Source organism: Abramis brama, assembly GCF_963993115.1.
Source record: "Abramis brama genome assembly, chromosome: 6".
NCBI lineage: Eukaryota > Metazoa > Chordata > Actinopteri > Cypriniformes > Leuciscidae > Abramis > Abramis brama.
This window is the reverse complement of record NC_139968.1, coordinates 27,979,999-28,052,087: the sequence shown is the minus strand read 5'-3', so window position 1 is coordinate 28,052,087 and position 72,089 is coordinate 27,979,999. Positions and strand designations below refer to the sequence as shown.

General features: G+C 37.3%; 2 protein-coding genes and 1 long non-coding RNA gene across 6 annotated transcripts; 2 read left to right on the top strand and 1 right to left on the bottom strand.

The window, feature by feature from the left end:
• Positions 1 to 3,938: 3,938 nt before the first annotated feature.
• On the top strand, positions 3,939 to 4,476 carry LOC311084329. The gene is made up of 3 exons (XR_014606485.1): positions 3,939 to 4,063; positions 4,139 to 4,241; positions 4,320 to 4,476. It is a non-coding gene; the product is annotated as an uncharacterized lncRNA (long non-coding RNA).
• A 21,079-nt stretch (positions 4,477 to 25,555) lies between these two features.
• Positions 25,556 to 58,441, bottom strand: LOC311085688 (uncharacterized protein). Of its 2 annotated transcripts, none has more exons than XM_084118272.1 (6): positions 58,217 to 58,441; positions 27,796 to 28,134; positions 27,014 to 27,145; positions 26,804 to 26,854; positions 26,430 to 26,496; positions 25,556 to 26,307 (listed from the first exon to the last, which is right to left on the bottom strand). In XM_084118272.1, the coding sequence occupies exons 1-6, from the start codon at positions 58,305 to 58,307 to the stop codon at positions 26,277 to 26,279; spliced, it is 711 nt and encodes a 236-aa protein (XP_083974398.1). In that variant the 5' UTR covers positions 58,308 to 58,441; the 3' UTR covers positions 25,556 to 26,276. The 2 variants fall into 2 exon arrangements, with proteins under 2 accessions (XP_083974398.1, XP_083974399.1); XM_084118273.1 differs by lacking the exon at positions 58,217 to 58,441 and adding an exon at positions 54,367 to 54,582.
• Positions 29,316 to 50,423, top strand: LOC311085667 (uncharacterized protein). Of its 3 annotated transcripts, none has more exons than XM_084118242.1 (5): positions 29,316 to 29,429; positions 29,733 to 30,053; positions 30,209 to 30,262; positions 32,379 to 32,693; positions 50,365 to 50,423. In XM_084118242.1, the coding sequence occupies exons 1-5, from the start codon at positions 29,387 to 29,389 to the stop codon at positions 50,385 to 50,387; spliced, it is 756 nt and encodes a 251-aa protein (XP_083974368.1). In that variant the 5' UTR covers positions 29,316 to 29,386; the 3' UTR covers positions 50,388 to 50,423. The 3 variants fall into 3 exon arrangements, with proteins under 3 accessions (XP_083974368.1, XP_083974366.1, XP_083974367.1); XM_084118240.1 differs by lacking the exon at positions 50,365 to 50,423 and adding an exon at positions 32,822 to 34,492; XM_084118241.1 differs by lacking the exons at positions 30,209 to 30,262; positions 50,365 to 50,423 and adding an exon at positions 32,822 to 34,492.
• Positions 58,442 to 72,089: the final 13,648 nt, after the last annotated feature.

The following is a 72,089-nucleotide window of genomic DNA, read 5'->3' as shown; positions in this document are numbered from 1 at the left end:
AGCTGTACCTGATGTGCTGAAAAACGCTATGTCTGAGTGTCAGGTTCTTGAATGTTTAACTGATTCAGAATTTATCGGTAGTGTCTCAATTCCCCCAGGTCCCTCCATTTGTGTTCCCTCTGGGTCATTTAAGCTAGTCACAGCCTCATGTAGACAGGGAGTTGGTTCACTTATTCCTGCCGCATTTTTAGAACCCCCAGGTATAGGTGACTGGCAACTACCTGCAGACCTCCTTATTCCATCTTCCTTGGTAACTATTGGGGAGGGAACTGTCTCTGTACCCGTGGTTAATATAGGTACTCAGGACAGGTGGTTAAGACCCCGTACTTTTTTGGGTAGACTTCAAATGGTGAGTGTATGTCCCCATAGTCAACCCGTAATTTTTGGCAGCGAAGAGAGTTGTGAAAGCCCTACCGTGTTCATTCAGTCAGCTGAAGTAGTGAATCGAACTGTCCCTGGTTTGGCCAATATATCATGGCCTAATTTAGAAGAGGTAGAACAGGAAGATGCTAAGGCTTTGTTGGCGAAGTATAGTGTGGTTTTCAGTCAGAATGATGGGGATTTAGGATGCACAAACTTGATAGAGCATGAGATTCCCTTGCTAGATAATGCACCTATTCGCCAACGTTATAGACGACTCCCTCCCTCTCAGTATGATCTTGTGAAGGCTCATATTCAAGATTTGGTAGAGCAGGGGGTAGTGCGGGTGAGTTGTAGCCCCTTCTCATCTCCCATTGTGGTGGTCAAGAAGAAGGACGGGTCAATTCGCCTGTGTGTTGATTATCGCCAATTAAATGCGAAAACCAGGAAGGATGCATTCCCCCTTCCACGCATAGAGGAATCTTTGGACGCCCTGACTGGTGCTTGCATGTTTTCGACATTGGATTTGGCGAGTGGTTACAACCAGGTCCCCGTAGCTGAGAAGGATCAGGCTAAGACTGCTTTCTGTACACCTTTTGGTCTGTTTGAATTTCAGCGAATGCCATTCGGCCTTTGTAATGCACCAGGGACATTCCAGAGATTGATGGAGCGCATCTTTGGAGATGAACGATTTCACTCCCTCCTCCTATATTTGGACGATGTGGTTGTTTTTTCATCATCATTTCAGAATCATCTGGAGCGGTTGGAGCTAGTGTTACACCGGTTGCAACAGAATGGCCTGAAACTTAAGCTCAGAAAATGTCACTTCTTCCAGCCAGAGGTAAAGTACCTTGGGCATGTCATCTCCGCATCTGGTGTCGCCACTGACCCTGAAAAGATCAGTGCTGTTAAGGAGTGGAGAACTCCATCTACTGTTGGGGAACTGCGTTCCTTCTTGGGTTTTGCCTCTTATTATAGGAGGTTTGTGGAAGATTTTGCAAAGTATGCCGCCCCTCTCCACAAATTAGTAGCAAAGTTGCAGCCTTCCAGTAAAAGAGCTAGGCCCAGATCAAATAGCTCCTGGAGTGATCACTGGGACTGGAGTTGCGAACAGGCATTTCATTTGCTTAAGGAGAAGCTGATTGGCGCCCCAGTGTTGGGGTATGCAGATTTTACCAGACCATTTGTCCTGGAAGTGGATGCTAGCAATCTGGGGCTGGGGGCAGTCCTGTCCCAGGAACAGGAAGGAGGGCAACGTCGGCCACTCGCATACGCAAGCCGTGGGCTCAGACCTACCGAGAGGAATATGACAAATTATTCAGCTATGAAATTAGAGCTGCTTGCACTCAAATGGGCGGTAACGGAAAAATTTAGAGATTACCTTCTCGGCTCTAAATTTACAGTCTTCACAGACAACAATCCTCTTTGTTATCTCCGTACGGCTAAACTAGGTGCCGTAGAACAACGTTGGGCATCACAGCTGGCACTCTTTGATTTCACTCTAATGTACAGACCTGGAACATCTAATAAAAATGCAGATGCACTGTCTCGCTTGCCTGCCGCCCCGCTGCTAAGTTCTATGGGAGAAGTCGCCCCTGGTATTACGGTTCCTGAAGAGGTTGCACAAGCTTGCATTAAAAACCATCAGCGGTGTTCTGCGTTTACATCTATTATTGAGGCAACTCCAGCAAGAGGTAAAGCTGACCTGCAAGTGTTACAGGCAGAAGATGCGGTGATACAGGCTTTCTTGGCGTATTGGAAACGTGGTGGCGTCCCCTCAGCTGTGGAGCGGACCAAGGAATCTCCAGCAGTCCTGGAAATGGTTCGCCAGTGGAATAGAATCCAAGAACAGCAGGGAGTCTTGTATCGGCGAAGTCATGTCCCTGGGGGTAGAGAGGAGGTGTTACAGCTGTTGTTACCACAGAGGCTGAGAAGTGAAGTACTTACTAATCTCCATGACAATCACGGTCATCAAGGGGTGGAACGTACTACCACCCTTGTACGTCAACGCTGTTACTGGCCCTTTATGCGTCAAGATATTGAACGTTGGTGTCAAGAGTGTACTAGGTGCCTGACAGCCAAGGCTGTACAGCCAAAGGTGAGAACTTTTATGGGCAGCCTGCTTGCTTCTAGCCCCCTAGAGATTGTGGCCATTGATTTTACCACGCTTGAACGAGCTAGTGATGGTAGAGAGAACCTCCTTGTTGTGACCGATGTGTTTTCTAAGTTTGCACAAGCATATCCTGTATCTGACCAGAGAGCTGTGACGGTCGTTCGAATTCTTACGGAACGATGGTTTTATGCCTATGGTGTCCCAAGACGGATCCACTCAGATCAAGGACGAAACTTTGAGGGAGAGCTACTGAAACGCCTTTGCCAGTTGTATGGAATTGAGAAGTCACGAACTAGCCCTTATCATCCAGAAGGAAACGGGCAATGCGAACGCTTCAACCGGACATTGCACGATCTGCTGCGCACTTTACCTCCAGAACAGAAAAAGAGATGGCCTCATCATTTGCCTCAGTTGTTGTTTGCCTATAACACCTCCGTGCATAGCTCTACAGGATTCTCTCCCTATGAGTTGATGTTTGGTAGAAAGCCTCTTCTTCCTATAGATTCGCTTCTGGGACTAACTGAGGTGACATCGGGTGGGACAGTAGAAGATTGGGTTCAAGAACATCAGAAGCATTTAACATCAATTTATCTCAAAGCGCGAACTCAATTGGAAGACGCAGCCGCTTCTCGAGCACAACATCGTTCGGTCCCATTGCCAATTCTGCCTATTGGCTCATTTGTGTACAGGCGAAGTCATCCCCCTGGTCGCCATAAAATCCAAGATCAGTGGGAGCCCGTTGTATATGAAGTAGTGCGATGTCTGGATGAGGTTGGGTCATTATACAAAATCAAGCCCAAGGGTCAGTCAGGCCCAGAGCGGAATATCCATCGACAAGAATTGCGCCCATTGCCAATCCATTTAGGCTCCCCGCACCCATGTGCGATTGAGGTGGAGTTATTTGGAGATGTGCCCAAGGGGGATGTAGTACTTAGTCCTGACCTTAGCACAGACGAGGAATTTGACTTGGGGGTGTGTGCACCATTGAATCCATATGATTCAGAAAGACCGAGATGTGTTGCAGCCCCGTTGTTATCCGGGCAGCTAAATGAACAACCTACTAGTCCAAGTTCCGATTCCATGGAATTGAGTCAAGACCTTGAGTGTGGTAGATCGGAGGAAGAAGAACAAGCATCAATTCAAACAACTCGACGAACCACCCGGCTAACAGCAGGCCAGCACTCAAATCGTTTTCATCTCCCTCGTGCAGCCGTAAGAAATGAGGAGGGTGGGGAGGAGGCTACAACGCCCCCTACAGTCAATGCATTACATGTTGTGTTTAGACCCTGGTGTTGATTTTATTTTGTTTCTGTCACCGGGACGGTGACATTTTGCGAGGGGGGTGAATGTAAGTGGTAGGACATTAGGACCCAGTAGACACCACCTCAGAGCGCGTCATTGCTCAGCCGGCTATTTAGTGTGACGTAGTCACAGAGCGACAAGCCAAGCTAACATTCCAGCATAGTGTGTCGGTACAGCGTGGGGAATGAAAGCACCAGGATCGATGGTTCAAACCAGTGCTTTTGTCATTGCTTGAGGCTGGAGATTGGCCAGTGGACAAAACGGTTGTTCTGGGAAAAACTGTTGCAGGTACCAAGTTAGATTATGAAGTGTTGTGAATGATCGTAAAAGCTTGGTATATTGATTTTGTATCTTCTGTCATAGTAACACAGTTTGAGATTGTGGTGAGGATGCATCCTATTCTGTCACGGTAACGCAGTGCGATTGTGGTGAAGACGCATTGTGCAAACATTTGTTTGCTATTCAGGTATGAACATGCCTATAACTATTGATTGTATGTTGTTACAAAAGAAACCTATTTCAGGACATTTTATTATTGTTACAGGACGTGTGTCCAGTCACTGTTTTTCCTATTTAGTTTTAGCTATACAAACTGCCTACCATAATTTGTACGACTGTTTGTCGAACGCCCTAGGGGTATGTGAAGAGGGAGAGAGAGGGAGAAGGTTTGGGTTTTTTTTATATTGTATGTTTGTTTTGTTTTTTTTTGTTTGTTTTGTTTTTGTCTTGACTCTCTCTGATAACTCATGTATACATGGTGAGGTTCTTTTAATTGAAATACTTGGGTAATGTGTAGTTTCCTAAAGGGACAAACGCCTGCAGTGTTGTGTATGAAGTGAAGGGGGGATATTGCTGTGAATCACGTGAAATATTTAACTGGGTTGTTTCACCTGTGTATTCTTCTTAAATTATTTATTAAGAGTGACGTGTGGTGTGCTTTATATTCAGACACGTCTCAGGGGGGAAACTCCTTACACACCCTTAACCATTTGGTGTTTTGATTGAGAGAAGTTTCATAAAGTATTACAGTTGTCTTTTAGAATTGTTTGTATAATTGAACCATTGTGAAATAAATAAATGTGTATGTTTTGACACACCAGCTTCCATCTACGTCCTTTAATTAGGGTGGCTTGCGTGCCACCGGGTAGTTCTTTTGAACTGACTATTTTATAATTATGGGTCTTTGATTTAAGTAGTATTGAGAATATATAAGAAAACCCCTGGTGGTTACACATATATAACGGGCAAAATATATCAATAAAAATGATATTTAAATAAAAAGCAAAACATTTAGTTTTGGCTAAATGAACATAAATAAAAATAAAAACATCTTACATTTTCCGAGAACGAAGTAAGTCGTACCTTATGCTATGATATCCATACTGTGAATGAAAGGCTTACACTGTAGTTTAAATAGAAATATGAAGTACTTCTCTTAATGAGGTCTTTACAGCGGGGTGTGAGTCTATAGCCAAATGTTTCAACAGAGACGGGGTGAGGTCAGTTCAGCTTCCAATAGCGTCTGGCTGCAGAGTTGCACTTGCACGCTCAGACTTGCACGCTCAGACTTGCACTTGCACACTTGCACTTGCACACTTAGACTTGCACTTGCACGCTCAGACTTGCACTTGCACGCTCAGACTTGCACTTGCACGCTCAGACTTGCAATCTCAGACTTGCACTTGCACGCTCAGACTTGCACTTGCACTTGCACGCTCAGACTTGCAATCTCAGACTTGCACTTGCACGCTCAGACTTGCACTTGCACGCTCAGACTTGCAATCACAGACTTGCACTTGCACGCTCAGACTTGCAATCTCAGACTTGCACTTGCACGCTCAGACTTGCAATCTCAGACTTGCACTTGCACGCTCAGACTTGCACGCTCAGACTTGCACACTCAGACCTGCAATCTCAGACTTGCACTTGCACGCAGGGGCGCTGCTAAGGATTTTGGGCCCCATGAAAAGAATCTTGACAGGGCCCCCAACACAGCTGAGACTTTTTTCATATTAATTTACATAAAATCATGGTTTATGGTATTTTGACTATCATTCTCATATATTTAAGTCAATCAGACAATTTCCACACCCGTAATTTGTCCTCTCTAATACTGCACTACTTCAGTACTGTATAATGTATATACTGTGCATAGCTGTACATGTGTCATATAGTGTATTCACATATATTTGTATGTATGTGAGGCAAAGCCGTGCACCCGCTGCACCCTGCTCTATCGAAACGTGCTAACTTGTCGAAAAATGCTACCGTAGAGACCTGGGGCCTCATGTACAAAGTGTGTGTACGCACAGAAAAGTGGCGAAGGCTATGATCATTGTCACGGGCGGTCCATTAACAATTTAGGCCTACTTACAAACCCACCTTTTCTTGTGAAATATTGGGTAACATACTGTCGACCCTTTGCCTCTTTCCAGGGTTTCCCAAGGTTTGATCACCCCAAATTTATGACTTTTTTAAGACCACTTTAATGAAAATTAAGACCTACATCGCACCCAATATGCAGTCGTAAAACACCAGATCAAATCCCAATAATGACTATTACTAACAAATGTTTTAATTAAAAACACATTTATTATTAAAAAAACTCATTCAACAACACACTGCAAAGTGATGTTTTTGGTAAATATCAAACATTCATAACAATAAACAGATAAACTAACTTTTCAAATCGTCTTAGTAAAGTTTCTCAGCATTCAAATTGCTTCAACAATTGCTTCAGAGGGGTAGACAGATAGGTAAGAGAGATATAGATAGTAGGGGTGTAACGGTTCACAAAATTCACGGTTCGGTTCAATACGATACACTTGTGTCACGGTTTGGTACGTTTTCGATACAGCAAAAATAAATAAATGCCAGAGAATTTTTTTATTATTATTATTATTTTATTTATTAAAACTAACACACTTTGACCAATGATGGAGCTATAATAGACTCTTCTTAGGAGCATAAACAAAACAGCTCCTTGGAAAAAAATGAAATGTAACCTAATATTGTTGTAGAGTTATAAAGGTCTATTTTTAGTTCATATTAACATTTGAGGGCAGCAATTGTATTCATAATGTCAAAATAAAACCGACGTAATGTTACTTGAAGGCATTATAGCCTACTATTCCTGCCAAACTTCCATGGTTGCAGTTAGTGTTACAACAGTAAATCCATGGTGAATGTTGCTGATCTATTCTGTGGACGCTCGATAGTTCATTCATGGCACAATGTTTCTTCCTGGCTTCCACGCGCTGTTTGATCCGTTAATAACGGAGAAATGTGAATGTTTCTCACTAGATCTCGCAGCGATGTTATTACTTCTGTGGCGAATTAAAATGATTTATTTACTGGAAGTCTTATAGTTGAGTAAAGTTGGCAGTAAATTCACAGATTCGAACTTCCCGGGTCAATAACTCGTGAGCTAAACGTTGTTACTGCACAAATAACACCTCTTTTTAATCGTAGTAATGTAGACAAGCAGCTACAACCTAATTTTCCTCCAAACGAGCTTTTTCTCGCAGTGGACAAAATACATTGATCTCTATGCGCAGGCGGCAGAGAGACAGATCCGAAGGGACTGTCTGCAAAGTGCAAAACCCGAAAAGCGTTACTACGAAAACAGTCAATAACTTCACTGCCACACACTATAGTGTCATCAAATTCAGTTTACACATCACTGCTGTTCTGATGATTATACTACAACACTTATTTTGTATAAATATCTTTTTGCAAATTTTTTATGATTATTATTTATGAAATATATTCAATAACTGCACTGTAATTCACTGTATTGTTGCCAAAATCAGTTCACACATCACTGCTGTCCTGAAGGTTATACTACAACACTTATTTTGGTAAAAAATATATTTTAAATTGTATATACAATTGTAAATGTATAATTTTTATGATTTTTTATGAAAAATATTCAATAACTTTACTGTAATTCACTTTATTGTTGTCAAATTCAGTTCACACATCACTGCTGTCCTGATGGTTATACTACAACACTTATTTTGGTAAAATATATATTTTAAATTGTATATACAATTGTAAATGTATAATTTTTATGAAAACTATTCAATAACTTTACTGTAATTCACTGTATTGTTGCCAAATTCAGTTCACACATCACTGATGTCCTGATGGTTATACTACAACACTTATTCTGGGGAAAAAATATATTTTAAGTTGTATATACAATTGTAAATGTATAATTTTTCTATGATTTTTATGAAAATATTCAATAACTTAACTGTAATTCACTGTATTGTTGCCAAAATCAGTTCACACATCACTGCTGTCCTGAAGGTTATACTACAACACTTATTTTGGAAAAAAATATTTTAAATTGTATATACAATTGTAAATTTCAGATTTTTTATGATTTTTATGAAAAATATTCAATAACTTAACTGTAATTCACTGTACTGTTGCCAAATTCAGTTCACACATCACTGCTGTCCTGAAGGTTATACTACAACACTTATTTTGGGGAAAAAATATTTTAAATTGTATATACAATTGTAAATTTCAGATTTTTTATGATTTTTATGAAAAATATTCAATAGCTTTACTGTAATTCATTGTATTGTTGCCAAATTCAGTTCACACATCACTGATGTCCTGATGGTTATACTACAACACTTATTCTGGGGAAAAAATATATTTTAAGTTGTATATACAATTGTAAATGTATAATTTGTCTATGATTTTTATGAAAATATTCAATAACTTAACTGTAATTCACTGTATTGTTGCCAAATTCAGTTCACACATCACTGCTGTCCTGAAGGTTATACTACAACACTTATTTTGGAAAAAAATATTTAAAATTGAATATACAATTGTAAATTTCAGATTTTTTATAAATTTTATGAAAAATATTCAATAACTTCACTGTAATTCACTGTATTGTTGCCAAATTCAGTTCATACATCACTGATGTCCTGATGGTTACACTACAACACTTATTCTGTGGAAAAAAAATATTTTAAGTTGTATATACAATTGTAAATGTATGATTTTTTATAATTTTTATGAAAAATATTCAATAACTTCACTGTAATTCACTGTATTGTTGCCAAATTTAGTTCACACATCACTGCTGTCCTGAAGGTTATACTACAACACTTATTTTGGGAAAAAACAAATATTTTAAATTGTATATACAATTGTAAATCTATGATTTTTTATAATTTTTATGAAAAATATTCAATAACTTCACTGTAATTCACTGTATTGTTGCCAAATTCAGTTCATACATCACTGCTGTCCTGAAGGTTATACTACAACACTTATTTGGGGGATAAAATATTTTAAATTGTATATACAATTGTAAATGTATAATTTTAATGATTTTTATGAAAAATATTCAATAACTTAACTGTAATTCACTGTATTGTTGCCAAATTCAGTTCACACATCACTGCTGTACTGAAGGTTATACTACAACACTTATTATGTGGAAAAAAAATATTTTAAGTTGTATATACAATTGTAAATTTCTGATTTTTTTAATGATTTTTATGAAAAATATTCAATAACTTTACTGTAATTTACTGTATTGTTGCCAAATTCAGTTCACACATCCCTGCTATCCTGATAGTTATACTACAACACTTATTTTGGTAAAATATATATTTTAAATTGTATATACGATTGTAAATGTATAATTTTTATGATTTTTATGAACAATATTCAATAACTTTACTGTAATTCACTTTATTGTTGCCAAATTCAGTTCTCAATGCACTGATGTCCTGATGGTTATACTACAACACTTATTTTGGGAAAAAAATATATTTTAAGTTGTATACAATTGAAAATGTATGAATTTTTATGATTTTTATGAAAAATATTCAATAACTTTACTGTAATTCACTGTATTGTTGCCAAATTCAGTTCACACATCACTGATGTCCTGATGGTTATACTACAACACTTATTTTGGTAAAATATATATTTTAAATTGTATATACAATTGTAAATGTATAATTTTTCTATGATTTTTATGAAAACTATTCAATAACTTAACTGTAATTCACTGTATTGTTGCCAAATTCAGTTCATACATCACTGCTGTCCTGAAGGTTATACTACAACACTTATTTTGAATTTTTTTTTTTAAATTGTATATACAATTGTACATTTCAGATTGTTTATGATTTTTATGAAAAATATTCAATAACTTCACTGTAATTCACTGTATTGTTGCCAAATTTAGTTCACACATCACTGCTGTTCTGAAGGTTATACTACAACACTTATTTGGGGAAAAAAAATATTTTAAATTGTATATACAATTGTAAATCTATGATTTTTTATATATTTTATGAAAAATATTCAATAACTTCACTGTAATTCACTGTATTGTTGCCAAATTCAGTTCATACATCACTGCTGTCCTGAAGGTTATACTACAACACTTATTTTGGGGAAAAAAATATATTTTAAGTTGTATATACAATTGTAAATGTATAATTTTTCTATGATTTTTATGAAAATATTCAATAACTTAACTGTAATTCACTGTATTGTTGCCAAATTCAGTTCACACATCACTGCTGTCCTGAAGGTTATACTACAACACTTATTTTGGGAAAAAAAAATATTTTAAATTGTATATACAATTGTAAATTTCTGATTTCAAATGATTTTTATGAAAAATATTCAATAACTTAACTGTAATTCACTGTATTGTTGCCAAATTTAGTTCACACATCACTGCTGTCCTGAAGGTTATACTACAACACTTATTTTGGAAAAAAAATATTTTAAATTGTATATACAATTACAGTGAAGTTATTGAATATTTTTCATAAAAATCATAAAAAAATCTGAAATTTACAATTGCATATACAATTTAAAATATTTTTTTTCCAAAATAAGTGTTGTAGTATAACCTTCAGGACAGCAGTGATGTGTGAACTGAATTTGGCAACAATACAGTGAATTACAGTTAAGTTATTGAATATTTTCATAAAAATCATAGAAAAATTATACATTTACAATTGTATATACAACTTAAAATATATTTTTTCCACAGAATAAGTGTTGTAGTATAACCTTCAGGACAGCAGTGATGTATGAACTGAATTTGGCAACAATACAGTGAATTACAGTGAAGTTATTGAATATTTTTCATAAAAAATATAAAAAATCATAGATTTACAATTGTATATACAATTTAAAATATTTTTTTCCCAAAGTAAGTGTTGTAGTATAACCTTCAGGACAGCAGTGATGTGTGAACTAAATTTGGCAACAATACAGTAAATTACAGTGAAGTTATTGAATATTTTTCATAAAAATCATAAAAAAAATCTTAAATTTACAATTGTATATACAATTTAAAATATTTTTTTTCCAAAATAAGTTTTGTAGTATAACCTTCAGGACAGCAGTGATGTGTGAACTGAATTTGGCAACAATACAGTGAATTACAGTTAAGTTATTGAATATTTTCATAAAAATCATAGAAAAATTATACATTTACAATTGTATATACAACTTAAAATATATTTTTTCCACAGAATAAGTGTTGTAGTATAACCATCACGACATCAGTGATGTATGAACTGAATTTGGCAACAATACAGTGAATTACAGTGAAGTTATTAAATGTTTTTCATAAAAATGATAACAAATCATAGATTTACAATTGTATATACAATTTAAAATATTTTTTTTCCCAAAGTAAGTGTTGTAGTATAACCTTCAGGACAGCAGTGATGTGTGAACTAAATTTGGCAACAATACAGTAAATTACAGTGAAGTTATTGAATATTTTTCATAAAAATCATAAAAAATCTGAAATTTACAATTGTATATACAATTTAAAATATTTTTTTCACCAAAATAAGTGTTGTAGTATAACCTTCAGGACAGCAGTGATGTGTGAACTGATTTTGGCAACAATACAGTGAATTACAGTTAAGTTATTGAATATTTTCATAAAAATCTTAGAAAAAGTATATATTTACAATTGTATATACAATTTAAAATATTTTTTTTCCCAAAGTAAGTGTTGTAGTATAACCTTCAGGACAGCAGTGATGTGTGAACTAAATTTGGCAACAATACAGTAAATTACAGTGAAGTTATTGAATATTTTTCATAAAAATTATAAAAAATCATAGATTTACAATTGTATATACAATTTAAAATATTTTTTTTCCCAAAGTAAGTGTTGTAGTATAACCTTCAGGACAGCAGTGATGTGTGAACTAAATTTGGCAACAATACAGTAAATTACAGTGAAGTTATTGAATATTTTTCATAAAAATCATAAAAAATCTGAAATTTACAATTGTATATACAATTTAAAATATTTTTCCCCCCAAAATAAGTGTTGTAGTATAACCTTCAGGACAGCAGTGATGTGTGAACTGATTTTGGCAACAATACAGTGAATTACAGTTAAGTTATTGAATATTTTCATAAAAATCATAGAAAAAGTATATATTTACAATTGTATATACAATTTAAAATATTTTTTTTTCCCAAAGTAAGTGTTGTAGTATAACCTTCAGGACAGCAGTGATGTGTGAACTAAATTTGGCAACAATACAGTAAATTACAGTGAAGTTATTGAATATTTTTCATAAAAATTATAAAAAATCATAGATTTACAATTGTATATACAATTTAAAATATTTTTTTTTTCCCAAAATAAGTGTTGTAGTATAACCTTCAGGACAGCAGTGATGTGTGAACTAAATTTGGCAACAATACAGTGAATTACAGTGAAGTTATTGAATATTTTTCATAAAAATCATAAAAAAATCTGAAATTTACAATTGTATATACAATTTAAAATATTTTTTTTCCAAAATAAGTGTTGTAGTATAACCTTCAGGACAGCAGTGATGTGTGAACTGAATTTGGCAACAATACAGTGAATTACAGTTAAGTTAATGAATATTTTCATAAACATCATAGAAAAATTATACATTTACAATTGTATATACAACTTAAAATGTATTTTTTCCACAGAATAAGTGTTGTAGTATAACCATCAGGACATCAGTGATGTATGAACTGAATTTGGCAAGAATACAGTGAATTACAGTGAAGTTATTGAATGTTTTTCATAAAAATGATAACAAATCATAGATTTACAATTGTATATACAATTTAAAATATTTTTTTTTCCCAAAGTAAGTGTTGTAGTATAACCTTCAGGACAGCAGTGATGTGTGAACTAAATTTGGCAACAATACAGTGAATTACAGTTAAGTTATTGAATATTTTCATAAAAATCATAGAAAAATTATACATTTACAATTGTATATACAACTTAAAATATATATATTTTTTTCCAGAATAAGTGTTGTAGTATAACCATCAGGACATCAGTGATGTATGAACTGAATTTGGCAACAATACAGTGAATTACAGTAAAGTTATTGAATATTGTTCATAAAAATCATAAAAATTATACATTTACAATTGTATATACAATTTAAAATATATATTTTACCAAAATAAGTGTTGTAGTATAACTATCAGGACAGCAGGGATGTGTGAACTGAATTTGGCAACAATAAAGTGAATTACAGTAAAGTTATTGAATATTTTTCATAAAAAATCATACAAATTATATATTTACAATTGTATATACAATTTAAAATATATTTTTTACCAAAATAAGTGTTGTAGTATAACCTTCAGGACAGCAGTGATGTGTGAACTGAATTTGGCAACAATAAAGTGAATTACAGTAAAGTTATTGAATATGAATATTTTTCATAAAAAATCATAAAAATTATACATTTACAATTGTATATACAATTTAAAATATATTTTTTACCAAAATAAGTGTTGTAGTATAACCTTCAGGACAGCAGTGATGTGTGAACTGATTTTGGCAACAATACATTGAATTACAGTGCAGTTATTGAATATTTTTCATAAATAATAATCATAAAAAATTTGCAAAAAGATATTTATACAAAATAAGTGTTGTAGTATAATCATCAGAACAGCAGTGATGTGTAAACTGAATTTGATGACACTATAGTGCAGGGGTAGGCAACCTAAGGCACGCGTGCCAACACTGGCACGCGGAGGGTTAATCGCTGGCACGCAAGCAAATGCGAGAGTAGTGTATGTATTTCATTCAGAAGTAGTCTACCTGCACACAGATCTACATTTTGATGTAATAATTCCTCATAGTAAAAAAACACGGAACGCACATGTAGGAAACCTCGTGAATTACGGCCGTTTCACGCATATTTTTTTCGCCGTGCATGTTAATCAATGAGTGCATTCACACCTGGAGCAGGAGCAGCGCATGAGCGCCCGACAGGAGCAGCGCGTGAGCAGCCGTGAAGCGCGGGTTTCGCCGCCGAGTCTATTTTGTCTGCGCTGCTCACGCTCAATGAAAGTGAAAGCACACTTTTGATGGACAAAATAAATATGATTTCAAACAAAAGTGCCCAAAATGCACAGAATGTGTACTAGTGTGTTTTAACAAGAACTGGATTAGGTTATGTCAGAAAAGAAAATGAAGACTCAAAAATATTTATAAAAAATTTACCCATTTAAACTTGTTTTTATTATTCAGTTTGGGTAAAAGGATATGGTATTTTATTAAAAAAAATATATAGAAAATAAATATTTGTGTGTGCTGTAAAGTGTAAAATGAAATCGGAATCGGCTAAAATCGGTATCGGCAGGTCAAACTCAATGAAAAATCGGAAATCGGAATCGGCCTAGAAATTTGTAATCGGTGCATCTCTAGTTAGGAGTTATAAATACTATAAATTGTCTATCTAAATCTAAAACAAATTTCAAGAGAAATATTTACATTTTTTGTACTATTTCTGTGTTAGCCATTATGAAATGTAAAATGTTTGTGTATTTATATGAGTGTGTGTGTGTGTATATATATATGCGCTATGTGTGTGTTGTGGCACAGTGATGAACTCGGAAACTTAAAAATGGCACTTTATGACAAAAAGGTTGCCGACCCCTGCTATAGTGTGTGGCAGTGAAGTTATTGACTGTTTTCGTAGTAACGCTTTTCGGGTTTTGCACTTTGCAGACAGTCCCTTCGGATCTGTCTCTCTGCCGCCTGCGCATAGAGATCAATGTATTTTGTCCACTGCGAGAAAAAGCTCGTTTGGAGGAAAATTAGGTTGTAGCTGCTTGTCTACATTACTACGATTAAAAAGAGGTGTTATTTGTGCAGTAACAACGTTTAGCTCACGAGTTATTGACCCGGGAAGTTCGAATCTGTGAATTTACTGCCAACTTTACTCAAGTATCTCAGTTTACCGCTGTGTAACAGTGTCGCTTGATCAAGATCGCTCGCGCTGCACTGGTCCAAACTGATAAGAGGTCCTTCAACCACACAATAACGAGTAGCTCAGTTTCGTTCCGCTTACATTACGTTTGCACATTTGATGTTGGACAATGTTGTGGTCGCGCCGGCGTCTCTTACATTATGAGCGCGCTTGCCACGCGCAACGCGCCTACATTTGAAATAATGAAATTTTGGTCGGCAGGAAAAATGGTCCAACGAACCGTTCAGTTCTATGATACTTCATCACACCGGCGCTATAAGTGAAGTCAAGCTGTTTGTGTTGCCTGGATACAGTTCGGGCGGACTGAACCATTTTATGATTATCGAGAGGGGGAGAGGGGCCCACGGACGTTTGTGTTTCCTAAACAAATAAATTTTTTTTTACACCAGGAAACAGCAAATAGAATAATTTAAAGTTAATAATTTTTACTATCAAATATTTTTTTTAGCACCCCAATTTTATTGGGGTCTTCTCTGGGCCCCCTCTTAGTCATGGGCCCCGAGAATCGTCATCGTTTACCCCCCCCCCCCTTTACAGCGCCCCAGCTTGCACGCTCAGACTTGCACTTGCACGCTCAGACTTGCAATCTCAGACTAGCACTTGCACGCTCAGACTTGCAATCTCAGACTTGTACGTGCACTTGCACGCTCAGACTTGCACTTGCACACTCAGACTTGCATGCTCAGACTTGCACTTGCACGCTCAGACTTGCACTTGCACGCTCAGACTTGCAATCTCAGACTTGCAATCTCAGACTTGCACTTGCATGCTCAGACTTGCACGCTCAGACTTGCAATCTCAGACTTGCACTTGCACTTGCACGCTCAGACTTGCATGCTCAGACTTGCACTTGCACGCTCAGACTCGCACTTGCACACTCAGACTCGCACTTGCACGCTCAGACTTGCACTTGCACACTCAGACTTGCACTTGCACACTCAGACTTGCACGCTCAGACTTGCACTTGCACACTCAGACTTGGATGCTTTGATTGGAACCCTTAAAATCTTAATTTAGTATGATTTATAAGCCGTGTTCCCCATGTAAATATATATATATATATATATATATATAAACATCGCGCACACACACACAAAGACAGACACTTCAGAGTATAAATGGACACAAACAGACAGTTTACAATCATGCAAATGAGTCAGCTTTCAAACAAAGGAACTTTCCCTGAAACTGCACCTCTCTCATTGGTCAAGCCAAAACTCAAAGCTGTGACCTCGGTGGAACTTAAAGGGTCATGAAACCCCAAAACACATTTTCTGAGATGTGAACATATGTACAGTGCACATCACTGAAAACACTAAAAGCTATTGAAAATTGGCAAATTTTGAGTTTTTTTTAGCAATTTTGTTACTCACAGAACATGAGGTATAAGTGCATCCGGAGTGTGTGATTGGCTGCCGGCACAATTCTTCTTCATCCGGTTCTGAGCGCTTCTCTGCAACTATTCATGAGAAAACGCTAATTCTCCCACATAGCAAAATTGGTTTGGCCCAGTGATGTCTCACACAGCCTACTTACACTTGGCCCACATACCGCAATGAATTACGGTCCATGGGTGGACCAGATCTGGTAGCCAGAACCTGGGCCACAACCGGCCCATGCCATGTCTCAGCCACCTGTATGACCAGCTGGCCTGGCCCTATTCTGTTTCAGGGCTGGTTCCACATGTCAGCCTCAATAAAACCATAACCAAGCCACTTTATAGACCCCTGGCCCATATAAAAAATGTCTAAATAACAACAGTATTCGAAACAAATTTGTATTCACGTTTCATTTCATAACACTGAAACAATACATTTTTACAGTTTTGTAAATCATCCTTCTACTCCCTTTAATGTTTGTGGCCAAAGCCCATGTTAAGTCCAATGTCATGTTTCAGGTCATGAACAAGTTAACTCTGCACACAACTCTGTAACATTCATGTATTTGTCCACCACAAGTTTCACTTTGCAAATATCTCTGGAACATCTATGCTGCTGTCCTCCAACATTCTGCATACAACTCTTGACCTGTCATTCCTCTGTTAACCAGTTACTCTCTCCTGGTGCACTTCTATCAGTGTATATCCACATGTGACTATTTGAACTGTTTTACTAAGGCTGAACAGAAGAGGAGTGTATTTGTTTTCTTTTGGTGTTATTTATTTATTTATTTATTAATTATCACTTGCTTTAAGAAGCTTTATTCACTGATTTGCTGTGTGGTTTGTCCCTTTTGTTCAAGGTTAATTGGTTTCTTATTAACCTTGGGTATTCAATTGGTAAACTGTGTACAAGATCTATTTTTGGGATGTTTTAAATGATGTTCTATTTCTACTTACTTCAACAAAATTGATGGTGTTACATTTCCTACTCAAAGGAATAGTTCATCCAGTGGATTAGTTATTTTGATCTTGGATTTAAATATGGATATCTCCATATTTAAATCCAAGATCAAAACAACTAATCCACTTCATCCCTTTCAGTTAATGGAAGGGGTAATGAAAATCGCTAAGTCCAACAATTTAATATCCAAACTGCATAAACTTATATTAAATAATGATGCAACAGTTTTAATAGCCTTGACCAAATGGGAAAAATATTTAGCTTTCTCCCTGAACACTGACCTCTGGAAGTAAATCTAACAATAGGCCACACTGTAAAAAATTATATGATCAATAAATTAAACTGGAAATCCAAAACTGTTATACATATCAATCACTGGATCATGGGGATGTGAAAAAAAAAGCTTTTCTCTGATTGTTTCGAGAAAAGATTCGAAGCATCAATAGTGTTGATAACGGCGCCATCTTGTGGCAGGTAAAAGTTATAGCAGCCAGAAACCCGAGTGCGCATCTCCTGTTTTGAGTAGGCTACAAATAAAATACTTACAAAGCTAAATGTGTTCCGTTTACTTATAAATATAATTCACATAACAGTGTGGCAATATATTAAATGTAACAACATCAATAACAACAATAAGACCAAAAGAGTTGTTTCAGTCAAGTATAGCCTATCTGGCTCATTTTATAGCCTACTTCTGTCATTATCCAGTGGAACAATCTTCTTACAGAATACACATTATAAAAATGATCACATTATAAAAAAATAACATTCAAAACAAGAACAATATATCTACACTTACTGACATCTCTAATCCATTCCTAACTCAGTATAAATCAGACACCTGGAACCAGTGCACTCTCCCAAACACAGTTTCACAAACTTACTAAAAATGTATGGGGAACGAGTAAAATGGAAATATATATGTAATATAAGTAGGCTGTTTATAAACGTAATGTATAATGATAATATTTATATATCTGTACATGTATTGGCCAGCATTATTATTGCATGTATTTTTATAATATTAGGCCTATATACATGTATTATTTAATGTTATATTATACTTGAAGTAGGAGACTGTGCAGTTGATCACCTCGCCTCAGTAGCTAATGTTGACTTTACAGTGTAAAATCCTGATTTTCTATGATCTTTCATTTCTATGATCTGCCAGTGCATACTGAGACCGTTCTTAATCTATAAACAATACGATCTTTTATGTCTCTGTGCTTTAGGAAACAACATATGTGTCACAAAGCATCCCAGACATCCCTACACATAAAACAAACCGAAACCAAACTCTAATGCATAATTACTACTTTATTAAATTACTTGTCCTGAATATTTCCATTATAAACCAATTTAAGGACAATAAACCAACGCATACTTAAAATGGGATAAAAAAAAAGTACAAATATTGTCTTTTAAAACATCTACTCCATTCGCATTTATTTGGTTATTGTTTTCATTCAATTCATTTCATTCAGTATATGAAACTCACTGCTTAACCCTCTATTGTATTTAATTTCTATCAACCTATTTAAAATGTTTTACTTTATTCAAAATATAATCAAATATAAACAGGAGTATAATAATTGGCAAATACTTTTCCCAAAATTATGAACTATTGGAGAGTGATATGCATCAGACGGGTAAAATGAGTTATAATGTAAGGTCAATGTCTTCAATCAAAACAAGCCAAAACTTGTAGCATGTATTGGTCACATACTGGGAGGCCGGAGCTGTTTGGGTTGTTTTTTTTGTATGTACCGCCACCTAGCTGTGAAGATTAATAGTTTACCCACAACTTGAAGGGGACATATCATGCTAAATCCACCCTTTTAGCCCTTAAATGCATTTTGTTGTATATTTTTAGTGTTTAGAAGTACAGAAAATTTGAAATTAGTCTCTTCAGGTGCTTCGTTGATATCTTTATATTCTGTTTTGGCCTTATTTTTCAACCGGTTCCGATTTTTCTATTCTCTATGACGTTTTGTGAACAATTACGTCACAGTATTTGCAGCGGAACTGCCAAATAAGGACATCGACTACCAGCTCAACACTTCGAGCAATCCGCCATATTTATTTCTCGCTGTGTTGGATGCAGAAGTTACGAGAGGGAAAGTAAAAATGTTCGGTTGTTGGATGTAGTAACCCACACGCTTCATTACACCGTCTCCCAGCATCAGAACCTCTTCGAGGTGCCTGGTTGAGTTTTATTTTTAACGGAAATGTACCCATAAAGTCTTCTTTTTTTTGTGCGCGAACGCGAAGCACTTCAAGGATAACTACTCAGCAACCACAGGGTTTTTCCTGCATTGAACTTGTTTTAGGACCCGCCAAAGTCTTATTTGATCGGTGAGAGTAATGTAGATGAACTGCCGCGCTTGTGACAGGGCGCATGTTTAACTAAAAGAATGAGCTGTGAGAGACCCGGTCGCGCGCGCGCTCTCTCTCTCTCTCTTCTGAGCCAGGCGAGTGTAAACAAGACTTCACGTCTTCACCGTCTCCAAACTAGGCGCTGTCTTGCTCTCTCTCCCTCACACATATTAATCAAAATAAATCGACACAGTGGTAAAAGGTCGGAAGACCAAAGTTTCATGTGCAGCATTCGGAGATATTTTTTTCCTGAATTACCGTGTGAATTGTGCTAAATAAGTTGCCTTATCTTTTCTGAAAAGCGTTCTGGGCATTAAGCTGACTTAAAACAACACTTTAATAAAACGAAAAAACTATCCAATGATGAAATGTTTTCTGTGTTGACACAAATCTTGGATGTCCAAAAGTTTCTGTGCTGCTAGATAATCGTATCTCTGCTATCAAACTACAAAAATGGCCGAACGGGGTGGAGTTGAACCGAGTGTCACCTCTGCAGACTGAAGAGCGGGTGGGGTATGACGTGTCTCATTTGCATTTAAAAAGACAGCACCAAAACGATTTGCTCTCAGACGCACATCAGAAAAGGGGTAGAAAAGGGGCCTGTGGAGCTATAATAATGAGGAATTCAGACCCAAGCAGTGCAGTTCCGCTTTATATAGACCACAAATGTATGATTTATATGTAAAAAGGAACGATTTAAAAGCATGATATGTCTCCTTTAACATTTATTCTGCCTTTTCACAAATTAAAACACCCACATACAAAATCACTGTGTAAAAAAAAAAAAAAAAAAAAAAAAAAAAACCTTTCCTCTCTTCACCAAACAATACACAAGATACCAGCACTTGTTCCACAAAAAATGTAGGCTACTTCATATACACTGTAAAAAAATAATACAAATTAAGGGTAGTAATAGTAATTAGTACTATTTAATGTCAAATTAATACAGCAGCATATTGTGTCCGGAATTTTGTAGAGTGTATCCTATTGAAAAAAAGTAGCCTGTGCTTTATTGTATTTGAAATATATTTACCTTTTCAATAGTATATTGCTAATATACTAACAAAATGTTTTACTATTTTTAAAATATATTAAAAGTATATTAGCATCATGCTTTTACCCATTTATTTTTACAATACAACTTTTAACACACTTTAAATAATTGTAGGTTACTTCAGTATATTTTCTAAAAATATATTTACAAAATATATACTTGAAGTGAAAATTCAGTTTATTTTTTAAAAAGTGTATTTATTTGCACTGCATTAAAAATGTTTTAGGTATATTTGAACTGCGCTGGAAATGATCATTGTTACAATGCATTAAAAGTATACTTTCAAAATACATTATAGTATACAACAGAATTTTGTACAAAGCATAGCTAAGTATTATTTGTTTATTAATGTGCATTTGTTATTATATAGCCATATAGCCTACTTTTTACTTTTACTTTTTATAAATATATAATAAACTGGTATATTGCTAATGCTTGTATGTTTGTAATGTACTTGTAACACAAATAAAGTACACTTTAATATCACTAATCAAGCATGTAATTAGTATACTTTAAGTATATTCCTGTGTAGGGACTAAGTATACTTAAAGTTGTTCTAATTTAGCACACAAAAGTACACTAAATACACTTATAGTTATGCTTTACTACAATTTAATTACAACTAAAATATACTTTGTACAAAATTAATAGCACACTTCAAGTTAACTAATCATTAACACACTTGAAGTATACTAAATTAGTCTGCCTTTTTACCCCAGTTTACCCCCTAAGAAAACAGTATTACCTGGAATTACACCATACCTGGTTTGTTGAATTATTTTTCTGGTTCTGCTCATGATAGATATGATATCTGATATGATCTATGGAGGAAGTTTGCAGGAAGCTCACATTCCAGTTTGCGAGGTGTGTAGGCTATACTGGCATTTTAAACGCCAACCCCGTTTAGGCATTTAATGCGGTTAATTTACTGGAATTTTTGTGACTGGCCAAACCCGTTTAAGTATTCAAACTTAACAAAAAGTTGTTTGCTTTTTTGTTGATGTCAGATCATGAGGTTTATAACTATTACAGCACATACACACAAAACCTTAGATTCAAAATATTCAACAATCTCATGCTAGTTCGTAACTATTTTATATTTTATTTTAGCAAATTGGTCCCTAAATGAATATGTACAATCTTATGACGCAGTGATATTTAGGGGTGGGGTTAGGTTTGAACAAGCTATAACTTCATGTTTCCTTTTTTTCTAACACATTTTTCTAACAACAAAAGTGTTTTAAACAAACAAATATAAGTTTTATGAGTTTTTCATGATTGGAACACAACAGAATATTTTTTGAAGAATGGTAACCAAACAGTTTTGGGTCCCCATTGACTTCCATATAATTCATACAATGATTATTGTTTTCATTTGCAGCGCGTGAATGTGTTTTTCTGAGCGTGACGCTCAGTTCAGCTTCACTGAAACACGATCGACTTTAAACCCTTAATTTCAAACAATGCTGCGCTATATTCAGTGTTGGGGAAAGTTACTTTTAAAAGTATTGCATTACAACATTGCGTTACTTCTGTAAAAAAGTAACTAATTGTGTTAATCATGAAAGTAATGCGTTACTTTTACATTACTTTTTACAAGGAAATGCAAATCCACACCTGTACAGTAAAGGCCACTGTTTAGCCGTTCTGGATTGAAGAAGAATAGGATGCAAGGGAAGAAAGTTCAACACTTTGTTGAAATGAACACTATTTAAAAATGAAACAGAAATGTGATGTTTATCTTAAGTCATTATTGTGAAGTGAATCACTGAAGGTCAGCAGGAAAAGCATTGGAAAGAGTCAGTTTTGACCTCTACCTTTTTGAGCAAACTTTCTGAACCTATTTTTTACAAAGCTGCCACTGGGAATGCCCTTTCAAAAGGTACACCTTTGTACCTAAACAGTTAATATTAGTACAGTGTTATATATATTGGTACCAAAGGTGTACATATTAGTTTTTTTTTTAATAACAGTAGTCTATATATTGAGGTACAACTTGAATCAAGACTCAAAGGCAAGCAGAAAACACAGTAACAATGCATGACATGTACTTTCCACACTAGTCTACTCTTAAAGAAATATGTTACTTTTTTGAAAAAGTGACTAACCTGATATCCAGAGCGCTGTTGCGGTTTACGTGATCTCATTCTCTCTTGTGTTGCTTGTGTACGGAACTGGTTCCTGCTTCACCTGCGTGACTAATGACAGGTGTTGAACTCAGAGTGTGTGTTAAGAAGAATATTGCCTACCTGCTGTAGTGAAAACAACGTTTTGGTTAACACATTTTATTATTTCCATTTATAACGTCCTTAAATTATAGAATTGCTATGGGGATTTGGTCATTGATGATTTACATAAGAAGGAGGACCATATTTGCATGCCTCTCGATATCAAAGAAATAAAACACTTGAACAATCTCTCATTGTGTTTTTGAGCTGCTCAAAAACAAGATAGTGAAGTGTGCCATTTGGGACAGGTGTCTTAGTTGACAGTGCCAACTTTTTTTGAGTTGTTTATGAAATTGTTTATTAGTTTTGGTTTTGTCTGTTGTGACCTGTTTGATCAACAGTGTGTTTTTTCTCTATTGCCTGTCCCACACTTCTTTGGAGCAGTCGTGGCCTATAATTAGAGAGAAGACTTGTTATCTGAAGATTGCAGGTTTGATTCTCAATACCAGGAGGAAATGACTGAGGTTAAATACCCTATATAACCACCCGGGTGCTACAGCAGAAATGGCTGCCAAATGCTCTGGGTGTGTGTCCATGCAGTTTGCAGTGTGTGTTAACTACTCATTCCTAATCAGTGTGCACTAACTTGGATGGGTTAAATGCATAGGAAAAACTTGTATGGGTTACCATACTCGGTCACTTTCACTTTTCTCACATCGACCAGATGTCTCTCACACCCCATCAGCTTTGATGGCGACCTGTTTGCACACATGACTTAATACAAAGTTCTGTACACGGCACGCACATTGTTAATGCCCCATATTCTTCACTGAACACAACACAGCAAATTAAGCTTGACGTTCTTTCAGATGCTGAAGGATAACATGAGTTACTTTTCATTCTCTTTTAGTTTCCGCAGATCTAGGCCTACTGCATTGGATCACTTACACATTAGGCTACTCTACTACACAAGGTGCCTGCATACTCGTCTTTAATTCTGTCACTAGGAATGTGTAGGCTAAACGGTCCTTAGCACTATAGGGTGTTCTTAATATAAGAAGTTCTATTTATGTAGTATTTTGAAGTATTTTAGATGCTTGATATAAAATGGTGTTGCTGTTTACTTTCATAATGAATATTATTCCCAGTTATTTAAATTTTTTTATTTGATGTATACATTTCAAGCAACTTAATTGTTTATCATAACCTTCATTATCATCATACCCCCTGACTTTTGGGCAGAAGCCAATGGTTCCCACGTTAAAATGACGAATAAACAATGAAAATGTCATACAAAATTCAGTGAATTCCTTGTTTGACTGGATAAACTGCTCGTGGGAAGATCTCTATGTATATATATATGTACTATAGTTTTAATCCTATTTTGTTGTCAGCATTTCTGCTCATATATTTTTAAGTGCATTATGGTGTCTGTGACTAATCTTTATTGCCCTGGACGAGGACATTAAACAGGCCCTTTGTATTGGGAAAACAGCTAATAACTAATAGAAGAGGGCAAGCCTGAAGACTGATCAGATGACTCTGTGTCTGTTTTCTGTTGACCAAGTTAAGGTTACAGGGGTCAACCTCTACGTGACCTACATGAACTGTTATTCTCTTTGTGCTTTGGTGTATGCATTGCATGTTCTGTGCAGGTCTTGTGATATGTAGCAGCAGATCTCGGGAAGTTTCTGTCACAATATCGAGTTCTTCTAAGCTATCCAGGATGTTAAGATGATGAAACTGATCAGGAAGTAGTCGATTACTATAAATTACAGCAACACCTCCCCCTTTGCGTTTCAGATGAGGTTCATGTCTATAACAGTAATCTTGCGGGGTGGACTCATTTAAAGTAATGTAATCGTCTGGTTTTAGCCAGGTTTCTGTCAAACACAGCACATCTAGGTTATAGTCTGTAATCATATCATTAACAATAAGTGCTTTTGAGGTAAGGGATTGAATATTCAGCAACCCGAGCTTTATCATTTGTTCATTTGTATTAAATCTGTTTTTTTATTTGTTGAACATCAATTACATTTTTACCCTTAGATGGGTTTGAAAGTTTTTTGTATTTCCTAATTCGGGGAACAGACACAGTCTCTATATGATGATATATAGGTGAAAGAGCCTATGTGATGATATTTATCTGACCTTGGTGACCTGAGACAGCTGGCAGACGGTCGGTTTAGCCAGTCTGTCTGCTTCCTGACCTGAGCCCCAGATTGTCATGTTTGTGCTCTAAGACTATGAGCCATATTACTAGAGAGAAGAGCAGCACCATCCCAGGAGGGATGAATACCATCTCTTTTAAAACAGGTCAGGTCTGCCCCAAAAACTTTTCCAATTGTCTATGAATTCTATATATTTTGCAGACACCACTTAGACAATCAGCCATTGAGTGATGACAATCTGCTAACTATCTCATCACTCCGGCGAACAGGAAGGGGGCCAGAGCAAATTACAGTGCCTGACATCGTACTTGCGAGTTCACACACCTACACCTACAAAATGTAACACTTTTTTTTAACCCACTGAATTTTATTCTCTAAAGATCCATCAGAAAGGCAAACAGATAGCAACACACTTAACATAGACAATACCAAACACTGAACTGAAACAGAACAGAACATATATACAGCTGTTAATGATGGTGACTGATGAGTGCACAACTTAATGTAATAGTGTCCATGACAACAAATGAGTGTCAAATACAGGTGATGACAAAACATAACAAGTCCAAACTAACGTGACATTATGGCCAAGCTAATGCACTTCATGAATTCAAGTAGCTTTTCGTTTGGCGTTATTCAATATATCTCAGTGCAAGGGATACAATAATCTCATATTTACAATAAGATCCCTCTTCCCCATATATTACGCTGGAGCACCACCTGAGTCTTCTCCTCCCATGAGTACCAGTGATGCTTGATTCCACTTCCCGCGTCCTGCGCAGACATCAACAGCTCAACTGGGTTGTAGTGTAGGTTGCCAGGCTGAGGGTTGAAATTTGTATGATGTGTCGATTGTGTGAGTAGGATGCGTTTCATACAAGATCTGGCAACTGGAGTCTGGACAACCTTGGAATACTATATTGATGTGATTATTCGTATGACTTTGGGCCATACAAATTACGCGAGTTCCCCGGATGAAATAACAAAACGGGAGGGGGGCGGGAGATGAGTGTGAAATATGGGAGGCTCCGGGAAAAACGTTTTGACCATGCTGACAGGTATCAGGTCATCAGACTTATTGGTGTTGATGCTGATCGGCCTGTTTGCTAATAAAAAAGGAGAAAAGATAAATGTATACAATTAAAAACTGTGATAAAATTGACTTTCATAAAACATTGCACGTTCACCACAATGGAACAGAAGTTTAAATGAAATAATTTATACATACGTTTTATTCTCCCAAAACGTAAGATTTAAAGACTTCCACTTTAGTCTGACTACGGCAGGAACTGGACCTGTTTTAGGATAATTAAAAAAATTAAAAACTGGAAAAATCATTCCTTTAAATCAGGGGTGGGGAACGTCGGTCCTGGAGAGCCACTGTCCTGCAGAGTTTAGTTCCAACCCTAATCAAACACACCTGAACCAGCTAATCAATGTCTTTAGGATCATTAAGGCTACAATCAGATGAGTTTTTATCAGGGTTGGAGCTAAACTCTGCAGGACAGTGGCTCTCCAGGACCGACGTTCCCCACCCCTGCTTTAAATGAAGCAACAAAAAAAAAACAATGCAGAGATTAAGTGTTCAAAGTAATACAATACCTTCTCTATTACAGTCTTGTAACTTCTGTTCTTCTTCTGGGTCAATCAGGACTGTATTGACAATGCAAATAAACTTTAAATTAAATGTAGCCTATTAATTAAATAAAAAAATCTGTTTGCAATACAACAATACAGACAATTCTTAACATGATTTTTGTAGGGAAAAAAAGTTATTTTTATTTTACCCAATTAGTCATAGGTAATACTTGCCTGCTTGATCTAGTGTTCTCTTCCTCCAACAACAGAACAGTAATATCCCTACTGTGAGTGCAGCCAGAACCAGGACTACATACATCGGCCATCGCGAGCGTTGACCTGGTGGACGACCTGGTGCAGTCACGGCTGGATAGATGGATACATATATTATATAATATAGGCCTTTATTTCATATAAAGTTCATTACATAGACATTTTTAAGACCCAATGAATAGAGTCAGAGTTTTGTGGCATTTTAATCAAAGAGTCTTAATTGACTCTGCCTTGTGTTGTTCCAAATCTGTATGACTTTCTTTCTTTGGAACATAAAATAAGACATATCGATTTTCTAGATTTTTGTCCATACAATGAAAGCCAATAACAGTTGACGCACTTAAAAAATATAATATTTTGTGTTCCACATAAAAAGAAAGTCATACAGGTTTGGAAAGACATGGGGGTCAGTAAATGATGGCAGAATTTGCATTGTTTGAATGAACTATCCCTTTATTTACTGAATGAGTTTAAAAATGTAGAATCTTTCTCTTCTGGGAATATCAGCGTATAAATATTGATTATTCATCTTGCAATCAGGGGCTCAAATTTCTGTTCAATGAATTGCTATATCTTCAATAAAAACATCTCCTCCCTCTAATATCAAGCTAGATATGGTTCATGGCTGCAAACTAAACTAACAGGGTTTTAAAAATGAAGCATATTAATGAGTCTGAATGTGTCTCATCAACCTTTTGAATAATCTTTGGCCTAATATGAATATATTGAAATTCTCTACTCACCAGTAACGGAAACATTGAAAGCCTTATTTATGGTGCTATTGACAATGACCTTCAGTCGATAAAGTCCAGAGTCTGTGGTTCTGATGTTCATGATGGTGAGAGATCCAGTCTGACGGTCAAACTGCAGTCTGTCCTTGAATGTTTCATTACATCTACCGTCATAAATATTGGTGTTAAACTGTGAGTCGACTGTTGCCGAACAACTCTTATTAGGCCCAAATTTCTCCCACTGTATTAGATCCTTGGTGTGTTTTAAAGTAACACCAGTGGACAGAGTGACACAATCTCCCTCAGTCGCTGATACTGACTCCACTCCATCCGCCTCGACAGCAAACACACCTGAAGAAAAACATTCAAGTGTCTCAATCACTCAATTAAACTTTTATCAATTAAACTTTTAATTTTTTATCATAAAATAATTGTTCTTCCCATTCTCCATTGGGAAGTATTTCATAAATATGCCATCTGCAAACACCAGGGTAACTTATCCTCAACTAGACTCAAAGATCACACATAGGCTGCAACATCCCTTCACAATACCCTTCCAGTGACAGTGGAAACCTTGATGCTTCACACAAACAACTTCCTCTTTGAAGAACAATGTTTCCATTAGGAGGGAAGTACAATTCAAAGCAGTTGGAATCGTCTCGAAATGCTAAACAATTATGAAAAACAAAAAACTGTTCTTTAAAAGGACAATATCATGCTATTGTTATGTATTATGTACAAAGAAATACATTTTATTACAAGGCTGTTTCCCCTTGTAGCCAATAGAGGGCAGCAATTACACTTTAAATTATAGCCTACATCAAATCTTTATAATTATATTCAAATGGATGTATAATGCCAAAATTGACCAATGCTTAAACTTTCATACCAAGTCTGGTACTGGTGGGATTTTCTTGCATAATACTAGGTTACTCCAGGGGATTACTCTGGAGTTACTTAACTCATATGCCAAAATGCACTATTACTAAACTAAATAAATCGACTAAATCTATATCTATAAATAGGTTAGGAAGGAGACATGCATACATGAAACTGTCTGATCCATAGGAATCCGTGAATTATTATTGCATCAAAAGTAAGAGAACTATGACAATTGTTCAATGGAAAAATGTGTCTGTGTCACATGTGGAAAGAAAGCAGGAAAGTGTCTAAACCACAGCAGTGGGCGATGCTTTACACTCTCTCAAGCACAGATAGACCTTTAACAGCCACTCTCATTTAGGCCTTTTTTTACTTTCAGTTCTGTCGTGCACATGCCCACGCAGAATCTGTTCCTGCAAAACTTCTCAGAGAGCTCTGGTGATTTTATTCTAATAAACATTAGGGATCATTGCTTTCAAATATCAATAAGAGTGTATTAACTCGATGTAACTTGTTTTAATCAGCACAGAAAATACAAAAAAATAAGTTAGCTGTGTCTACGCATCCGCAGTGAGTGTATCACCAACATAACACCACAAAACCACAGGACTGAGAAAGTAACAGCCACTGCACAGTTGCAGTAATGAGAGTCTAAACTTGCTCTTCCTTATCCACTAAACTTTACAGAGACTCAACTAAAGTGATACTAGTCAGTCTTACAATGCCCATGTGGACTGTCATCTTGTTTTTCATCTGTGTCCATGGTGAGTTATTTAATATTACATTTATCATTAGTTATTTTGCCTCTGTGAAGAGTTTTATCCTGATGAAATTCACTCTGCTAACGCTAAATCATCAGTATTGTTGTGGTAAAAGAGGAAATACCTGTGAACATGAAGCGTAAACTGATCATTGATTATTTATTAATATGGCACACAAAGGAGCTAAGTGGAAACAAAAAGAAACTATCTCCTGTTGCTGAACACTTCCTTTGTGGTTGAAAAACAATTAAACAATTCATTTTAACTGCTGTTTCTAACCAACAACCTCATTTGAATGTGTTCCAGATGCTCAGACAGATGAAATGATCTCAGTATCAGTGATGGAGGGAGATTCTATCACTCTGAACTCTGGTGTTACTGAAATACTTAGATATGATCGTATTATGTGTTTTTTTGGACCTTCAGAGACTCGTATTGCTGACATTTATGATCAGGTCATCACTATATATGACCAAAGTACGAGATTCAAAGACAAACTGCAGCTTGACAGTCAAACGGGATCTCTCACCATAAAGAACATCAGAACCGCAAACTCTGGACTTTATAAACTAACTGTTCTCAGTCAACGAGGGGTTTCACACAAAACATTCACAGTTACTGTATCTGGTAAGTGAAATATACCTCCTCTATTACATTTTTTGTTTTATTTATCTTTCAGAGGGGAACTATTCTGGAAATGTGATGCAGTTTGTTCACTCACTCGTTAATGTTAAATGTGGATCCTTCATCTTCTTTTTGTTTGTTTTCTTTTTGGTATAAAGCACCTGTTTCAACACCTGTCCTTCAGACAATCCCTCAAATTAGCCATTATCCAGGTGAGTTTCATAGCATTAGAGCATGAAGATTATTTATTTTAAGCTCACTGTGTTATATCTTTTAATTAAAACGAATAACTGCTGTTTTAATACAATGATTAAAGGGATAGTTCACTTTAAAATGAAAATTCTATCATCTTTTACTCACCCTCAAGTTGTTTCAAACCTGTATGAATTTCTTTCTTCTGCTGAACCCAGAAGAAGATATTTTTGAAGAATGTCTGTAACCAAACAGTTAACTGGAACCATTGACTTCCATAGTATTTTTTTTCCTACTATGGAAGTCAATGGTTCCAGTTAACTGTTTGGTTACTGACATTCTTCAAAAATATCTTCCTTTGGGTTCAGCAGAAGAAAGAAATTCATACAGGTTTGAAACAACTTGAGGGTGAGTAAAAGATGATAGAATTTCATTTTAAAGCGAACTATCCCTTTAGAGCAAAAGTAAGCAGAGCCAACAATTTGACAAGAAATTAGCAGGTTACTACTAGAGCACTGAGCAGCCGTAACAGCAAATACCTGCTAGTTGAAATCATGGTAGTTGAATTGTATTTATAGCATGCAGACTGCTTCTACAAACATTTGTGAAAGAATGGGTTGCTCTCAGGAGCTCAGTGAATTTAAGCGTGGTATTGTGATAGGTTTCCACCTGTGCAATAAGTCCATTCGTGAAATTTCCTCACTTCTAAATATTCCGCGGTCAACTTTTAGTGGTGTTATAACGAAAATTGGGAATTGGGAACAACAGCAACTCAGCCTAAGGGGTAGGCCACGTAACATCACAGAGCGGGGTCAGCGCATGCTGAGGCACACAGTGCACAGAAGTGGCCAACTTTCTGCAGAGTCAATAGCTACAGTACAGACCTCCAAACTTTGTGTGGCCTTCAGATTAGCTCAAGAACAGTGCAGAGAGCTTCATGGAATGGGTTTCCATGGCCGAGCAGCTGCATCCAAGCCTTACACCACCAAGTGCAATGCAAAGAGTGATGCAGTGGTGTAAAGCACGCCGCCACTGGACTCTAGAGCAGTGGAGACATGTTCTCTGGAGAGACGAATCACGCTTCTCTGTCTGGCAATCTGATGGACGAGTCTGGGTTTGGCGGTTGCCAGGAGAACAGTACTTGCCTGACTGCATTGTGCCAAGTGAAAAGTTTGGTGGAGGGGGGATTATGGTGTGGGGTTGTTTTTCAGGGGTTGGGTTTAGCCCCTTAGTTCCAGTGAAAGGAACTCTTAATGCTTCAGGATACCAAGACATTCTGGACAATTTCATATTATTAATTCCATATTAAACGCTACGGATTAAGAATGGGATGTCATTAAAGTTCATGCATATAAAGGCAGACATCCCAAAACTTTTGCCAATATAGTGTGTATATCGACATGTTCAGTTCACCTAGTTTTGTCATGGCTATGACATATTAAGTCGTAGGAATGTGATTATGGGTGCTTCTCAAACAGTAGGCTGTGTCCTACCCTCTACCCTCTGTCCATATCCATCCTAAATAGTATGTGAGATTAAAAGAAGTGTGTCCCAAAGCATAGTATGTTGAAAAGAGTATGTCAAAGACCCTGGATGGTCTACTATTTCCGGTCTCTTTTCAAAGCGTGGATCCGTGCTCACTATAACGGTTAATATTGCCCACAACCCAATGCGCTTTGGAGGAGGATTCAGTTCAGAACTACAAACACAAATAAAAAGTGTTAAAAAAACTACAAACATGACGAATGTGAACGACCGACGGTTAAAGCCACTGGCATGAACCGGAAGGAGTGACCAACTTTACTTCAGTACTGTGACAATCTTCCTCCAAGTCTACACTTTCGTGATGTAACGCCGCTTTGATTGTTGGGTAGAAGCTTGCAGCGGAGCTCGCGGGATTGTAGGCTTGGCAGAAGTGCATATTGAGGGCACATAGAGGGTTTCTAAGTAAAACTGGAAATTTCTCAGGATTTAAACAATGTCGGAAACATTTGGGATAATGACATACGTCAACAAAATATATAATCTAAAAATGTTACATATTGTCTTACATATTGTGCCTTTAATGTTATCTGCATTATAATTCATCTGAAACAACAATGTGAACTTTTATCAATCTTCCCTTTATTTTTCCAGCTGATCTGCCCATTCCTGTCATAACCAGTGATTCTTCACAGTGTTCATCATCATCATCATCATCATCATCATCATCAGAGTCCAGATGTTCACTGGTGTGTTCAGTGTTGAATGTGAGTGATGTGACTCTCTCCTGGTACAGAGGAATCAGTGTATTGTCCAGCATCAGTGTGTCTGATCTCAGCATCAGTCTCTCTCTACCTCTGGAGGTGGAATATCAGGATAACAACACTTACAGCTGTGTGATCAACAATCCCATCAGCAACCAGACCACACATCTGGACAACATCAGTCGACTCTGTCACACATGTGAAGGTAAGTGAGGTGTTACCATATTTATGATAAACAAGTACATCAATGCTTTACTTTAATGTCTGAGTGCAATAGTCTACGCTTATTGAAAAGCACAACTATGTGCGCAATGTTTTCTTATTTTAATTTAGACTCTGTCCAGTGTTGTGGTTTCACTGAAGCTGTGATCCGATTGGTCATCTCTGCTCTGGTGGGCGTGGCTACTGTTGCTGTGCTGGTTTATGACATCAGATCTACTAAAATTAATCAGGAAAGGAGAGCACATGTACATCAGTCCCTCACTGATACAATATAGTTGTTGAACAACAGTCTCATTAACCTCAAATACAATTTGCCCTGACATAATGGTTAATTTGGGAAGATATATTAACTAAACAATATCCACAGTATCAGATCATCACTTTTTACTTCAGTAACATCAGTAGAATGACAGAATCTCCCTCCATCACTGAAACTAAAAGTGCATGCACTACTATGCAAGTCGATATTCTGAATATATATTTGTAAAAGCTTTATAGACCGATAGGTTGAGAGTGACTCTTAAAGCACCAGTACCACAACCTCTTGTACCTCTGTTTGAAGACTTTATCTTCCAGAATCTGGCAGTAAGTCCATCTCCTACCCGGACCCGTTTCAGGATCCTTTACCTTAGCAACATTACAAACCTAATTCTTCACCTTAATCTTTTGCAGTTCATATCTTTGTGTGTGTTTGTGTATGTGTGACCCTGCTGCTCCAATGAGCATATCTTGTACAATGGCCATGCTTTATTTTTGAAATTTCTAAATTCCATCCTTCTCATGGAAATGTAATAATTTTTGAGTTTTCAGTGCGAGTTAAATCCCTTTTATGGCCCATTTTACCTGTAAAAGTAAACCTGCCGCACATCTGAATAAAGGGTGTTTTTCACTTTAATCCCTAATTAACAATTATATACCATTTATATATAAAAGTAAGAGTAGTTAAGACTAATGTGGTTTGGAATTGGTAAAATGTTCTTGAAAGAAATATGATCAGAATATCGATTTGCATAATAATTGTGCGCAGACGGTATTCCCATTCATGTCACAGCACATTCAGGACAAGTTCATAAACTAGTGCTAGACCTGCCTGTTGCAAATAACTCCTACTATCAAACCATATGCTTTACGATTGTTTTCATTTACCACCACAACAACCAGACCACTGGAAGCACTGAGTGTCTCTTTATCTTCACTTTCTACTGCAATCCCTCTTGTTCACCACCAGAGGTCAGCACTGACACAATCTTTTTCTTTTCTTTTTGTACAGCTTGCCTGTTTTCTAGATTGTTTCTTTGCCAATGCCTACTATTTGGACTATTCTTACAAAGGCTAATTTGTTAATCCCCACTAAAGTATTTGTATGAAGATCATTCTACCTTATCTGTGGCCATAGTGAACAACAACACAACTTAAATAGCAAACATAAGTTAACAACACAAAGGAAAAAGCCACAACACAACAGAAATAGTCCTATGTGTGCACACAAATATCCTTCTAAGACCAAAGCATAGACTTTTGACCTCAGTAGCGGACTTTTCTCAGTGGCTTTTCAGAAATACCAAATGTTTGAAGTTTTCACCATTAGCACTGGAAATATGTTTATATTTTGTAATTATCATTCAAATGTGACAACTTAAAATTGTTTGTCATAAATCAACATATCAGGAAAATGTTATCAAACATGTTTCTTTGGTTTTCAAATCAGAGTATGACTTTCTGTTCCAAAATGTCATACATTGATTTCATGCATGTCCATTGTAGTAGACACCATGACTTAAATCATGTCAGGCATGTGGGAGACACAACAAGTGAATAGGGAAAGAATATATATATATATATATATATATATATATATATATATATATATATATATATATATATATATATATATATATAACAAAGTATATATAAAAAAAATCCCCATTTGTTTCTTATGCTCCAAACAAATGTTATTTATGTGATTTATTTTACCTTTAAATTACATTTAAAACTACATTCACAAAACACAAAACTACATTTTTGTTTTTGTCCAGAAAGCTTTCTTCTTTTTATTTTGATATTTCTTTGGAGATTCTTCATGTTTTATTTATTTTAAGTTTGAATAGATTGTATCAATACATAATAAATAAATAATAATTAAAGCACATTCTTCACATTCTTTCAACCTAAATTCAAAATAACTCATTTCATGCATTACCCTCTAAATTCTGCTCAACATATCTCGCCTGGTGTTTCTGCCAACCTCTTGTGAAATACATACACACACACACACACACACACACACACACACACACACACACACACACACACACACACACACACACACACACACACACACACACACACACACAAAAACAAAAAAACAACAACAACAACACAACACATACTTCATGCCACTAGATGTCCTTATTGCTCCATTTGGAGCAAATTAGCTGTTCTGTGTCCTAAAGACAGTTTAATTCATCAGGTTTTATCTAAAACCTTCTAAAATATCCATTTAAAAATGCTGATTTTTAATACAGAATAAATGAAATGCTGCTGCATCTTAAAAAAATGCTGTTATAATTTCACCATTTATTTTACATTTGTGTGTGTTGGTGGGGTGGGTGGGGTTGGGTTGGGCTGGGGGTGTTCTGCATTGTAAATGTGTTCAAATCTAGCCACTTGATATTTGTGTGCAGTCTGCAATTGACTGATTGATTTGTATTTGAAAGAAAGAAGCGCTTCTCAAAGGTCATACAGTACAGGTCAAAAGTTTGGAAACATTACATTTTTTTTATATTTTTGAAAGAAGTCTCTAATGCTTATCAAGGCTGCGTTTATTTGACCAAACATACAAAAAAAAACAGTAATATTGTGAAATATTATTACAACTTAAAATAATAGTTTTCTATTTGAATATACTTTAAAAAATAATTTATTCCTGTGATGCAATGCTGAATTTTCAGGATCATTACTCCAGTCTTCAGTGTCACATGTGACATCCAGTCTATCACATGATCCTTTAGAAATCATTCTAATATTCTGATTTATTATGAGTGTTGGAAACAGTTCTGCTGCCTAATATATTTGATGAATAAAAGGTTAAAAAGAACTGCATTTATTAAAAATAAAAAAATATTTTCTTATAATATAAAACTTCTTTACTATCACTTTTTATCAATTCAACACATCCTTGCTGAATAAAAGTATTGATTTATTTCAAAAAAGAAAGAAAAAAAAATACTGACCCCAAATTACTGATCAGTAGTGCATATTGTTGTTACAAAAGATTTCCTTTTTTTTTTTTTTTTTTTTTTTACTTTTTATTGATCAAAGTATCCTAAAAAAGTACCACGGGTTCTGAAAAAATATTAAGCAGCAGAACTGTCTCCAACTTTGATAATGAATCATCATATTAGAATGATTTCTAAAGGATCATGTGACAGACTGGAGTAATGATCCTGATAATTCAGCTTTGCATCACAGAAATAAATGATAATTTAAAGTATAATAAATTGAAAACCAATTATTTAAAATTGTAATATTATCACAATATTAGTTTTTTTCTGTATTTTTGATCAAATAAATGCAGGCTTGATGAGCAGAAGAAACTTCTTTCAAAAACATTAAAAAATAGTAATGTTTCCAAACTTTTGACCTGTACTCTGTCTGTCTGTCTGTCTGTCTGTCTGTCTGTCTGTCTGTGTCTGTGTGTGTGTGTGTGTGTGTGTGTGTTGCATTGGGAATGTTCTAGTCTCATGCCTTAATTTGTGTGTGTGTTTGTTCTGGATTGTGCCGGCTTTTGAATATTCCTACTATTGACAAATAAAAAAACATTCCATTCATTCCAATGGGAAAAGATTTGTATTTCAATCGCATAGACTCCTCGAATTTAGTAATTTTCTTTAATCAAGAAACACTTGATTATTTTATGTAGGCTATTTGACGAGCAGAGAATGGTTTCTTACGTCGAGTCATCGCCAATATGCGTAACATGAGATAAGATTTCGGACGAATGACAAAAAAAAAACAAAAAAAACTCAGCACCCAGAGAGCTAAAGTAAACAACAACGTGCAAGTTGATGAAAACACAATGCGATTGACTTGCTGCCTCAGATTCGATCGTCCTAGTTACGGAGAATATGGCCTCCACAATCATAAAATACAATAATAGGCTACAGCATTTTTGGTTAAACCCTGATGAAATCGCGAGAGTGGAAAAGTATCAAAATACTATCTAAACCAGAACCGGTCTGCCACACTTTATCATAACTGTGTCCACAACAGTTATCAGTTAAACAAATACGTCTGATTCACTCCCTGTCAAAGTAGACATTAGGCTAATAACACATAATCTCTTCATAAGCTTATGTTGTCGCCTATTGTTACTGCTTTAAAACAGCACACCTTTAAAGGAGACTGAGGCTTTTTCTCTCTCTCTGATTCGTGTGCCACACATTCCAAACCACACCCTTGACTGATTATTTTAACTTAAGAGAAGGCTTGAGAATGTCATTCATTACTGTACTACCTGTGTACAGATTTACACAGTGATGAAATGGAGAAATGAAAAGGGACCATTCTTGTTGATGATAAATCTATTTTGTCCTTTTTTTTTTTTTTTTTTTTTTTTACCGGTTGTAAGATTACAAGTAAGGTCGTAATTGTATTAAATGTTGTATTGATCACCATAATTACAGTACACTGTAATTATGTAAAAAAAAACACTTTAGCCTACGTTAAAAAAGCAGCTGTGATTCTCAGTACATTAGGCCTACCATAAAAATACCTTAGCAACATTTTACGTTTTACAGATTTAACTTGAGGAAGGAAAAAAAAATGTATTTCATTAACTGATATAATGTTAATAAAGGCTACCAACCTACCGAGGTACTAATATCTGTTTTGTACCTTTATAATACACACTGACAACCAACCACCACAAACAGGGGAGTCACATGATATATCTAAGCTCATCAGCTGCAAACATAAATGATAATAGGCCTATATAAACGTGTCACAGTGTCTTTCACACAAAAACACACCATCATTGTAACATGACACATTATTGCAGCACGCTAAAGTAATGCAATAAACATTCATTTAACAACATATGTAACATAAAACCCTAATGTATAACTGTTAAGAAATAGCCTAACTTAAATGAAAACAGGATGATTGCAGGTAAAGTAGGACACTTTTTGTTAAACGTGTAATTTTTCTTTTTCTTTATTGTTTTTGTTAACTTTATGGTCCAGCAATAAGATTTCAATTTTAATACAGATGATATAATGTGTTATTTGCAAGGTAGGCCTATATAATATAGCCTACTTTAAGATCAATTTTAAGATAAATTTTCAGGTAAAGTGAGCCACTCCTGATTTATCAAAAACTATTCTGTATCTTAATTAAAAACACATGATTTGTGACCCTAGACCCTGGTCACATGGGTCAATTTGTTGAAATTTAGATTTATGCATCATCTGAAAGATAAATAAATGAGCTTTCCATTAATGTATGGTTTGTTATGATAGGAAAATATTGGTCAAGATACAACTATTAGAAAATCTGGAATCTGAGGGTGCAAAAAAAATTTAAACATTGAGAAAATGGGCTTTAAAGTTCTCCATTTATGTTCGCGATTGTGCTGCATTCATTCACAAATATAAATGTTTTATATATTTACAGTAGGAAATTTACAAAATATCTTAATGGAACATGATCTTTACTTAATATCCGAATGATTTTTGGCACAAAAGAAAAATCGATCATTTTGACCCATACAATGTATTGTTGGCTATTGCCACAAATACACCTGTGCGACTTATGACTGGTTTTGTGATCCAGAGTCCCATTTATTAACACATATTATCAAACAAACATATTCAACAACATATTTAACAAAACCCAAAAGCACATGCTGATTCAAATTAATCTGTTCACTCAAATTCAAAACAACTGATAGAACATGTTGTGTTGACAACATTAAATTTGGTGAAATCTGAATATCAGAATATTGTATATAAATCAATTCAACATTAAAAATTGGTTTATAACACATGGAAAAACAAATAGGTTAACAAAATTTTTATGAGAGGAACATTTAAAATGGTAACCATTGTAAAACCTTTTTTCTCTCTGTTTTCTCTAAACACTTTAAATTAAATTAAATTCATATTAATTAAAATAATATTTTAAAGCTTTATTTTCTGCATCTTGCTTTATATTCAGCATTTTTCTCGTCACATTCCTTCTTCACTCCACAGATTTAACTTAATGCCTTAACGTATTTTCTGCTCTTTCTTTCCTTTATTCGATCTCTGACTTGAATTTTCTAATGGCCACTCACTCATTTATGTTTTCTAAATAGTAGATTTAGGGTTGTTATATTAGAGTATACTCACTACAAAAAACTAGACTACACCACTGGTGGTTCCCAGACCACGTCTCAAAGAGAAAGAGGTCTGACGTTAGCCAGGCTAAGATGGATGGCCTACTACATCATGCATTCTCAAAATCAAACCTATAAAGGAAGCATGTAGAAAGAAAAAAAGCAAAGGTACCAAAATGGAGCCCTGCCGAAGTCCAGATTTATCAGCAGCATAGGAGATAAAATTGCTAATCCTGACAGAAAAATATATCTCAGACTAGTTAAATAATATTTAAACCAATTGAAGAATGAAACTTTTAGCCCCATAGGATTCTAATCAGACAGAAGCACTGAGTGATTGACAGTATCGAAGACATAAACGCTCTAAAATCGCGGAGAAACCTGTGTCGGTAGGCTATAGCAATTAAAATATCAGCAGAGCAGACCGTGCTATGATAAGATTTAAAACGACTGATTTTTTTCAGAAATATGCTTTGTGTTTAGGAAAGACTAAATGGCAAAACATAACATTTTCTAGTACAAAATTATTTGTCAAAGAGGACAAAGTAATGTCATTACAAGTAAATAAATAGCCTATTAAAAAAAATACAAAAAATAAAAAATAGGCCAATAGCCTACTAAATAGTTTTTTTTTAATTAAATTTGCTAGTACTATTTTTTTTAAAAGTGCAAAAGTACAGTACAGCAAAAAATAAATAAGTAGCCTACGAAGAATGAAAAATTATAGTTTACCAAAAAAATGTTCTTACCTTCCGTAATTTCAAAACTTACACCGTGACCACGCCAGCATCACCAAATCAACTGCGGTCGCTCCAACACGATCTCATGAAAGTGCGTATCTATATAGCACGAATGATATTTCTCGTATAATTTATACGCCAAAAAGAGTGTTTGCGTGATACGCAAACCTCACAGTCTGAGTTTTGCATGCATCATATCATAGGCACCGATTTATATTTGTGTTCCGTTATTTTAATGACAAATTAAGTGCCGATTTCCTGAAGTGTAGGCCTACAGGAGAGAAGTGCTGATTTCTCTTGCGAAATTGATGCGCTCTCGACATTTGTCATTAAAATATAACGCCAGAAACGGCCTCAAATAAACTGTAAAAATGTGAAAATAATCGTGTCTGAAAGCTGCAATCGGTTTTATTGGTTAAAATCAATGGATAATATCTTTATATTTTCCACAGGGTGTGCTTTCCCTTTTGTGGCTACTGTCATTCAGCTGAGCTGAGGCTGAACTGATTCGCATAGACTATATTTATTTAAATAGGCTAGGCTAAGGAATTTCAATTAAAAAAAAATCAGTTTTTGAGGCTAAATTAAAATGTCCGTTACATCATAAGAAAATCTGATCCAACAGGTTTTTAATATATTCATTACCCTGCATGCGCTATATTTAAAATATTTGAAATGTTTTAGCACTGAGTCACTGACTTCATATTCTCAAAAAATATAGGCCTACCTCACAAAATAGGCTACCAGCACATGCCCCACAAGCAAAGAATAGCCTAAACGTGTAATACACACTTTAATGCATTTCATTAGAAAGGTGTTCTTATCTTCCACAGTCACTAAGACAATCAAATGCAAAAGCATTTAGGTTAAATCCCGATTAAATCGCGAGAGTGACGATCCTTAATAAAATATCTGTCAGGGAAAGTAGCCAGAACCAGACTGCCAACTTTTAGAACTGTGAACAACATTAACAAAATGTGTCACCTAAAGCTATGACAAAGGGCCACATTCACCCATGTCTTTGGGGTAATGTCTTTGTAACCTGTTTGTAACTAAAGCACATTTTAATCTAAACTAAAATTTATATTATATGCAGAATAAAAAAGCACAGATATAGGCAACACATTCCAAGTGAATTAGCCTATATATTTACAAATGTAATTATAAAATCATTTATAAATTATAAAAGAGCAATAAAAAAACAATAGCGGAGTCCACGTCACAACGACACCATATATTGCTGGTATCAATTCGAGAGAGCAACCTATGAAGAAAAAAAACAAATAAAAAACAAACAAAAAAAAAAAACAGGTAGGCTACAACGAATAGCTCGATCTGCAGAGAAAGGGTAGGCTATCTGTTAAGACTAACAAACTGGGCAATAAACAGCAGAATGTAGGCTAGGCCTAATACAAAAATATTACTAATTCACCAAACGGCTATTCTTACCTTCGACGATCAATAAGAAAATCAAACGCAACATTCTCAGCATAGGCCTATTGATAAAACAGATATCATTCCTCTAGCCTATATTCTCAATTTCAAAAACTGTATCTCTTAGACGCTCCCGCAAATGGAAGTCAAAACTGTTCCTGACTGTTGCATGCATGTCTGCTTGTAACCACACACACATGACATTAGTGGTTTGTGGTTACAAGCCGACATGCACACTCACAATTAAATCACTGAGCGGAAACCTGTTCTCAGATGTGTGCCCTCTCCTATTTGAACTGTGTTCTCACCTCGCCTATCTTGTGCTGTTACTTGTTGACAATGGTTGGATATGTCAGGGCGTGGGCATGTCATGTCGGCGCGGGCACGTCAGCTCTTCTTGTCGCTTGACTTTTACTGCTGGTGATGACTAATGAGCCGGACACGCGCTTCTGAAAGGTTTATCAATACATGTGTAGTGTGTGTGATAGAGAAAGCGGGGTATAAAGTTATGTCGCTCACCTTACGTGTGTAATATTTACATACGGCATAGCCTACTATAATATTGATTTATATTTATAACTTGTAGATAAAAGTTAACTGGTGCTGGTGTGATGACTAATGAGTTTTAGAGCCCGGCACGCGCTTCTGAAAGGTTGCAGCCTATATTAGAAATCATGCAGTGCAGTTATGTGGGAAAGTCATGTAGCTCACCTTATTGCGTGGGTATAGGCCTAATATTCATATTTATACTGGCCTGTGAGTGCACCATGCAGTCAAGGGAATTTGAAGCCTCCTATAATTGTGAGCTATAGCTATCGTAGATTCGCAATTTTTTTCTAGGAGACCCATATTTTACTTTCCTTAACGACTCATGCTATTCTTAATCTATAATGTGAATAATATAAGCAGAAGTGGTTAGTAGCCTAACGAGGAAGGCTACATTTACTTCGTCACATCTACTTCAGTTTTTTTTGCAATAATAATAAATAAATAAAAACTGACAGGGAGCGCAATTAACATCTTAGTTCAGCTTATACCGCGAAGTTGTTCTTACCTTCCACAATCAATAAGAGAAACAAACGCAACATTCTCAGTGTTCATAGGCTATATCCTCAAGCTCGGACTCTCAGCGCACAAGTCACATATCTGTAGCAGACCGTATACTGTCATCATGTCGCTGCAACCATTAACAAACCATCACATATATTTAACCATCACAAACACCCGTCCCTTTCTCACAGTGGGTTTCCTCCGCTAGATGGGCACGCGCTGTCAGTGCGCTCTGATTTCTTTTGATAGTTATTGTTATTGAAGTGTTTCCGCTTAACATGCGCTCTAATGCCACATCTGTTGTAGCCTACCTTCACTTCCTAAACTTCTTGAATAAGACACCATGTCCAAGAGCCACATCCGAATCAATAAAATCAACACTTCTCAAATAACAGTCACTCACTGTAAATGAATAAGGATTTTGGGTGATGCGGTTTGCTACAAATGCGTTGTTTCGCATAGAACAATAATTAATAACATAGAATCACTTTAGACCTCCAATTCAAGCAAACAAAACGAGCCTACTTACCGAACGAGAGGCACAGAAATAAGTAAGACAAAGTGTTCATTTTTCATCTCATCAAGTAGCCATAAGTGAATAAACGATCCGTGTGCCGTTCCACAGTTCAGCGAGGCTGTTACTGTCTGTTTCTCATAAGATGAGGCTTGAGGATAAGAGGGAGTTACCGCACTCTATACTTTTCTTTTCTCTCGCCAAGTAGATTTTTCTCGGATATTTATCTAAAAGGAGAATATGCATATGCATGGAGGCGGAGCGACCATTTCAGATGTGAGAGGGACATAACCACATCCTGAGTGTGATGAATTGCCCTCCTTTTCAAAGTTTTTCTCTGGTTCAGTTGTTCAATTGTCAGTTCATGTTTTTTTTTTGTTTGTTTGTTTTTTTGTTTTTTGCTGATCTTATTCATCTTTATTTAAATATCAGCCAGCTAAGCCAGGCTGGGAGCTAAGCCAGGCTCATATATCCAGGGTGTTTACCCCATTCAAATCTGCCTTCGCGCTTTGGCTGGCGCTGAGCCAGAGTGTTTTCTGCCTTCGCGCTTTGGCTGACGCTGAGCCAGAGACACAATTCAGTGTTTTCTGCCTTTGCGCTTTGGCTGACGCTGAGCCAGAGACACAATTCAGTGTTTTCTGCCTTCGCGGTTTGGCTGACGCTGAGCCAGAGACACAATTCAGTGTTTTCTGCCTTTGCGCTTTGGCTGGCGCTGAGCCAGAGTGTTTTCTGCCTTCGCGCTTTGGCTGGCGCTGAGCCAGAGACACAATTCAGTGTTTTCTGCCTTTGCGCTTTGGCTGGCGCTGAGCCAGAGACACAATTCAGTGTTTTCAACCATAAAATGTTTATTTCATTCTTATTTTATTCTTTATAAATAGACTTACTAGCACTAAAACTATAACTGGTCATCACATCAGTAGCCTACAACAGGCTTGTTAAAAGAAAGTTTACTGCACACGGCTGCCACATATTTTATTTAGCCTACTCAAGCGCCCGAGGGCATAATCAGGTTAATTTGAACAACAGGCTTATCTCCATAGCAATGGAGTATGAAATCTATACAGTACACTTGGATACAGTCAACATTTTAAAACCTTTGGCGATTTTAGGGGATGATTAATCTTCAGAGTTTTAGAAGTCCTCAAAAAGTAGGCTTAAGTTTGTCCACTTAACAGCACATCCGCAAAACATTTCAGAAACGCGAGATCAAGAAACTAACTGGGAATTAAAATAATAACAGGCCTTATTCATTCCATTTATTAACATTTCGTTTCATATAAACTGCATATAGTCTAAACTATGCCTGTGATGATAATGAGAACATATCTGCCTCTGCCCTTTTCTCTTCAGAGAACCTGTTGCTATCCACCGATCCGTGTGTCTGGTTATTATTGATCCGTGTTGTGGTTCTAACGGCACTGAACTTGAACGTCACGGCCGAGCTCACACAAAAACTTGACAATTTCATTTAAATTTTATATAAATATAGGCCTACATATTGTTTTTACTTTTTTTATGGGAATTTTATGGGAATTTCCTGGTAAAATGAAGGTAAAAATATTATTTTATATTTTATTTTGCCTTTCCACGGACCACCTGCAGTACCCTCACGGACCACTAGCCTAGTGGTCCGCGGACTAGAGGTCTGCATTCCCGCGGCTGTCCCGCGGGATCCGCGGGACCCGACCAGATATTTTGCGCCGCGGGATTAAATTTCCGACTAAAAAACGGTAGCGGTCGGTAACTCTGGTGTAATTTGAACGGGAGCGGTCGGTCATTCAATATCACGTTCCCGACGCCGACGTTCTTTCAGAACAGCATATTTTCGCTTACCTAATCTTAATCTTATCGACCACCCGGTATAGGCTACAGTCTGCCCTGTAGGCTACTCAGGACCGTTATGCACGCGCTGCACGGACCAGTAACGGTTCTTTCTGTCATGCATTGATTGTATTTGCTTAACAGCAAAATGTTACGAATTTTGATAATACGAATAAAAATAATAGCCTACACTTCTTTCTTTTTTTCGCTGCGATATTTTTTCCCCTACTGTCTGCAGCAAAATGTTAAATTTTGTATATTGACAACATGGCCGTAGCCAGCTATGAGGTCACCGAGGTCCGGACCTCGGTCATTTTTTTATATATAAAAAAAAAATTTTTCAAGCTCTCTGAATGATTAATTAGCCGTTTAAACCGCGTCATGTGTGTTTGCAATTCATGTCGCTGCGAGAAGGTAGAACAGTGAACGGGGCTTGAGAGCGTGTTGTGAGTGAGGGCGCGGGTTCAGCCTCCGTGTTGCCAGATCCCTATTATACGTCTTTTTGGACTCGTTTTTCCCATTTATTGTGACACTTTAGGACGTTAATAAAGTGGGAAGTTGAATGTTAGGGCTAGTGATATATTAATTTTCTTTTCCAAAACACAAGCTTTGAACTTATTTCAGATTATTATTATTATTTAGTTTTTTTAATGTTTTTCGTGGCATTAATAAAAAAGAAGAAGCTTAGACAAACTGTAATTGCTGACAGGAAGATACCACATTCGGTAAGACAAACGCAATGATCATCGTGATTATCTGTAAGAAATGTACAACACTATAAAAACAATAGCATAATACAGATCTGTATTATTATTCTAACGTTATTTGTAACTTGTTACGAAATAAAAAGTCTCTCACCTAAAAAAACGTACTTTCCTGTCCCGCCAGTCTCGTTGCGCAGCCTCTTCAATTACACGCGCAAATGCGGCAGAGCGCTTTATGTCACTTTATTATAAAGTATAGCATGATGCAACTATCAAGTTCAAGGCAGTATCAAGTACAAGCATGATGCAACAACATCGTAGTTGATGTCAATTTGTAAGTCATATATATATTATAATGCGTTATATTTTGCCAACGAACTAAAATCGAAACCGTGATATGGTTTTGTGCTTTATAAAACAGCACAAGACTTTAATTAAGTATCCAATATAGGCATTATGTTTGTGCTGCGTGATTTAAAGAAAAGTGTGCACTTTGCTCATGCGATCAAAGGGTTTATTTCTTGCAAGTGAAGACATTAGGACAAAAGTATTGTAATTTTCCTATAGTGTAATGTAAAATATACTTTTGAAATATTCATTTTCATTTATTAGGCTATATGGATTTTATATAGGAATAATTATATAAATCATTATAATATTATTATACTAATTGTTTGGCATACTAAAACACCAGTGATAATGTAGACTGAAACTCTATATCATAACAAAAAAATATGTTTGAGCCACCTTCAATTTAGTACAAGTCAATGTTTTTTCTTTGTGCACAGTTCATGGGTTGAAGCCCGTTGAAGCTCTTAATTTTGAGCTCTCAAAGAGCACCAGATTGATGCATTTAACCTTAAAATGTACAAAATTTTCTTGCGGGGGAGCATGCCCCCGAAACCCCCTAGAGGGACAGAGGTCCACCCATCATAGTTTTACAAAATACTATGGGAAAGAATGATCATTTATGAACTTTACTCCAGCATAGTACAACAAAGATCATTTTAAGTCAGTAAACTAAAACTATTAATGCAAAATTAAAATGTCCTTGAACAAACTATACATTTGGCCTGCCTAAGGGGGGGCCTACAAGACATTGTGCCCTCTGAATTCTTAATCCGGCCCTGCACCTCACCCCCGGACCTCACTAATTTTCAAACCCTGGTTACGGCCTTGATTGACAAGGCGAATAAAATAATAATAAAAAAATGTTTGTGCAGACTACATTTTTATTTTCTCTGTGAAAATGTACATGTGAAATTCTGGCAGATCTAAATTAAAGCGGGATGGTCGGTTCGGGAAGAAAATTATTCTAAGCAGACAGCGGGTGAACAAATAGTGTATATATAGCGGGAACGGGTGGGTGCGGGATATAACCCCAGCGGGAGCGGGCGGGACTTAAAAAACAGTCCCGCGCAGACCTCTACCGCGGACCACAGTTTTGGAATGGCGTCTAGTGCACATTCTGCACAAGATAAGAACAAGATAATTCGCTTGTCAGCGCTGGGCCGTCGCTCCTAGCAAACGCTGTCAGATTACCAGGGGCAGAGTGGGATAACAGTGGGGTAATATATTATAATAACAATTCATATTTAATAAAATAATTATTCATATTTATAAAAATAACATATTATTGTATGTTGTATAAGCTACACAACATACAATAATAACAGAAAAAGAGAGCCGCTCAATAGTAAACCATTATTTTTTGTAGTTACCACCAAGCTTTTGGCTTTTGTGAACACAAGACTTGAGTGACATTGATTTTTACTCAACTAACTGATTTAAATGTGTATCTTTCTATTCAGAGAGACTCACTTGGTTGTTGTGGCCATCTCCCGGCCGTGAATAAAACTTCATTTCTACTAAGAGTAACTTGGGAGTCGTGTCAGTTAGGGGAGACCGGGGACAGTTGCAACACTTTTTGCATTTCTCTCAGTTACTCAGAGACTATTTGGACTAGACAGAGGCGGACAGAGTACACAGCTTCATTACTTGAGTAAAAGTACAGATACTCCTTGCTAAATTTTACTCAAGTACAAGTAAAAGTACTACAGTCAGATGTCTACTTAAGTAAAAGTACTAAAGTACTTGTTTTTAAAAGTACTTGAGTATCAAGAGTACAAGAGTACATTTTCTAAATATTGCATTACTGCTGCCACAGTGCTTACATTGGTAAACACAGCAAACACTTGAAGCGAAAATAACTTGTTCAAAAAATTGAAATAGTCTGGCGAGGTGGGGCCACGGGTTCGGGATGCGATATTTTTTTTCCCAGGATGGTAGGGGAAGACTCATGAATATTCATTAAGGAAGTCATCCCTGATTGGTCTGATGACCTACCCCTAACCCCACCCCTAAACCGACCCGTCACTGGGGTTAAGACCAATCAGGGATGACTTCCCCAATGAATATTCATGAGTCTTACCCTACCATCCTGGGAAAAAAAATACTCCCGGGATGGACCTGCTGCGTCTTCATCCATTGTTTCGTCCATGGTTTCGTCTCTTTTCTAAATCTGACCATGGAGTTGACTTTGGTGGAAAGCTTAAGGTGATTGCTGATAGGCTGTCCCAATCAGTGGCGCCTGCACAATCCAATCACATTTGAGAGGGAACCAACAAATTGAGGGTTTCCGAGATGTTTCTTTTTTCCTTTTTTTTTTTTTAGAAGAAGTAACGGGTACTCACGGTTATGGATAGAAATGTAGTGGAGTAAAGAGTACAATATTTGCCTCTCAAATGTACTTGAGTAAAGTCATGAGTACTCCCCAAAAATGATACTCAAGTAAAGTACAGATCCCTCAAAATTGTACTTAAGTACTGTACTCAAGTAAATGTACTCCGTTACTGTCCGGCTCTGGGACTAGACCAACCAAATTTGTATATATTAAACTTGCATCTGTCTGCTAATTACCCATACCATTTAAAGATGATTATATATGACATATCGTTCACAGTATTTATTTGAATGGAAGAAGTCAGATGTTGCAACTGACCCCGACCCAGGGGACGGTTGCAACACGTTAAAAATACCTTAAATTTCTCTAATTAATTTTAGCTTTTTGTCTCAATGAGCATATAATTCTGAAAATATTAACTGTTTTAGGCCTACTATAATATTATAGTATTATTTATTTCAATAATATTATTGTAGCCTATAATTTATTTATTTAGTCATATTTATCAAATAACAGTTATTGAGGTTTTTTTTTGTTAGGGTTAGTTTATGTGCAGAACATAGGCCTACATAGATTCAGTGTGCAGGCGTTACAAATGCTATTCAATCTCTCCATATTTCAGTGTCAGACAGGAAGAATTGAACAATTTGCAATGCAACAAACCTTTATTAAACATGCAATTTATAACTTTATAACTGCAACCGTCCCCAACCCTATGAGCCATGACAGAACATAATATTCCTGCTAGACACACTGACTTTGACACATGCTAACCATGTCACTTAGAAGTCAACAAAACAATAATTCAAACTAAGTAAGTTTTGATTAATTCATACAAAATGTCTGGACAGTATGACAAAAAATATATCTCATGAAAAATTTACTTTCATACCTCCAAAACAAGTTTTGTTCAATAAATGCAGCAGCAAATGTTGAATATGTCTACTGTCTTCTTGGTGGGGGGAGGGTCTAACTGTGCATGTGCAGTATGAGTGTCATCACTCTAGCTTGTTTCTGATTGGAGAAAAATGACATGTTGCAACCATCCCCTGTTGCAACTGTCTCCGGTCTCCCCTAGGCTATATGCTGCGCAGCTGAGAAATAGATTCAACAGCAGAACATCTATGTGTGATTGAGGTAAAGATTCTACGCTTAAAAGACAACAGCAGAACATCTATGTGTGATTGAGGTAAAGATTCTACACTCAAAAGACAACAGCAGAACATCTATGTGTGATTGAGGTAAAGATTCTACACTCAAAAGACAACAGCAGAACATCTATGTGTGATTGAGGTAAAGATTCTACACTCAAAAGACAGCAAACATCTCAATGTGATTGATGTAGGGATATAGCTTCTTTACGGGACCCCGTCCCCTTACTTCAGGGAAGCATTGTATTGTAAGTATTGAGGTAATTCAGGAAATTACCTCGAGATAAAAACTGTAGTTATTATTTTAACAACTGCAAGTTGTTTAAATTGTCCGTGGTGAAGAAGTCAGATTAAGTAGCCCTAGGTTACGCTGTATATGTAGGCTATTAAGAATTTCAACGACAATACACATTCCACATGAGCTATATATTTACAATAATAATAAATTATATTCGTTAAAACAATAAGTGAAGTCTAAAAACTCGTTCACACCAAGAGCATGGCTAACTAACCTTCTAATAAATGAGAGAATAGCGGAGTCCACATGACAACTGAACTGTAAAAACGAGAGTAAAGATATCGCTGGTATCACTTTATTTATGCGAGCAACATGTATGAAAAGATTTTTCACATTTAAAAAAAAGACTAGATAGATCTTAAAGAAATAGTAGCCTATTTGTAAGACTGACAGCTGAATGCAGTTTATCAAAAAGTTTGTCTCCAAAACGAGAAACGAACAGACCACGCTCAGCGTATTCATCAACACTGTCTGACATCCTTATATCCTCTCTCAGAGTTAACAAATTATCACACAGAGAGTAGCTAAATTGCTGGAATGAGTCAGAGCCTGACCGCAGTTGGCAGAGAGCCCGGTTCATTCACTCTCACAACAACAGTAGCCTACAGTTCCTGCCGGTGTCTGAGACTTGAGACTCTCTAACCATTTGGCCAGAACTGCCCATAGACCAGCTTAATGTTTATCAAAAAGTTGTAAAACAATGTTCAACAAAAAGTTCCATCAAGAATGGTATCCAAAATGTCATCAAGAAGATGAAACTACGTAGTTTTGATGCATCTACTATAAAGACATTGAGCAACTATCATAGGCCTGTGTTGTTATTTTGTTATTTAGACCAATAACTGTTTTCCTGACCTTTATCTATTTGTCGGAGTAATTACAGATTGCCAAAATGATGGATGTTGACCTCTTTGACCCCGGACCGAGCAGCATAAATGCCCCCACCCATGCAATGAAACGTTAACATGTTTGTAACAATGTTTATTTTGAAAGAAATCTGTATGTTTTAAAAATAAAATGGGAATATTTAATTTGTTTAAAAAAGAATCCAAATGTAAAGGTGTCTGTGTGTTTGACGCAGCAAATATGCAACTCATGTCACCTCAAACGAGGACTCAACAATGCTCTAATTTATTTAAGTTATTTTTGAGAAAATCAGAAAAGGATTTTTCAAAGAAATCCTTAGTCATCTGGTTCTGAGCACTTCTCTGCATTTATTCATGAGAAAAAGCTCATTTACCCATAGCAAAATTGGTTTGGCCCAGTGCTGGCCCACACAGCCTACTTACACTTGGCCCTCATACCGCAGTGAATTATGGTCATACCACATATGGCCCATGGCATAGTCATATCTCAGCCACCTGTATGACCATAGCTGACCCTATTCTGTTTCAGGATGGGTAACAAGATATATAATACAAAAACAACAACAACAACAAAATTAATATTTCTTTTCATAACGCTGAAACAATACATTTTACCATTTTGTAAAACATACTCCCTTTAATGTTTGTGGCCAAAGCCCATGCCAAGTCCAATGTCACGTTTCAGGTCATGAACAATTTAACTCTGCACATAACTCTGGAACATTCATGCATCTGTCCACCACAAGTTTCACTTTGCAAATAACTCTGGAATATGTGCTGCTGTCCACCAACATTCTGCATACAACTCTTGAATAATTCCTCTGTTAACCAGTCACACTCTCCTCGTGCACTTTCTTCTTCATCCTCTCTCTTCTGCCACCGTCCCTATCCGGGGCCAGATGAATCCATATTTTAATGGTGGAATCGATTTCTTTTTCAGTGGCCGCTAATGTCAGATAGTCACGCCTCACAGCCGCTAATAAACACATATGATCACATGGGTCGAAATTAACTTTTTTATCAACAGATAATGTGGCAATTGGATTTTAAAGGACATTTACACAAAAACTGAACCCAAGACCTATAGACAGACATTCTGTAAAGTAAACATGTAGAGACAGTACATTTGCAGATCATTTCAGCAAAGAACTGGCAACATCTTCCAACCAGCCTATATATATTACTCTCACCGCTTCATAACATTAAAAGGTTAGACCACTAGTCACATGAACTATTGTAATGATGTCTTTACCACATTTCTGGGCCTTGAAATTGGTGATTACGTTGCAGTCTATGGAGAATCAGAAAGCTCTCGGATTTAATCAAGCATATTTGTGCTCCGAAGTTGAACAAAGGTCTCACGCACTTCATGCGACTTTGAATGTAAATGAAGCAAGAGAAATAAGAAAAAGAGCAGGAATGTTTGAAGTGGTTAACAAAAAAAAATAAAAAAAATGATGTTACAAGAGAAACACTTGGCGACTTGGAATGCTGCTGACTGGGCTCCCCAGAGTGGGACTCTGTTTTCAGCCATAGCACCTCACTTAGCGGAGGGATTGCCATTCTTTTTTGCTAAGAGTGTCAGTCCGACTTATCAGGTTGATGAATAGGCCTAAAGGTAGGCTTTTAAAAGATAGGAAATGAAAGCTTTATACACATAAGTAGCCTACAAGTTTCATCAGCAGTCGATTTTCTATTATTGGAGATGCCAACAGACTGTTGGATGAAGGTCAGCCTGAAGGCTGACTGTGAGACTAAAAGTGACACACCTGTATGCAGCTGAGTGACTGTATTGCTTATTAACTGTACTACATTCTGTTGGCTACATACATCCAGTGCTTGAATCAGAAAACAACACGATTTCCGTGCTTGCATTGGGTTTAGGTTGACAACAAAATAATACCTATAGTAGTGAGAAAGCATAATGCACGCACTGAGCCCGTATATAAGATTCATCAAAGTCACACTCTACTATCCTGTTAAAACGGAAAACAAAGTGTAATTAGGAGTTCAATTTATTTAATCAAAAAGTCATTCTTACCTTCAAAAATCAGTGGGAACACAAACAAACAAAAAGAAAACACTTCGATATCCCAGTTTAAACCTTAAAAAAACATCTAGGCCTACAGTTTGTCCGATTCTCTCTCTCTCCCTCCCATCCCCTGTCCTCATCTCCCCTCCCGCATGGCTTTAATGCCACGTGGCGGAATGCCATTAAAGTCGTCCCTGTGGAACGCTGCTCATAGAGGAATGCAGCAAAACTGTAGCACAAGTTGTTGTTCCACCTTTCATAAAAGATGAAGAGAATTGGCCAGACATGTTTCACAGTTTAAAAAGATTGCCTTAAATTGTAAATCGGCGCAGTTAAAACATGTGGTCTCTTTCCGAAGACAAGTGTAGGCTACATGATTTTAAACAATGAGAGCGCAGAGTTAAATCTTGCAATAAAGTTTAGGCTTGACGAGTTTGATTACGTGATTTACACCACATCGGAAACAATTAAATGTTTCAAATGTGGACAAGGAGGGCATCTTGCCCGTGCGTGTCCAGAGAATGTAGAACGTGAAGCAAATAACTGATAGATAAAAGAAAGATGAGGAGGAAAATGAAAATCAGGAAAAAGACAGGGCATCGTTTGTGAATGATGGGAGAGCTAATCAAAAAGAAACTGTGAATAAGTGTAATGAGGAAGGAATAGGAGAAGAGAAAATTTGAAAAAACAAACGATGATGCCGGTGGCCCTGTTGTGGATGTAGAAATCCCAAGAGACATTGACATGACTGAAGATGACAATCTGTTTAAAACACCGAAACTGAAGAGAAAAACTAGAGGAAAGACAGTATAAAAAAAGCTAATAAAGAACAGGTTCAAGAAAAACAGACAAAAGAAAGGATGGTTCAATATCTGAGCATAGTGATTCTGATGATTCTGTAACAGGAAGTGAGAGTAAAAAGGTGAGCTCAGTTCACTCAGTATCTCTAAGAAGATCTGGGAGGAGTGCTTGAAAAAATAAGACCTTTTGCAGAATACAAAAGGAATGAAGGGATTTAAAGTGCAAGAGTTTTTTCCTGATTGTGAATTGTTTATTATTCTAATATTATTAAGCATTGTGTAATTTCACCTGTAAGCTTTACAGATCAAGCTTACAGATCAGTCTTTATTATTTTAACTTAAGGCTTGAGGAAGTTGTCATTTATTTGTGTATTGCCTGTATAGACAGATTCACGAGAAATAAAGAGATAGTGTTGAATTGTCCTGTTTTTACTGTTTGTAAGTACAGTAACCTATATTACAATTAAGGCTGAATTATTTGCATTAAAAATTGTATTGATCAAGCACACCATAATTATAATCAAACAACTTGTATGATCACCCACTCATAAATGCAATTTTGTAGTTTGCACAGAATAAAAAAATAAGTACAGAGGCAACACATTTGTGAGTTATTAACCATAAGTATAATTATAAAATATTATACAACAATACATAAAGTCTAAAAACCCGTTCACACCAAGAAACATCACTAACGACACAAGATATCGCTGGTATCACTTTGTGGTATGAGAGCAACATGTTTTAAACAACGCGTCCACAAAATGAAGTCAAAAGCTGCAAATGTCATCCTGACTGTAATGCGGTTACAGCCAAAACCACAAGCACACACAACAAATTTAAATCACTGACCCCAGGCAAACCTGTTCTGGAGTTGTGTGTGTGTGTCTTGCCCTATTGCTCCCCACTTCGCCCTTGAGCTTATTCTGCATCTTGGTCCTCCCTCTCAGAATTCCTTACCTTCGAATCTTCTGGAATGTGCAATAACCGTTTCCCAGTCACACTCGAATCAACCAAATCAGCACTTGACACCATATATTACAGTTAATTGACTGTACAAAAGAATAACCACAGCGAATGTTGAAAGCTGCTGGTGAACAAGAATAATACTGCGAACATTTAACCACACAGTCACACTCTCAACTAAAAAAAAAGGTTTAATTAAGAGTTGAATGCACAATTCTTACCTTCAACAATCAGAGGGAAAAGAAACAAACAACACAATCTGCACAGCATATTCATCAACGTTGACAACAGCCGATATCCTAGAGTTTAAACCTTAACAAAACATCTGTCCGAGAGCAATTCATTTTGAAATAAGCCAGAGCCAAAAGCTGTTTATGCTGTTTGTTTGCATTACAAGTGAGGAAATTTCCCCTTCCTTCTCTCTCTCTCTCTCTCTCTCTCTCTCTCTCTCTGACACACACACACGCGCCACGGTCGTGCCACACCTCTTGCTTTCCCAACAATTACAGAAGCAGTCTGAGAAGGCAAAAGTTACTTCATTCATGCATTGTTTGGTCAGGGAAACCCTGAACCGCAAGATCATCTCTTGAGTATTGTTAATGTCAAAAATGTGCATGTGCAGTCAAATGTCCCAGGGTGTAAAGTTGTTTAAAGTGATAATGCACTTATGAAGGTTTTCACAAATCAGGCTCAATATAAAAATAGAGATTTTGCATGGTCACAGATTCACAGGACTGATTTCAGTTTTCTAAGACATAAAGAGATGGTTTACCCAAAAATAGAAATTCTGTCATCATTTATTCACCCTTATGTCGTTTCAAACCTGTATGAGTTTCAACACAAAATAAGATATTTTGAAGAATATTTTGAAGAAACATTTGATGCTATTGGAAATACTATGGAAGTCAATGGGTCAACTGTTTGGTTACTGACATTCTTCAAAATATCTTATTTTGTGTTGAGCAGAAGAAAGAAACTCATAGCCTACAGGTTTGGAACAAATTAAATGATGATATAATTTTATCTTTCTTTGGGGTGAACAAAAATATCCCTTTAAGTGACCAACTGTAGGAGCTAAATGCGCTAATTATGAGTTGTTATTAAAAAAGGCTACCCTGCAGTGGTTGTCAAACCTGTCCTACGGTACTGAACCAGTCTGAATCACACCTGGTTCAAGTCATGAGCTCATTAGTACAGAATGCAAGACCTGAAATGGGTGTGCCATTATATGGAAACATACAAAATGCCCCCCAACACGGCCATTTTGTGACTCCAAGACACAGATACTTCAAGACCTGCAATGGGTGTGTCAGACAAGAGACATTCAAACATGCACCAGGAACATGGTTTGGAACCCCTCCCTAATGAAAATAAAATATATTTCCATATATATGAATGATCAATGTATTAAATGGTTTAACAGTCTATTTGAAAATATACAGAATAATATGTGTTAATATATTACTCTATATTGAATAATACATAAGGAATTGGCGCTTTTCATATATTGAAAAATATGTTAAAATATATTTACTAATATATCATAAGGTATGCTATATAATTTTATATTAAGTAATACACTTCATCATAAATAGGTGTATATGCGGTAAGATATGATACTGCAAGTGTAATATAATATATATTGCAGATATATTTACTCATGCAGCATAAACACACATATATAGAGAAAACTATAATGTAACATATCTCTAATGTTTTTGAATTATTCTTTTACATTATAAATGATTCATGGTTTCAAGTTAGCATCAGTACATCTGCATGTACTAATATATTTCTCCTGTGCTGAGGAGTGCTCAGTCATTACTTTTAATTTACAGTCTTAATAGACATTGGCCAATTGTCAACCGGACCACAGGCTCTACTCTTCAGCACAACGGTAACCCCAAAAACTCAGACGTACCAGAAAACCTTTTAAATTCCAAGATAATAGAACATTAAACACTAACAGATCTCCTCCAATATTAATATTGAGCAAAACACATTAAATAACACTTAACAGTCAGAAGCAAAGCATGCTGGGAACTAGAAGTCTGTTTTAACTCATTCTGTGAATGTGTGTGACGGGTGTATATACACACAGTATGTGTGATCATACCTTGACATTTATATGGCAATATATGTACACAATAAAGGATAAAATTTGTGAATATTACATGTAATGCTATTTTTGTCTTCATTTATAAATATTTTATGTTTCAATATATAGCCATATATGGTCAATGCATACATTGCAGTATATTGAAAAATATAAGCACTCCTTTCCCATATATGGAAATGTATTATATAATATATTGCATTATATTTTGCAGAATATTCCCATATATTTGTGTTCCATAAGGGCTGGGCTACATGTCCACAACATCTCACTAGCCAAAATAAATCTGAATTTCAAACCCCAAACTATATCTTTGCTGGCTGGCTGCAACGTGATCTCTTGAGAATACGTGTGTATCGTTGCGTAAAGTGCTAGTACCACACATAGGCTACATTTACTTATGTTTTCATACACACCAAAACATATAATATAAACATATTGACATCACTAAAACATGTATTCACAGCACTTAAATGTAAATTATTTATGTACGAACAACTGTACCGTCATACAAATTTGTACGTATTCCTATTTATAAATATTAAAATCGTGGCATTAATGTTTTGACTCTATTGTCTATTGTTGTCATATGAATGACATGTTTTCAGTTGCATTTATTAAAAGCAGTTTATTCATCTTCTTAAGAAATAAAAACATTTTGCTCTGTTCGTGACTTCTGCAGACTCGTTTCGGAGGTATGCATAATGTTAAACAAGACTACACTTTAAAACCTTAAAATGAATTTAAAAAAATCTATTTTTTGAATCCATGCATTTGCAAGGAGCAACTGCTTATCTTTTAGGATAGCTGATAAGATAATTGGTGTGTCCCTGACCCTGCCCAACCTTCAGGACTTGTAATGCCAGAGTGAAGAAACACCAACACCATCACAGGTAAGGTAGGTAACACCATCACAGACCCCTCTCACCCCGGACACGCCTGTTTGCTCTTCTATCTTACAGATCTCTGCTCTAGAACATCTAGGCACAGGGTTTTTTCCCTCATGCTATCTCCAGATTAAACAGCTAACATAGCAATTACCACCTGTTTTATAATTCATTCTCAGTACTTGAGAGAGAAGCAATAATTAGAGATTTTGTAAATACATATACAAATTTGATTTAAGTGTGTACGGCAGAGCGGCCTATAAACTCCTTGCTGAGTGTTGAAGCTGACTTCTGCTGATTAAACTGCAAACTATTCTTCAGCAGAAATGATTCTATGATGTTATGATTCCTGTCTTGTGTTCCCCTTGTCTTGTGTGGACTTTTGTCATTTCCTGTCCTGTGCCATGTTTTAGTCCCTTGTAGTTTTTCTTGTTTATTAGGCTCCCCAGGTGTTTCTAATTAGCCACGCCCCCTTGTTATCTTGTTTAGCTTGTTAGTCTCTGTATTTAAGCCCTGTTTCAGTGTTGGTGGGTTCTTCTGTAATGATGCAGGGTTGAATCAAAGGAGGAAGCAGGACCCATGTGCAGCAGCTTTATTAGATAAACTCAAAACTAGAAGGACTTAGACTAGATAACAGGACTCAGGAACCAAACAAACAACATTACAAAGTCAAGAACACACAAACACTGAAACAAGACACAGGGCTTAAATACAGAGACTAACAAGCTAAAAAATATAACAAGGGGGCATAACTAATTAGAAACACCTGGGGGGCCTAATAAACAAGAAAAACTACAAGGGACTACAAAACATGGCACAGGACAGGAAATGACAAAAGTCCACACAAGACAAGGGGAACACAAGAAAGGAATCATAACAGGTTGGCTGCATCTCTGACTCCTGGTATTTATTCATCATATCTGGTCCGTAAATTCCCATACACTGTGAATATTGCAGAATTTCCTTTCACCCACTGAAGTCTAAAGGCTATAAATTTCATCGACAGTCACACTCTACGATCTTATTAAACAGGGAAAACATGTAATTTCATCAAAAAGTTGTTCTTACCTTTAACAATCGACAGGAAGAGAAACAAGCAAATCAATCCCTTAAGTATATTCATTAACAGTAGTGACATCCTGATATCCTTAGAGTTCATTCTTGAATATGACAGAGCCGGTGCCAGCCTTTAGCTTGTCCACGGAATAAAACAAGTTTAGACACTAACAGGTTTCAGGAACAGCGCACACACACACATAACAGCCCTGCTTCTTTCCTTTCAACTTCTTTACCTCTCTTTATCTATCTTTATCACTCTTTATCTCTCTCTTTCTCTCTCTCTCTCTCTGCGCGCGCATGCATGGGCGTTTGTGGGGCGTTTGTGGAGCGTGTGCGAGGATGTAGCGAGTGTGAGCTGGGTTAAACGCTACAAAAAACCCCACCCATCATGGTTTCACAGTATTCGGGGCAGAACAGCCAGATTATACAACAGTTTCTTCCCACAAGCTATCAGACTCCTGAACTCAAAATAATAATTTCACTGAATCCTATGCAGTGAGCATCATGTGAACTGGACTGGCTAAAATGTAACTGATTATCTTACTAATAAAATTAAGTGAATATGACTCATGGTGATTACGTTTGTTGACCTTACTAACAAAGTAATTTCAACTTTTTAGCACAGAAAGTTCTTCTTTTTTTTTTGCACTGCACTTTTGAGTTGCTTTAGGATACAATGTGCGTTTTTGATTCAAAAATTGTAAATGTTACATTAAAAAAACAATGTTTAGAATTTAAGGGTGTCTGAATGACATTTGGTAAACTGTAGTGCATAAAGACAATTGCTGAGTAATAACTAATGTTTAACCTGAATTCATTTGTTGTTTTTTGTCTTAACTTGTTGTCAGCTTACTTGACATTTTTAAGGCTATCGATATCGGTTTCCTGATATTTTCCTAGTAATGTGAACTCTGATGAGAAGTTAACACCTATTAATTTTGAGTCAACAGTGCTTGAGTATACTTGATTAGCAAGTTTTCTATACGAATGTTATTAAGTTGTGGCAACTAAAAAATAATACACTACTTTACATGGAAATTTTAAGACAATTGGTTTCCTCACTTTTTCTAAGTAAAGTCAACTTATTACATTTTACAGAATAACTGTTTTTATATGCCGCCAATTACCATGTGCAATCTCATTATTTATATGCTGCTGTCAAACTCTTTTTAGTCTTATATTTAATGCACGTTGTAGCATTTTCTATTATTTTTTATATTTTTATGAGCCAGTGGAACGCAATTTCGTTCATATGCGCACTCTAAATGTTGAATGACAATTAAAAGCTATCTATCTATCTATCTATCTATCTATCTATCTATCTATCTATCTATCTATCTATCTATCTATCTATCTATCTATCTATCTATCTATGTCATGAAACAGAGAGGTCCAGAGACGAAAAGCAGGTACAGTTCTTTTAATAGAAACAAGGAAAATGCCGTACAGGCTGGTAACAGAACGTCACTTCTCAAATAATCAAACAAAGGTTTCGTTCGCTGCTTCTCTCAATGTAAATAGAAACTGAAGAGTAAACTGTCGATCTGGACCACTCCTGAGTAGCGAGGACTGGAAGTAGGTGAGCAGTGGAACCCTCTGCTATTCTCCACGGAGAACACTGGGTACAGTACAGAAGAGGTAACTCACAGCAGTTGAAAACAGTGGCACAGTATTATTCAGCAGGACCAGACAGGACAGGACAAGACAAGGTATTCCTACAGAGCAATAACAGCCGACGTGCATCACAGAGAAACAATAATCCGACAATACAGACACGAAAGAGAGAACTAGATATAGCGAAGACAAAAGTGAAAGATAGAGAACAGGTGTGTAGATGGGATGCGAATGAGAAACAGCTGAGGGCGATGAGGTGAAGCGTTAATGAGTGTGTGCGTAAGTGTGTGAGCAAGGAGGTAGTAAGGCGTAAAACAGCCAGCAGAGGGAGACAAAGGAAAGAAAAAGAGAAGGAAAGAGCCAGGATCATGACAGTACCCCCTCCTCAAAGTGCGCCCCCTGGCGCATCTGAGGAAGAGGACTGACGGGAGCGGAAAAAATCGTCAATAAGCGAGCGGTCCAGGACGTCCCGGGAGGGGATCCAGCATCTCTCCTCAGGCCCATAACCCTCCCAATCGACAAGAAATTGATGGCCCCTCCCCCTGGGGCGCACATCTAGTAATCTGTGAACTCGGTAGACGGGCGAACCCTCAACCCGGACCGGAGACAAGACAGGACGAGGAGGAGCGCGAATAACGGGCTTCAAACAAGAAACATGAAAAACTGGGTGAACCCTACGGAGATTGGCTGGCAATCGGAGTCTGACCGAGACCGGACTAAGGACCTTAATGACGCGGAATGGTCCAATGAATTTGGGAGCCAGCTTACGCGAAGGATACTGAAGGGGAAGGTTAGCAGTTGAGAGCCAGACTTTCTGTCCGCGGACATAACGGGGACTCTTGATGCGCCGCTTATTAGCGGATCGACGCGTCACAGAACGAGACTTACAAAGGGCGGACCTGACTATTCTCCAAGTTCGTTTGCAACGTTGAATAAACGCCTTAACCGAAGGGACCTTAGACTCGGTATCAGAAGCGGAGAAAAGTGGAGGTTGGTACCCCAAACTGCCTTGAAACGGCGACAGACCGGTGGCCGAGGAGGGAGCGGAATTATAGGCATATTCTGCCCAAGGAAGCTGTTCTACCCAGGACGCGGGATTACGAAAAGCAAGGGTGCGTAACAGACGACCGATAGTTTGGTTTGCGCGTTCAGCCTGACCATTTGTCTGGGGATGAAACCCGGAGGAGAGGCTGACAGAGGCACCTATGAGGCGACAAAACTCCTTCCAAAAGAGGGAGGAGAACTGTGGACCTCGATCCGAGACAACATTCTCGGGAAGACCATGGATCTTGAACACATGGTCAACGACAATCTGAGCGGTCTCTCTGGCTGACGGAAGCTTAGGCAACGGAATAAAATGGGCGGCTTTTGAAAAGCGATCAACGACCGTGAGAATTACGTGGTTACCCTTGGAAGAAGGGAGACCAGTAATGAAGTCAAGGGCAATTTGTGCCCACGGACGCGACGGAATAGGTAAGGGTCTAAGATACCCTGCCGGGGGTCTGTTACTGATCTTGGTCTGTGCGCAGATAGAACATGAAGCGATGAAGCGACGAATGTCTCGCTCGCGGTATGGCCACCAAAATCGTTGTCGAACGGCGGAAATTGTGCCCCTTACCCCTGGATGAGCGAATAACTTAGACGAGTGACCCCACTGAAGAACGGCGCGGCGGGCGGAGGGTGGTACAAACAAAAGTCCCTTAGGGCAGAGCCTCGGCGTCTGAGTGTGAGAAAGGGCTCGTTTGACTAAACGTTCAATACCCCAGACGGCCGCGCCAACTACCACCCCACGAGGAAGAATTCCCTCATTAGTTGGCACGGTCTCTGAAGAGGGAAACTGGCGTGATAGAGCGTCAGGCTTTAAATTCTTGGACCCCGGCCGATAAGAGATAGAAAAATCAAAACGCGTAAAGAAAAGAGACCAACGAGCCTGACGGGCGTTAAGTCTCTTGGCAGAACGTATGTATTCGAGATTATTGTGATCGGTCCAAACCACGAACGGAACCGCAGAACCCTCAAGCCAGTGTCGCCACTCCCCCAAAGCCAGACGAATGGCCAGAAGCTCTCGATTACCTACATCATAATTCTGCTCGGCAGGGGTTAAACGATGTGAAAAAAAAGCGCAGGGGTGAATCCGCTCATCAGCTGAAGCGCGCTGAGAGAGGATGGCCCCTACCCCGACCTCTGAGGCATCGACCTCGACAATAAACTGCTTCTCTAAATCAGGCGTGACAAGAATGGGAGCGGAAGAGAAACGCGATTTGAGAAGATCAAAAGCTGCCTGGGCAGCTTCAGTCCAGGAGAATCGAATCTTAACAGACGTGAGCGCAGTGAGAGGGGCCGCAATCTGACTAAAATTTTGAATAAAGCGTCGATAAAAATTAGCAAACCCTAGAAAACGCTGGAGGGCAACGCGGGACTCTGGTCTGGGCCAGTCTGTAACAGCGCGAACCTTGGCAGGGTCCATACTGATTCCCTGGGCGGAAATAATGGAACCGAGAAACGAGACCGACTGGGAGTGAAAGGTGCACTTCTCGGCTTTGACAAAAAGACGATTCTCAAGGAGTCTTTGAAGGACCTGTCTTACGTGTTGCACATGAACTTGGAGATTAGGAGAGAAAATCAAGATATCGTCAAGGTAAACGAACACGAAAAGATTTAACATGTCTCTGAGAACATCATTGACAAGAGCTTGAAACACAGCGGGAGCGTTGACCAACCGGAACGGAAGAACGCGATATTCAAAGTGCCCTAGGGGTGTGTTAAACGCCGTCTTCCACTCATCACCCTCCTTGATGCGGACAAGATGATAGGCATTACGAAGGTCCAGTTTTGTGAAGAATTGAGCCCCCTGCAGGATTTCAAAGGCTGAAGACATGAGCGGCAGCGGATAACGGTTCTTAACAGTTATGTCATTCAAGCCTCTGTAATCAATGCAGGGGCGGAGCGAACCGTCCTTCTTCTTCACAAAAAAGAAACCTGCCCCCGCAGGAGAGGTGGAGGGAACGATAGTACCTGCATCTAACGAATCGGAAAGATACTTCTCAAGAGCCTTGTGCTCAGGAACCGAAAGAGAATAAAGCCTTCCACGAGGAGGCGTAGTACCCGGGAGAAGCTCAATGTTGCAATCGTACGGCCGGTGGGGAGGGAGAGATGTGGCCCGGGAACGACTGAAGACCGCCCGCAAATCGAGGTACTCCTCAGGAACACCGGACAAATCCCCTGGCTCCTCCTGAAAAACAGGCACAGTAGATACAGGAGAAACAGCAGACACAAGACATTCTACATGACATGAAAGCCCCCATGAGAGTATGGAATTCTTAGCCCAGTTAATATGAGGGTTGTGTTTGACCAACCATGGATGACCCAAAACTAAAGGGGTATTAGGTGAATCAAAAATTAAAAAAGAAATAGTCTCTTTGTGGTTACCAGACACGGTGAGACTCACCGGTGCTGTAGAGCAGCAAACCTGGGCGAGAACTCGACCATCCAGGGCGTAGACAGGAGTGAGGTCTTGAAGGTCTAATAGGGAAATACCCTGTTTAAGAGCCCAGTTCTTGTCCATAAAATTTCCCTCAGCTCCAGAGTCTATCAGAGCGGGACAGGTGACAGACGAGTTGGCCCAGCGGAGGAAAACAGGAAATGTGGTCCGGGAGCGCAGTAGAGGGTCCAGAGAGGATGCGCTCACCAGTCTCCCTCTTATGACTGGTGAGCTTTGGCTTTTACTGGGCACTGTGTAGCGAAGTGCTTATCCGAACCGCAGTAAAGACACAGACGGTTGACGATTCGACGATGGCGCTCAGCAGCCGAGATCCGTATCCCTCCTAACTGCATTGGCTCGTGTTCGGTAGAAATTGCAGGTGGAGAGCTGGCGGTAGACGAAAGAGTAGGCGTGGTCATAACATGGCGAGTCCGCTGGCGCAGTTCAAAGCACTTTTCAATGCGTAAAGCAGAGTCTATCAGTGGATCAAGACGAGTAGGGACCTCACGAGCCAACACTTCATCCTTAATCTCAGCATTGAGACCTTCAATAAAACGAGCCACCAGAGCAGGCTCGTTCCAACCACAGGAGGTGGCGAGAGTCCGGAACTCCACAGAAAAGTCAGAGACAGAGCGGCGTCCCTGCCGTAAGCAGGACAGTGTGCGAGAAGCCTCAGGACCATGGACCGAGCGGTCGAAAACTCGCAGCATCTCCTCTTTAAACAGTGAATATCGGATCAGACAATCAGCTTCAGCATTCCAGACAGCCGTTCCCCACTCGCGGGCTCTCCCCTTGAGAAGAGAGATTACATAGGCTATTCGGGAGCGCTCTCTTGTGTAGATAGATGGCTGGAGCGAGAAAACGACTTCACACTGGGTGAGGAAAGGCAGGCATTCCGTAGGTTCACCAGCGTAACAAGGAGGGTTGTTGACCCGCGGTTCAAGTGTACCTGATGAGGCAGACTGGGAAGCGTCCATGCGAAGCACGTGGAGCTGCTGAGAAAGATCGGCCACTTGAGCGGTCAGCGAGTCCACAACACGGCGGGCGGCGGAGAGTTCTTCATCGTGCCGACCCAGTAAGGCGCCCTGCATCTCCACAGCGGCCTGGATAGGATGTTCACCAGCCTGCTCCATTCTGTTGGTCGGATTATTCTGTCATGAAACAGAGAGGTCCAGAGACGAAAAGCAGGTACAGTTCTTTTAATAGAAACAAGGAAAATGCCGTACAGGCTGGTAACAGAACGTCACTTCTCAAATAATCAAACAAAGGTTTCGTTCGCTGCTTCTCTCAGTGTAAATAGAAACTGAACAGTAAACTGTCGATCTGGACCACTCCTGAGTAGCGAGGACTGGAAGTAGGTGAGCAGTGGAACCCTCTGCTATTCTCCACGGAGAACACTGGGTACAGTACAGAAGAGGTAACTCACAGCAGTTGAAAACAGTGGCACAGTATTATTCAGCAGGACCAGACAGGACAGGACAAGACAAGGTATTCCTACAGAGCAATAACAGCCGACGTGCATCACAGAGAAACAATAATCCGACAATACAGACACGAAAGAGAGAACTAGATATAGCGAAGACAAAAGTGAAAGATAGAGAACAGGTGTGTAGATGGGATGCGAATGAGAAACAGCTGAGGGCGATGAGGTGAAGCGTTAATGAGTGTGTGCGTAAGTGTGTGAGCAAGGAGGTAGTAAGGCGTAAAACAGCCAGCAGAGGGAGACAAAGGAAAGAAAAAGAGAAGGAAAGAGCCAGGATCATGACAATCTATCTATCTATCTATCTATCTATCTATCTATCTATCTATCTATCTATCTATCTATCTATCTATCTATCTATCTATCTATCTATCTATCTATTTGCTTGTGTGCCTATTTGCCTCCTTGGATGTAAATGGTGCTATAGAGAGCTGAGCTGTATGAAATTATCAAGCAAGAAAAAATAGATGTCACTAGAGGGCACATGCATGTAATAATCTTTTATCTCTGACAAGACTGGATAGGTTTTATGTGTTTAAGCATCATGCTGGTATTTTAATTTTTTTATATATTTTTTAAAATTATTTTCGGAAATTATTAACTTTAGTAGATTACGTTGTATCCATTGTTACCACAAATCTGCGTCAGGTTAGTGACAGACTAAGTCCAGTTTAGAGTGGAGAATAGGGCACACCGACTACAATTTTAGAGTAATATTTGGCACTAATTCAAGTGTACTTGGTCTTGTAAAGACTAAAAAAGGGAATTTCTGTTTAGGACAGCAAAACATCGCTCGACCAACCTAAATAGGGTGAGTCTTCTTGACTCTGTTTAATGTACTGTAATGTTACTTTTAGTGTAATGAAACCATGACCAAACCAAAGCTACTACCAGAGAAGCAGTGGTGGAGAGAGTTCTGGAAAATTATACTCAAGTAAAAGTACCATTACATTCCAAAAAATGTAGTGTGAATAAAAAGTACTTTTCAAAAAAACTACTTGAGTAAGAGTAAAAAGTAGCTTATTTAAAAGTACTTGAGTACTGAGGATTCTAGCCCCTTGTAATAAACACTGTACACTAATACATTTAGAAAATATTGTACATACTGTAATTCTCATTATCGTTTGGTGTTTGTCAGAAAGGTTGAATAATATCTATCATCCATCTATAATATCTATCATCCATCTATTTAAAATGCATCAAAACAACATGGAAAGACCAGTACAGAGATGAGAAGATCACTGTTTAAATCATATTGTAAAAAAAAAAAAAAAAATTGGCGTAAGGCCTAATGCACTGAAAAAGGCTAAGATAGTGAGCTAACACTTATTACACTGTAATTCCATGCCATTAAATATGTTAAATATATAAATATATAAACTGGACACAGCGACCTCATAGGTTTCAACGGAGACAAGTGAAGTCAATTGGAAGCACTCACTTCCTGATGGTCGAGCGCACTGCACAGACTCAAACTGAGCTTGACGACGTAGATGTGACGTGAGCAACCCGTCTGTCTTCTAGTAGCTGTGCCAAGAGAAATCTGAATCATTCCCTTCCGAAACTTGCAGAGACGGAGAGTGTGAGTAGGAGGTGTCCATGAGCTAGAAGCAGGATAAACTTTTGCTAAGTATTCTGATTAATTACTTTGTCATTTTGCCTCCACGTCCCCCCGATTGCGCGCGAGCTTCTCCTCCTGTCCATACGGTAATTTCTCTACTGTGCGACAGAGTCGTGTGGTTATGACGCAATCGTTAGCCTATTTATACAAAAACTGCTTCTACGGGGCCATAACGTAAGATACAAGGTAATGGAGCCTTTTATACATTTTCGTGTTTCTTTAGAAATAAATAATGGACAAATGGAGTCTTTAAACGCCTCAGATATAAAGTTATTCGCTGTCAAAGTGACGCCAAAATGAATGGGAGTCAATGGAATGCTAACAGCAGGTGATGGTCCGCTAATCAATGGCGGCGCCCGGGGAAGCTTCAATATTTTATGAAACCCTGCCCCCTATGTTGCATGATTTCATGAAAGTATGATGTATTGCAACATCAGAAATGAAGAAAAACAAAATAATGACTATTGTAATGCTTGACGTAAAGCAAGCCAAATTTGTAGTTTTCTTATGTCTCATTAGAACTACAGAAACGCGACCCGATCTGGCAATCTTTCATAATGTGGTTATAGCAGATAAAGGACCGCAAAGCGGAGACAGAAGTGACGTTCACCCTGTTACGACTTGAACTGAAACGATTTTGGAAACATTTATTTTAAGGTAAAAAATCTTACTTAGCTTTAATTGCAGTAACGTTGGTATTTGTAATTCATTACCTCACACCCCTGCAGAAAAGTAATGAGAATGAGACCGTGAATGAGACCGTCTAAGATATTAGCCAATAACCTCTGTTTAGTGACCAAAACTGACGAGCATAATATGAATGGCCGGTGCGAGGACCCTGTGCGACTTTAGCACTGAATGGACGAGGATAATAAGAGTAAAGAGTTAAATAAAAGAATCAAATGTGACGCTAAATTATTATATATAAAATGACCAATAATCGATTGGCATTCTAACCTAAATTCAGTCAGATAAAAGTTTAATTGGAATTATTACTTTGCCACGATGAAAAGACACACAGTAAACCTTCACCCGCTTATCGGAAACTGTCGCTGGACCGACTGGACCGATTGGACAGGCCTTACACTGCCTTCTTCTGTCTGCCTGAAGCCACACGTGACAACAACAAAGTTATTTGAAAATTCTTTCAAAAAGAAAGAATCAACTATAGCAGAATTATAAGGGGTTAAAACACAGGCGACTTTGGTCCGGTCAAGATTTGTAATACTTGATATTAGAAGATAAATGCACCTTCAAAGTATTTTTTAATCTGGAAATAAAATGGTTTGAGCAACTCTTCCTATTTCTTGGCTGTGCACGTGGTTGAGAGCAGGATTTCTTTCAGCTATAGCCTTGCAGCTTTTTTTTGTTTTTGTTATGTATATATCTTTTGGTGGGGAAGGTACAACATTCGTTTTGTGAGGTTGGTTTTTGGCTTGATTTGACCTTCGCCTTATGGTGGGTGAAATGTTCCTTTTAGCCTTGTGAGTTTTTTTAACATTGTTGTAATGAACTTGTCAGTGATGATTATGGTGATTCTGGGTTGATTTCTTTTCCTTTTGAATAACATTATTTCTTTGTTAAATTGGACAACACGTCTCTATCTTTTCATTGTACCACCAAACCTGTGTTTCTTTTTTTGTGTTTCCTTCCCAAAAATCCCTGGGTGGTGAAGTCATTGTCATCTGAATCTAACTATACAGAAAGTACTGCTCATTCACAGTGTTTCGGCACTTACTCCAATTGCTCTCAACATGGGAACAGGAGACCTGTCATGGAAAATTTTACTTATTTGAAAAAGTAACTATATATTTTTTTGCAAATTTAAAAGTAATGTGTTACTATACTAGTTACTTGAGAAAGTAATTTGAATCTGATTAACTCACGTTGTAATGTATTATCCCCAAAACTGAAAATTAATTTATCAACACAGACATTTACTTCAGCGGACAGGCTAAACCTGTCTGGTTTGTTTAGCTGTGATTAGGGGCGTCGTAAGTGGGGAGAAAGGGTGACTGAGTAACATAAGGCCTTGGTACATGAGTTTGGCAGGCTTCAGCACACATCTGTTTAGAAGCCTTCCACGAGCACAGGACGCAATTTGCATGATTGGATGTCTACTTTGCTCAAAAATGTGTTTTATTTTAGAATTATTTAAGCTATAGTTTTTATGGCTACCCATACAGTTAGTGACACTTAAATACATGTCCACATTCAAGCATTTAATTGTCTACACTTGACATAAACAGGTTGCCTTTTTGCAGATTAAGATGCAAATAACTGAGTCATGACCTAAATGTAATTTTCATTATAACCTATAGTTAACATGAACTAAAAATTAACAATACTTCTACAGCATTAACTAATCTAATATTTATTTCAACATTTACTAATACATTATTAAAATCAAAGGTTGTATTTGTAAACATTAGTTAATGCACTGTGAACTAACATGAACAAACAATGAACAGCTGGATTTTTATTAACTAACATTAACAAAGATTGGTAAATACTGTAACAAATGTATTGCTCATTGTTAGTTCATGTTAGTTAATACATTAACTAATGTTAACTAATGAAACTTATTGTAAAGTGTTACCCATTCTTTTTGGTTGTCAAGAAGTTATATCGGTTATATCACGCCATTTTTAGCTGTGATGTGTAATTTTCTCGATATTTTAAGGTTTAGTTCATCTAATTGTCCATCATATTCAAGTTAAAAAAAAACAACTTTTATTATTTTTGAAACACAAAAACAATCGTTTTATTATCTCAGAGATTGTGCACTGAGATGTATCTGCTTCAATTCTTCCATCATGAGCAAATAAGTTAATGTTGGCTTTATTCATTTTGGCTACTGCCACTTACAAATACTTTTTCCCTAAAATAATGCATTATTTGAGAGTGATCTGCATCATGCATCAGATGGATAGAATAAGTCATTGTATTGCATAGCATGTATTGTATAAAAACAAATAGCTAGCTTTTTGGTCACACTTTGACCTGGGATCAGTCTTGGTCAAAACATATGGTAGCTTTGTCTTTTGTTATGTACTGCCACCTAGATGTGAAGACTAGTAACTGCCTACCCACAACTTGGGATAGTTCACCAAAAATTTACTCATTTACTCACCTTCAAGTTGTTCCAAACCCGTATGAGTGTCTTTCTTCTGTGTGACAGATATTTTGAAGAATGTTGGTAATAAAACAGTTGACTGTAACCACTGACATAATTTTGACCTCCAAAAATACTATAAAAGTCTCAATGGGTGCCGTCAACAGTCTGGTTACCAACATTCTTTAAAATATCTTTTGTGTTCAACAGAAGAAACTCATACAGATTTGGAACAACATGAGAAAGAGTAAGAAAGAGAACAATCTGCTTTCAGACATCATTACACCCTCATTCTGATTTGAACTTCTGTCCAGCCACAGAGAAAATAGATTTAGCCTCTTCCATACCTGATTTGTTGAATAATTGTTCTGGTTCTGCTGAGATCAAGAAGAGAAAATGTTGCTGCTGGAGTCTTTTTTTCCCCCACAGTTTATATTTCTAAAAGAAAACTGCTCTTTACCTCTCTGAAGCTCCGACTGCAAACACAATCACAGTAAAGGAATGTGGACTGTGATCTATGAAGCAAGCTTTCTGCTTGGCGTTTAATGTCTAAACTTGTCCAGATCTGTTTTCAAACCAGTTTTGTGTTAGCTTGTGTTAACAAAAACTTGCTGGTTGATGTCATATCAGATTTCCTAGCTAACACATTTTTGTGCTAAGAATGGTTTCCAAACATTCTGTTTTGTTTATGGAAATGACGAAAATGTCCATTAAATCTCTTTCAGCAATTGCTATAGTTTTTCAGAGAATAGTTGTGTATTGCTAAGGAAAGAGATTGATGAAGGAGCAAATAAGGTTAAGATGTCCGCTTTTATTATCAAATGACTGTAATAAAAAGGTTAAAGCCATGTTTGTTTTTTGTTACTTTCAAGACTGATTTACAGCTAATAGTGGAGTTGTGGCATTAATGAATAAAAATAATGGAATATACATATGCAGCTGTTGTGATAAAAATACACTGTCAAAAGAGAGATTTGTTTTCAAAAATGCTGCATCTTTTGTGTAAAAATTTAGACAGATTTAAGACATCAACACACATTATTACCACCCTCAACAATGGTGACAGTAAAAGTAAAAAGCAGACAATGAAAGCTGAAACTAGTCAGACAATTCAGCTGCATAATGTATTCATGCAACAATGCATGCAACCCACAAACACTAAGGAAACATGTGACCATAGACCTGCATTAAACGATTCGGGTTATGGGTAGGTTTAGGTATGCGTTAGTGTACCGCCAGGAGGCGCTGCTGGTGCGCTTATGTCTTCGTCTCATATCGTTGAAATGGGGGTAGCCTTTTCGTCGTATGTTGACGTATGGTCAAGACCCGTCAGTATATGACGTTTTGGGGTGAGACCGGGCTGCCCTGGCACGCACTAGCACGGCCCGGCCCTGGCCCGACAGTGGAAACGCGGCTACTCACCACAATGGTGACTTGAAATATTTGTTCACTTTCCTTAAGTGATTTTACTTGTTAACATTAGGTGTCCTTCTAACGGCCAAACAATCATCACTGAATTATCTAATAAACTCCAGCACTGCTTCAGATTTTAACTCTTTGTAGTGCGGACACGTATGAACACATGAGTGAAACAGGACATTTTGTTGTGTAGTGTCTGACCTTAAGCCATTTTAAGCCAACAAGTTAGTTATTCTTAATATTTAAAAGGCATTTGAAGAATGATGTTCAAACATCATAAGAACATTTATCATGTACTATTGACATACATGGTGAATTCATAAATTTTTAACAGGGAATGTTCCCAAGACTTTCAAAGATGTTCTTTCTACAATGTATAGTGTTTTTAAGATAAACTTCTGAGAATATTATTAAAGACCAGATACATTTGAACAAACATTTAATTAAGATTACTGGAATGTTTGTTGAGAACCGTGGCAGAATGTTAGCCAAAGTTCTCAGAATGTTCCCTGATATCTGGGGAGTGTTTATAACAATTAGCAGCACACACACCACACACTCTTGGTCAGATCCAAAACATACAACACAATCTCTTGGTAGTTCAAAACTATCGTATTTTTATTTTATTTTGGCAAATTAGTGGCTAATTCATATGAATGTGAACAATCATCTTATGCCCCAGTGATGGTTTATGTTTAGAGGTGGGGTTACAAAATCACCACCTAAAATTGTTTAATTGTATGTGCATGTTCCAGAGTCCAGGTACACAAATATATTTTATTCAGTTACTTTAAACAAATATAAAATTCCACTAATGCACTTCTTCTCAATCATCTACAAACTTTTGATTGTGGTAAGTTCTTTTATATCATATGTCCTTAAAGGGACAGTTCACCCAAAAATTAAAATTATTGTTTACTCACCCTCAAGTTGTTTCAAACCTGTATGAGTTTTCTTTTTTTGCTGAACACAAAGGAAGATATTTGGAAGAATGTTTGTAACCAAACAGATCTCCGTCCCCATTGACTACCATAGGTTTGAAACAACTTGAGGGTGAGTAAATGATGACAGAATTTAAATTTTTGGGTGAACTATCCCTTTAAGTGGGTCATGGATGTTCAGGGTAAACCACAGGAAAGTGGCTTTACAATT

Excerpts from the sequence above, each read along its gene's own strand:
- LOC311085667 (XM_084118240.1), top strand. The coding sequence starts at position 29,387 with ATGCCCATGTGGACTGTCATCTTGTTTTTCATCTGTGTCCATG. Across the intron at positions 30,263-32,378 it reads TCAAATTAGCCATTATCCAG|CTGATCTGCCCATTCCTGTC; the intron begins GTGAGTTTCATA and ends TTATTTTTCCAG. Across the intron at positions 32,694-32,821 it reads ACTCTGTCACACATGTGAAG|ACTCTGTCCAGTGTTGTGGT; the intron begins GTAAGTGAGGTG and ends ATTTTAATTTAG.
- LOC311085688 (XM_084118272.1), bottom strand. The coding sequence starts at position 58,307 with ATGAACTCTAAGGATATCAGGATGTCACTACTGTTAATGAATATACTT. Across the intron at positions 27,146-27,795 it reads TTTCAATGTTTCCGTTACTG|CCGTGACTGCACCAGGTCGT; the intron begins GTGAGTAGAGAA and ends CCATCTATCCAG. Across the intron at positions 26,497-26,803 it reads ACAAGACTGTAATAGAGAAG|GTCCAGTTCCTGCCGTAGTC; the intron begins GTATTGTATTAC and ends ATCCTAAAACAG.